Here is a 72,089-nt window from a genome sequence, read left to right on the forward strand (position 1 = left end):
GCCTACATCTCTTCTCACAGATGGCCCCTAGAACGATTTTTTGAAAGCATCTGGTCATATTTCTCTGCTCTGTTATTGCTGATACTGTTGGGATTATGCTGTACTCAGCTTTGCAGACCAGTTAAAATTGGTTGTTATCTAATTGAACAATTGCAAATAACCAGCCTTTTCAGCAGTGAATATGCTCTGAATGCATGGGAAACAGTGTAAACTTTTGTGTTGCTACCACAGGTGTTTACAATCATCAAAGTACAGCAGGCTGGAATTCAGTTTTGCAGGGAATGTGAATTTGTTCTCATTTCCAATCAATGCAGAGGTTTGTCTTGTGTTTAGCAATATCTAAAGTTGAACTAGGGCAGATTTTCCTACCTCTACTAAAATCATGCTGTGGGAATACTCCTTGTAGGATGTTTATGTCTCCACCTCCATTTCTTCCTGTATGTACCAATTGCTCTTTGTTTAGAAAGTTGTGAATACCTGACATGTATATTTTTTTCTTGTACCCTTTCCCCATAGTACTCAGCCAGGATATTTCTTCCTCCCAGCTTTCATGCTGTCTGCTTGACACTGGATTCTTATGAATGCAGCTTCAACTGGGGCTGCTTCTGAGTTTCAGACTGAGCCTAGATGCTTGTACTTTTGTGCTTACCCTTACTGCTTTGTACTTTTCACTCATCAGATTTCTTTGCTATGTTCATGCAGTGAGATCTGCTTTGTTCACATAATCCAGACATTTTCAAACTCATTTACGAACCACGGCTTGTGGTATCTCTACCCTACAAAGAATCACAAAGTAGAATCTGGCTCATACTTGATATAATTCTACTTCCTCTAGTGAGATCCTTCTAGTTCTCATGCCTGCTCCCTTGTAGCCTGCCAGTAGAGAGACTAGGACAGGCTTACAAGACAAGAGGAAATGTTTTAAACTAAAAGAGGGGAGGTTTAGATTACATCTTAGGAGGAAATTATTTACTCAGAGAGTGGTGAGGCCCTGGCAGAACTTCCCAAAGAGGCTGTGGGTGTCCTATCTATGGCAGTGTTCAAAGTCGAGTTGGATGGGGCCCTGGGCAGCCTGAGCTGATGAGTCTCAGCCCTGCCCATGGCAGCTGCAACTGCCTGGGCCTTAAGGTCCCTTCCACACCAGACCATTCTTTGATTTTGTCGTTCTATGAAGCAACTATTTTTCCTGTGTTGCATTTTCCTCTCCTACCCTCCTATCATAGTGAAGCACAGAGCAGAGCATCTGTTGGTCTTTCTGCAGCAGTTCTCTGTGTTTGGTGCTCCACTGACAGACAGGAGTGAGCCCATGGTCTTTTCCTGCACAAGGAAATCTTTTTATCCACGAAACTCTTGACAAAAGTAGTGAACTGAACTTATTGATTCAAAGTGGCACACCTGCATTGAGGGCAACAACGAATCCAGTAGCAGTCATCTACCTGTGAAATTAGTTTATCAGCTTTTGTATTTTATTGTTTGAAGTTAACTCTTAAAGAATCCTTAGCTAAAACTTTACGGTGTTGCTTTCAACGTTACACATCTTCCCACTCCAGAACTTGGAGCAATGATACCATTCAGAAAAAAAAACCTAATAATAATCCAGTGCATCAATAAAATTAACACTATTTGATTAATGTATTTTATTACCTCCCCAAAATTCAGGAATTTACTTCTTGTTACTCAAAATGCAAATTCTGTTTTTCATTCCCATTTATGACAAGGCTAAACATGTCCAAAATTTCTTGCAGAATATCCTTCTTTAAAATGCTAGTTTTAGATATTTTTGTAAACTCTAGAGATGTAGAATTATTTTCAGAATGTTGAAGGAGCAGTGTGACTTTTTAATTGAAATATCCCATCGTCTACATCAAGAACTCAGCTACTTTTTATAAATCACAGCGACTTGAGTTTGTTGCAATGAAAATGAACAGTTTCAGCAGATGCAGAGTAACAGCTGTTCTCAGCAACATAAAATTAGGAAATTACTAGCATAAATTATAAAAACAGGTTCAATGTTAGCTGACATCATATTAAATACTGTAATATGCAATTGAAAAATAAATATTTTTTCCAAACTTGTGGATATTCTAGAGTACAAAGAAATCCCTTTTTATTTTGCATGACTGTGAAATCTTCTAGTAATGAAACCTGTGGGTGAAAGCCACATTCCTTTTTGCACAAAAAGAAAAACATTACTTCTGACACAACAAGACTTTTTGTTATGAAGTATCTGGCTTGGCTGGAATATACCGCCCTTGAGAAGATCATCCTGAATAAGAGATGTCACATTCTACACACTGCAGCAATCCTTCCTCTGCACTCAGATAAAATTAGCATGTCATCTTGTGAATGGGCATAATGCCAGCAACAAGGGAATGGGCATAAGTGTTCTCGTCAGTAAAGTCTGTGTGTTAGGCAGTCAGACTTTTCTCATAGAAAGCTGCAGTGTTTCAGCCTTGGCTAAGGTGTATTTCATCATTATCGCTGAAGGGTGGATTAACTCTGGAAGATTCAGAAATATTTTCTACTAAAATGACTTTGAGTTTCTGGTAAATGAGATTTGAAAGTCTGACATAAGGAAAGGGAAAAAAAACCAAAACTCACACAGCTGTGTCCTTCAGAAATGCATTACAGAAAGGAATTATGCACTTTGCAATGTTTTTGTGGCCCTGGAGTGTTTCCTGCTAAATAACTCATTCCTTTGTGGAAAATGCATTTGTGACCTTTTGTGGCTTTCCCTCTGTAGAACCTTGTACATATTTTCTGCTGAACAGGGCAGAAAACGAGCTCCATTTGGAGTGCAGCTAACCATCTGAATAAATCATGCTTCAAGTACATGACCCCATTTCTTCTCAGCGGAATATCATACTCTGCTAATGGAACTGTTCTGGTTTCAATATAGCTATCTTTTTCCTGGCAGTGAAAGGAAAGCCTTGAATGTGGGTGTATCTAGCAATAAATATAGAGTCTTGAATACAAACAAATGACCCATGGTAAGATACTAGGTATACAGTGATTGCACAGCTGAGCCAATCCCTTGCTGATAGGAGACAGACTAGGTTACCCCAGCTTCACATTCTGTGTTTTCTTTTGAAGAAATTTAAAAAAGAAAGAAAGAAAGAGTAAAAGAGAGAAAGAGAGAAAGAGAGAAAAAGAAGAAAAAGGAAAAATGGGACCAAACTGAGATACTGAAGGGGAACTTAATTCAAAGATTTACATTCTCCAGCTTTTGGAGAAATCTAGATTTGAAGATGTCATGGTTGGATACTATTCCTTTGGTGACTAAATAAAATTTTTCTCATTGCAAAATCTGTACCTTTATTTTCTTTTTAAAAATAATCTGATTTGTCTCATTTCTGCAGACTTTCTTTCCATGATTCCTCAGAATATTTTAGACTATTTTTTTAATCTTCCACTTGAAATGTTCTAAGTTTAAAGATAATAATATTTTATTGCCTTCACTGGAATAATTTGAAGACTGGAAAAAGTAGCACATGACTAAATATTCTTTAAAACTACAAATATGGTTCTTTTATCTTGTGGGAAGACCAAAAAAGACCTGCATGTCTCAGGACAGAAATAGAGTTTTTCCTGCAATCATGTTTCTCATTGTTCTCCCAGTATATTTTCCCTATGAAGATAAAAGTAAAGCTGTCAGCAGTTGCTTAAACAATACCAAATGGTTTTGCATTAGAGAAAATGAGAAATTATCACACAGTCTTTTCTCCTGGCTTATAAAATGTGACAGTTTAAAATCTATTCCTTAAGTGAGGTTGGCAATGAGCACCTGAGGGTAAAAATAGCTAAGCTGCCACTGTTTTTTTTTTTTTTTTTTTCCCCAGCTTTCACTGCAACTGGAAGCAGGATGCTTCATTAGTAAGTTGAAGTAGCAAATTGAAATAGTAAATTATGACACTCTGATGCAATATCTGTGAAGGTACTTATTTGGACACATTTTTTTAATAGCAAGATAAACAGCGATTCTTAATCATAGAATCAGAGACTGGCTTGCATCTGAAAGGACCTTAAAGATCATTTGGTTCCAACCCTCTGCCATGGGCAGGCTTGCTACCCACCAGATCTGGATGCCCCGGGCTCCCCACCTTGAGTGCCTCCAGTGATGGGGCACCCACAGCTTCCCTGGTGAACTTACTGAAGGTTGCCTCCTTATGGGGTCACTTGTTCAGGTCTGTTTGGATGGCGTCCCTTCCTTCTTTTTTATCAGCTGCACCACTCTGCATGGTGTCATCAGCAAAGTTGCTGAGGGTGCATTTGATGCCGCTGTCTGTGTCACTGATAAAGATGTTAAGCAGCACTGAGCTCCTGAGGATCACAACTAGTCAGTCACAAGCCTCTGGCTGGACACAGAGCTGTCAACTGCAACACTCTGCCCAGATTTATTCATAGGAAAAATTACTTTAATGTTAGAGAATAATGTAGAACATTACATATGACCAGCTGCAAAGACCACAGAAGTCTGATTCTGTTACATTTGTTGAAGACCTATATTGCTGTTTTTTTTACTAATTTTGGAGGAAATAATGTCTTTGAATATTGGTGTATCTCAGTAAACATGTTGTATTGTAATGGCAGATGGTCAAAATAAGACTACTTTTAGACTATAATTTATGTTGACAAGGAATGTACAAGAAACAAAGGTATTAATCTATATCATTAAAAATTATTCCATTCCTCCAGGCATACTCTGATAGTATGTATTTGTTAGTGTCTCAGTTTACACTGAACCTCGCAGTACCTTGAAACTTAGAGGCAAATCCATATAAGAAGCTGTGGGATGCAGGAGTATTTGCAAAGGGTGCTCTTTCAAACGAAATGTGATGCAAATATAAGATATCAGGTACTACCAAATAATTGAAATTTGGTGTTCTCCCTTTTGGTAGCATAAGTTAAATATCGGTTCACTACTTCATTGCCAAAGTAACTTCACACATGGCCTATGGGCCCTGAAATTGAGTAGAAACATAAAATAAAGGTAGCCACAAAGAAGTCAATATTGCTTTAATTTTATTTGCTAATGAATGAATAGTATCACTAAAATTTACCAACTGCTAGAACATCTTTCTAGATGAACCAAAAGACGCAGCATGAAAAAAAAAATCTTTCTTCTTACATCCTTGTCTCCTCCAGTGGCCTGTTCATGAAATCTTGAATTGCCTGGTGTAGGGGTAACCATTTATTAATTGAAGCCTTCAGAGCTGTAATCCATCTAAAAGAAAGACCAACAATTGCATATACTTGGGTGTTATGAACGCATTTCAATACCTTCTGCAACGTTCTATGAATGGTGTTTGTACAAATGTGTTACTGCTTAGAGAAGGGTAGAACACAAAGGAGTTGACTGTAACAGCTACATATCTTAAATCCAGCTCCCATCATACCCAATAGCTTTGTCCTCTGTTCATTAAATTAGAATCCAAATCCTGCAATTTGAAGGTTTACACAACCAGAACTCCACTGACAGCCATGGAATTTGACTGAATTGATATTACAGGATTCACCTTTGGAACATGACTTTATGGACTAATTTTCATTTTTACTACTAATGATCACTGTTGGAAGTAAATCCTCCTTGGGAATGTTGGGAATAAGGAGGATATATATTCTACTAGTTCGGGCTCCTCTAATGAGAAAGCACTGTAGGTTTTCTGTTCAGTGTAATAACCCCTATGCCCTTGCAAAAGGCACTGTATTCAGATTCACTTCTGAAACTCTGCAATCCAGAATTCCATGCAGTTCCATCACTGACATTAACAAACTGATGACTCACATGATCCAACATGTTGTGCTGCAGTGTGACTAAAGCTAGAACTGAAAGGAAGTCTAGTGAAACAAGTGAAAACAGAAAGAAAAGCTGTCACCAGATCTTCCCCAAGCTCCAGTGTTCCCAGTTTTCTTAAGTCTGGCACATAAAATAGAAACAAGAATCTTGGCTTACCGTTTGTTTTCATTTACATTTTCAGCACATAAGTAGAAAGTTTTAAATTCTTCAGATGGAGGCTTGAGTTCGATTACTGATCTCTTGGACCCCAGAGACTGTTCACTCACAATATATCCCTGGAGGTAGAGGCCACCTCGATGGAAAAAAATTAGTATGCATCAGGTATATTGCAGCTACTATTTAGGTAATGACTGCTTGCTAGCTGCACAGTCAAAATTTTTGCAAAAGAAGATTTCCAGATGACTTGTGTTGGGCTTTTCCACAGTTATGCAGAATTTGCATAAAGAACACGAAAATTACAAAATATCAGCTTTCTTCTGAAAATTGATATGAAAGGAGCTCCATACTTGCTCTTTCTGCAAGATTTCAGATTTCTTTTTCCTTTTCCAGTTGCTTGGTAAAGAACTCAGCAGGAGTTCTGCCTGGTCAGCTTTCATTGCAGCCCCTTCACTGCATCAGGAAAGAGCTACACTTCATTGGATGAAAAGCAGTGTACAGGAGGTAAATGATTTTACTGTTAAAGATTGAATCGTCTCTCAGCTAATGCTTATGCTCCCAGATGTTTTGGCATAAGTATGCCTGTCCAGTTACCAGAACCTAACATTATGAAAGCTCACTCTGACTTGACAGATAAAGGGAATACAAAAACATAATAAGCATGAATATGATTACACAAAATGTGAGATTAGCTCACTGATAAAGTAACCTAACATGATGTATAGACATCAAATACTATACTAAAATTAAACTGTATTAAAAGTTAGAGCTGAAAAGAAGTTTGGATTTGAAATTTATCTGTGCTATGTTCAGTTTCCTGTATGCCATACTCTTGTATTGAAAACTCTATGAACACCCAAGATTCAGGCATTTGCTTTCAGTCAGTTAATCCAAGAGGCTGCTTGAGGTTAAACTTGCAATTTTTGTTTTATCTGTCTGGTGTGGGGTGTTGTGTTTTTGCTTTTTTTTTTTTTTTTTTTCCCTTAAAAAAGCAATGGGATATAAACTAATAAAATAAAATAATAAAAAAATCCTGGAATCAGCATTTGTCCTCCTTATTTGACATGCTGCCATCAGTAATTGGAACTCCACTGCAGGCCACACCAGTAGCTCTAAGGAAAGGAATTACACAGCATTTGTTCTTCATAATATTTTTGTTTTATCTGCTCTTTTGTTTTTAAAGGAATGTCACTATAATTTCAGAAATACAAAACACTGCTTTTTTCCCCCCCTTTCTGCTAATTCATTGCTTTACTCTGGGCAAGTCTTAGCTTCAGTTTACTGTGGAACTCACTGGCCATTTCACACATACACGTGGCCTCTTGCAGGCGAACAAAAAAGGTTTTCTCTTTCAATTTGAAAGCTGGATAGTAAGAAAAGTACAGCATTTCCTTTCTGATTCTTCTGGCTGCCAATTTCCCTAGGATAAGAAATCAATACCCTCCTTCCTTGAGCCTTTTTTAAAATAACCTTTTTTAAAAATTTGTTATTATTATTATTTTTTTTTAAATACAAAGTTTGAGGAAGTTGTCCTGAGTGCCTAAAATTCAGCTCCTCTACCTCAAAGTCATTTGCGATGGATGCCTGGTAATGTCTCCTTTCTGCTTTCATGAAGTGGCCAGACCTGTTCCTATTCTGTTACAAGGAGAACCACTACACAACATCGTGGATTATTCAGCCTAGATGGAAGAACTTGGCCAGACCCTGAAAGACCCACCTATGCTGCAGGAAGGGAGTTCTTCCTGTTGCTGTTCTGCCTTTGCCAAGGCTGTATGAAAGCCTGGTAATGGTGAAGAAACCAGCCAGAGTTATAATGTCCCTCCCTCCAAGGCTATTTATCACAGAGTAGTCAGAGAGCTTTCAACAGACTTTCAGCCACCAATGGTAAGGAATCCAGCCTCTAGGCAGTGCTTTTGGAGGGTGAAGTTTCTGCACACCTTTGTCTTATCAGCTCTGTTCCAGAAGCAAAAATTAAGACCACTGGACATTAAAAAAAAAAACCACAAAACAAACAAACAAAAAGAATGCGGAGTATGCTTTATGAAAAGAAAACTGAGCTTATTCTTCCTATGGTTACCTTCACAGAATACTGAGAATTTGCTGATAAGAAACTTTTATTAGTGGTCCAACTTCTATTTTGGAAACTGCAATAAATTTATCATTATCGTTATTTTTAATAAATATCTGCAATCCCTCAGCCAGCCCTACCTTGGGCAGGTGTGGAGCGGAGGGTGGCATAGAAGTACAAGCAGCCATCCTTCAGAATGCAGTAGTGCTGAATCCAGGCATCTTTACTTCTGTCCAGCTCGTGTAGGAGCCCCAGGCACTCTGGGTTTTTGATGGCTAAGGGTGGCAATGTGGTGTTATGCAGTGTGACATCTACCCACACATGGTTCTGTAAGGTAAGCATGAAATGAACAGTTATGTTAAGAAATTAAAGATGGCCTGCCAGTATGAAATGCCACTGTCTCTAGTCACATGTAGGCTTTAGATGTGAAAATAGCTTGTGAGGTCAGCTCTGGAAATGCAATTGAAAGAACTGGATTTGATGTCAAATAATGACCATCCCTCCCTCTCCTTCTCTCTTTCCTGCTTGACAAGACAACGAAGAAATAAAGACCTAACAAAACAAAGATAACTGTGTTTTGTTATGAGCAGGGAATTTGCTGGGACTTATTGCTGTACAGTGTAGATTATGGCTTCAGAAATACTAAGTGTATTCATAAAATAGTTACATTTGTAGATTCATTAAGAGGACTTTATATCATTGGTTCTATGATTCTTATTATAACACAGTAGATGTTCTAAAAAGTAACAAATAATATAGCAAAAAACCAAACAAACACAAACAAAGAAACAAACAAAACTTACAAAACTTCTATTCAACTGAATGGAAAGTCCATTTTGAGAGAAGGAACTAGCTGGACATACAGAATTCACTGAAGTAGAAATTAGGCAATGAAAGCAACATAGTAAATCAAGCTTTTATTTCAGAAAGGGATATTGTTTCCTCAAGACACAGTAGCACAGAAAGGAGCCAAATGATTGTGTTATTAGAGGGTGAATGCATGAAATAATATCTAGTTATATCAAGTCTGATCTCTTGACAAATTATTTTTACAGGTTATCCTAAAGAATGACTTTGCATTTTCTTTAGTATATATGTACCCTTCTCCTCAGCCTTGGGTGAAGCTAAGTATTGTTTCTGTTGGGTGGAGTGCATTGTGTTGTGAACATTTTAATGGCATGATTGGAGACTTTATTTCATTTGCGAAAGAAGTAGGCTTTGGTAATTATCCTGCATTTCAGCCTCACTTTCTTTTTGCTAAAAATCCAAACTGGTTCAGTAGCTACACCCCTTTAAAAATGATTTTACAGATCAACAGCATATTTTTATAAAAGTGGTTTGTCTATAGGAGGAAAAAAATAAGAAAGGGGAAGCTTTAACTCCTATGCTTCTAACCCCAGAATTAACAGAACTATCTTTGCAGCACCTAGTCTGGAACCAGTCAAGGATTGTTTAAACTATCTTGGATAGCACAAGGTCTCCCTTTTGCAGCTCAACATTACTTATAGCCACAGAGGAGAACTCCCAGCAATGAGCAGAACTGTATAAAGAGATGGAGAGATAAATTCAAATCCATCAGCTGCCTCATCTCTCTTTATCTCTTAAAATACAGAAATGTCAAAAATACCCCAACCACACTCTTTCTAATCTGTCTGAAGGGACAGTATATAGCCTCCAAAAAAACCTAAACACCTAGCAATCAAGGCGGGTTTACAGGGAATATCTAAGACGATAAAGCCCTTCTCTCCTTTTATTCTAAATAGTATTACATTGTGCAGCACATGACATAGTAAGAGTCTTCTGAACTGTGCTCATTCTCCTTTCTACCTTTCCACTAGTCTCATTTTAGGTTGTATTTCTGTATGAGCTAAAAGCTGCTGATATCTGGAGAGGGAACATTTTGATTCATACCACCATATGGCAGCAAAACATATTTGCTGAAACAAAATAATGTGTGTATATGACTTTCAGATTGGAGCTGATTCACAACTCAGCTGCCTCGAACAAATGTTTGCAGCTTCCATGTTGTTATCTGCACTGGGCCATGCACAAAAATATCTATGGTCTCTCAGTTTTCTGCACAATATACTATACCATGCTTCTCACATAAATAAAGCATTACCTGATGGACAGGATGCACTGCTTTCTCCATAGCCTCCAGCCACCTATAAAATAACCAGTAATGAGAATAGCTCAGTTTAGTATAGCTGAATAAGTGTGTAACACCACCTCTTTTGATTCTTGCTGATGTAGATAACTTTCAAAGGGATGTGCAATTTTCAGGACGCGTTCAGGACTTCGGTATAGAAAGCCAGTGGATTAAATCTAAATAAATACTTATAACTTGCAGGAAGGTAAGTTTCAGCTTGCCGTATAACACTGAAATAAATTAGAGCAATACTGATGATAGGAGGGAGCTGAAGATTTTGTACATAATTCACTGTGTTAGGCTAAACAATCGTTCTTCTGTCATTATAATGTAGATAATGAACTTGTAGAAAATGTAAATCATCCTGAAACTGGAGATTACCAAATAAAGCAAGAAGTTTGTTGGCAATGTTATTCTGTTTGTACCATGGATGATACAAAATAGAAAGTGAAAAATACTGCAATATGACAACAGTGGGTATCTAGAATACTAAGATTCTATAAATACATGTGTGGAGAAGTTGACCTTAGAAAATACCATCCTATTTCATAGCTTTAGATTTCAAATAATTCACAATAAAACTAAAGGCGAAAAAAGATTGAATTTCACTGCATTTTCAAACTAAGGCCTAAGAGTCATCAATTTTTAGTCTTTTGAGTGATTTTGTAGCATTTGGGAAATGTAAGAATAATTTCGGAGTCTAACTATGAGAAAAGCCCAAACTCATTACCTCTTTTATCATCCAACATGTTTTCATGGCATATTTAATATTTAAAATGAAAACATAATGATGTGTCTGAATGATGGAAAGGGAAATTGAAGATGGGTTGTATTTATGACTGGCACTGTCCTTGCTGGGTAGAGGAGAGATCACTGGTGAGAAATGAACAAGTAAGTTTACATCCATAGGAAGATTAAAGTTTCCATTTGCTATGGTGGAGAAGGTATGAGAATATGTGCAACTTTTTTTTCTTTTTTTTTTTTTTTTTTCCCCAGAGATAACTCAACTCATGGGAATTCAGAGAAATTTTGAGGAGAACATGAATATTACAATCTTTTTGAAAAAAAAACTACCTTCTCATCCAAATAACAAAAAGGTAAATTCTGAAAAGCATTCTTGAAAATTCTACAAATACGAACCAGAAGAACACAAACGTCAGTCTTGCCATATCTTTCTTTTTTTCCTGTCGATCAAGGAAAGTCTTGTAAACATTCTCCAAAAACCCAGTTGTCCTCTCTCAAAATCAGGATAACAAAGCTGACTCTGGAAAATGAAAATTCGCTCACCTCTTCATTTCTTGGTTAGAAGTAGCACAGAAGTAGAAAATCCTGTTTCCACTTTGAGGTATGCACTTAAAAACAAAGGGTTTACCCAGACTCGTGTCAACACCAATTTCTGCTCCTTCCAACTTTGTTACTTCCAAAGGTCTGCACTTCCCTTCATCCTGTAATTAAAGAGAAGAAAAATCTGTGCCAGAGTTCAAAGCTGAGATAGAATCAACTCAAGGAACATTCAAAGGTGTAGAAGATTGTGACAGGCTTTTATGCCCTTCTAATTATCCTAATCACCATTTACTTTAATGATCAGTAGCATCTGAAAATACAGAACAGTCACAAAAGTCAAACTAGTCACCTTGTAATCTTGCTTCCATTTATTTAATTATTTATTTACACTTTATCAGTTGTCACATGTGTGTGCAGAAACCTTACTAGCTGTAAATGTTCCAACTTTTGAGGGTGGGTTTTTCGAATCTACTGAACAATTTAGCAACATCATAGAGTCATCACAGAATCCCATCGGTTGGAAGTGACCTCACAGATCATCAGGCTCCAATCACTCTGCCACAGGCAGCATTGACAGCCTCTAGGTCAACTATTAGATCATATTGATCAAGGCCTCGTTCAAGCTGGCCTTAAACACCTCAAAGGACAGGGCAACAACAACCTCTCTCGGCAATCTGTTTCAGCACCTCACCACTCTCTCAGTAAAAAACTTTCCCCTGACATTCAATATAAATCTCCCTTCCTTTAGTTTAAGACCATTCCCCCTTGTACTATCACTATCTACTTGCGTAAAAAGTTGATTTCCATCATGTTAACAAACTCCCTTTAGAAACTGGAAAATACAATCATGTCTCCCCACAGTCTTCTCTTTTCCTGGCTGACCAAGCCCGGTTCATTCAGCCTGTCTTCACAGGAGAGGTTCCAGTCCTTGGACCACCTTCATGGCTCTCCTCCGGACCCTCTCCAAACACTCCACCTCTTTCCTATGCTGGGAGCCTGATGCTTGGATGCACTATGCCAGATACAGCCATAGGGCCTTGCAAGGGAAGAACAGAGGGCACAATCAATCGCCTCTCTCACCCTGCTGGCTACCCCTGAGGATACCTGGTCTGGGCTATTGGTAAACTTGGAAAACATGAGGCTATTCACAAAGCAGTACTGCTTGCAGTCTGGGTTTATGCTGAAAACCTTGCTTCTGTATACAGACAGAGGGAACAAAGGCTTATGTCCAGAAGATGGTTTCTGTATTTTAAAAGTATGGGTTTAAGTTCCTTTGTAACTGCCCTAAATATAGAAACATAGAATCATAGAATCACAAAGGTTGATCACTCCAGGAATCCAAGAATCACTCCAAGATCACCCAGTCCAATTGTCCACCTATCACCATTATTTCCCACCAATACATATCCTTCAGCACAACGTCTAAATGTTTCTTGATCACCTCCAGGGACAGTGACTCCAACATCTCCCTGAGCAGCCAGTTCCAGCACCTGACCTGTGTCCAAGAGAAGAATTATTTCCTAACATCAAACCTGAATCTCCCCTGTCGCAACCTGAGGCCATCCCCTCTAGTCCTATTAATAGACACATGGGAGAAGAGGATGACCCTCACATCAATACAACCTCCCATAAGTTAGTGGTAGAGGTATAATATCTCCCCTGAGCCTCCTCTTCTCCAGACTGAACAAACCCATCTCCTTCAGCTGCTCCTCATAAGGCCTGTGCTGCAGACCCTTCTCCAGCTTAATTGCCCTTCTCTGGACATGCTCCAGGTCCTCAATCTCTTTCTTGTAGTAAGGGGCGCAAAACTGAACACAGTACTTCAAGTGCAGCCTCACCAGAGCTGAATACTTTGGGATGGTCGCTTCCCTGCTCCTGGTGGCAACACTGTTTCCAAAACAACCTAGGATGCCACTGGCCTTCTTGACACCTGGGCACACTGCTGGCTCAGGTTCAGCTGAGCATCAATGAACACATCCAGGTCCATTTCCTCTACACAGTCTTCCAGCCACTCTGCCTCAAGCCTACAGTGCTGCCTGGGGCTGTTGTGGGCAACATACAGGACTGAGCACTTGGTCTTGCTGAACATCACCCCACTGGCCTCAGCCTATCAATCCAGCCTATCCAGATTGCTCTGAAGGGACTTCCTACTCACGCTTTCTCCATCTTGGTGTCTGCAAACTCACTGAGGGTGCATTCAATGTCCTTATCCATGTGATCAATAAAGGTATTGAACAGGATAGGCCCCAGTCCCAGCTGCTGGGGAAAACACCATTCATGACCAGTTGTCAGCTGGGTTTTACCTCATCTACCACTACACTCTGGACCTAGCCATCTGACCAGTTCTTTACCCAGCAGAGGGTGTATCTGTCCAAGCCAGGGCTGCCAGCTTCTCCAGGAAACTGTTGGACACACTGTCCAAAGCTTTGCTGAAGTCTAGGCAGACTACATCAACAGCCTTATTCTCATCCACCAGCTGGGTTACTTGATCATAGAAGAAGATCAGTCTAGTCAAGCATTTACTGCCTTTCATGAGCACACGCTAGCTGGGCCTGATCCCCTGGTTGCCATGCGCATGCCATGTGATCTCCTTCATAATGATCTACTCCACAACCTTACCTGGCACCGAAGTAATTTTTTTATCAGTACATTCATGACCATTCATAACCATTTCAGACAACTTTTTTCACTGGAAAGCTTTTCGAAATATTTTGTAAAGTAATGTTGTGGATTGATTTAGAGCTCTTTGAGACAGAAGAGTATTGCTAGTGTCTTTCTTTGTAGTTAGTTACAAGATGCCATTTAGCTTCTTAATATGTGGGTAGGTGAAACAGTTTATTCTCCCACTTTCCCACCACAACTTCCATCAAGTATGTCATAAGTCAAGGCAGATGTGCACACATTTGGACAGTGAATTCTGACTGATTTAAACAAGCCTGATTGCTTTCAATAGCTATCACTATTGCTCTTACAGTCACATTTAGTGACTATTTAGCATTGGGACCTATGAAGACAAGTAGTGCTCTTTCCAGAATACATGTATGGATTCTTGACCTTTGCAAATCAATTTGGAAATAAACTTTCCATAGGAGCTGAATTACAAATGCACCATGTAATCTTTTATATTATCTTCAGAATAAACATACATATCTATCCACAAAAAACAAACAAAAAAACCAAAACAAAACAAAAAAAAAACCAAAAAAAACAACTAAACAAAAAACAAACCAAATAAAAAACCAAAAAACACAAAACCCACAAAACCACAAACCATCCACTTATTTAGATTTTTACATGCTTATTTGTATTTTCACTAGTACGTGAAATTATTAATTAGTTCTTAAAACATTCTGTAGGAACAAAATAACCCCTAGTACTGAAAAACAGTGCAAATAAACATTCATGGATGTATTTCCTAGTTTCTTCTGTTTTCTTCCTTTTTATCTTTTCTAAAATGCAAAGCTAAATACAACAGATGAAGACAATCCAGAAAGTCATCAGTGCTGCGTGACCTACTTTGCTTATAATATCTTTAGACACAAGCCCACGCTGCAAAGATAGCATAAGCAGAATGCATATTCTGATTCCAAATCTTACTTCTAGTGCAGAGAATAACCCCTGCTAGGGCAATGAAGCATTGCCTATCAGTACCATATACATCTTTTCTTTGCTGCTGACTGTCCTAACCTGTGGCCAGAAGGCAAAGGTCACTGCAGATGCAGAAAAGGCAATGTGACTGCTCTAATTACACATCCTTATAAACTACTTTTCTAAATACTTTCTATTCTGTCTAGAATGAATGCAACTAGATCTCTGTCATATCAAGAATGGTTCATACCCACTACTTTCCAAATTAACAGATCTGGGAAAAGAAGGAACTGAAGCACTCATTGCAAAGTGAACAAAATGTTCTTCATTGACTGAAAGGCAAACTTACACCCCTAATCCTGGAATGCTGGATTTCTTGTCACTAATGTGTCTTTCATAATAAATACGTTGTGAGCATTCCTATGGCAACACTCCTGTTGTTACAAAAAGTACCAAAGTTATACAGCTGAAAAAACATCATAAAAGTTATTTAGTATTACTGTGACTGTAGGGTAACCCACTGATGATACTGCCTCTTGAGAACTTAATTTAAGTACAGTATTTATTTAAGCTTTCTGAGTTGATGGTATGTGCTGTAAAGATTTGGAATGAACTAGTTCAAATTTTAGCTACTACAGCACGCTTCTACACTTAAGAAAACAGATTTTTTTGTTCTCTCAAGGTTGCTACGAGCATAGATACTTGGCAGTTCACAAGATCTAATATGGATGGAGTCCTTTGAGTAGAGGGCAGAAAGCATATGCTAAGTTGATAAATACTAGTCTAATAGTAACAGAAACACCTGAAGTAACTCTTCCCTTGCAGCTAGTATTTCTTTAAGTGGTCTGACTTTTAGGGGATTTTTTTCCTGAAGGAAAAGAAAATAATGATATACAAGAGGCTAAACTACAGGAGACATAATATGAAAGCAGACATCTCCTTACTTTAATGAGTGAAAAAGTCATAAAGGTAGGGTACGTAGATTGAGGTGTGTGGGAGGGTGGTCACAGATTTAGTGTAAATACTTCCAGAAAATAAATGACATTCATAACATTTGCCAGATAATTCACTGCAATTGATGAATTTTGTTTGAGCAGAGTCATATTTACTATTCCAGTTAAGCTGCTTTGTCTAATAGAAAGGGAAAACTGAAAAGATACATGAAGATTTCATGCTATTTACAGTGAAATAAATAAAAATCAACAGGAATAACTATGAAAAGAGATTAAAATTAAGCTTCATGCTACTGCAAGTAGTAGGAAAATGGAATGGAAATAATTGTACCAAAAACAAGAACAAGTCATAGAAAAATAATAAAAGAAATTTAAAGTTAAATGCTGTCAGAAAGCAGAAATGGAAGATTAGCCCAGGAGTTTGGCAGTGGAATGTGTAAGGCAGTCACCCTCAGCTCACTGGTTCAAACTGGTGATCTGATGATCTGAGAAATAATGATCTGAGAAATTTTACTGTCTGGACATCTTTTCCTGACTTGCAAGATGTCTTTTTGCATGCACCCTACTTTTCTTAAAGATGACATATCTGAAATGAGACAGAAAAATGACTCGTTCTCCTTTTGCTTCCTATTTCCCATTTTCACAACTTTCTCCATCAAAGCTGATGTGGTTACAACCCTCCCTGGCACTCAGGCTCACAGCCTGAGGTGACCATCTGTTATTTTCTGGTTTTCTCTGCCCAGCCTCTTCCTTACTCACAATGTTGCTTACTTAGTTCTGTCTCTAAAATCTTGACCTCCCAATCTCTTTTTTCTAATCAATACTCCTTAAGGTAGGCTTATTTTTCCAGATATTTGTTTACTGATAGAGTCTGTCTGCATTTCTTCTTTGAGCTCTGCACATGGGATAAACTAAAGTAGAGGAACAGGCTTGCATATATTAGGGAACAGAGATCTCTGGACTCCAGATCTGCTTGTATGACTTTTTTTTTTCTTAAATAGAGCTAAATTATTTTGTTTTTAATTTTTTTTTGCTTTAAACCCTTCATGTCCACATTAGAGAGAGTAGCAGCATATTGAGGAGCAAGACAATAGAGGAAAAATATGCAAATATTCCTCTGATTTGAAGGACTTAATTATTGTACACCTAACTACACTGACTGTCAGACGGCAGTCAATGTGGTGGTCTTGTTATGTGATTAATCTTCAAATTTCTTTTGCTGAGGCCAAATCTTTTACTCCAATTCATTGCACAATAGATAATTAAAGAGTTTTCAAGACCAAGACATAGGAAGAACATAGGAAGACTGGATTATACTTTTGAATATGGTTTTTATGGTTGGACTAGATGATCTTCTAGGTCTTTTCCAAGCTTGATAATTCTGTGATTCTGTGATTCTGTAATATTTTGAATCAAGTCAAATAATATATCTGATAGGACTGTTTGTCTGAGTACAGTGTGCAATCTATCGGTAGTGCAAAATTAACGTATACATCATATCAGCCAGAAGTATTTAAAATTTATCAATAGAAAGAATACTTCGGAAGTAGTGGAAATGTTGGAGTCAGCATCTAAATTGAAAAATACACCCTGGAGCCATTGGAGTCATGGAAATCGTTGAGAAGAAATCAGTTTGTATAGCAGCTCTAAATAACGTGGCAGCTCCCAGACTGTGATGATAAAGCTCCAAGCAAAACTAAAGAACAAACAGAAGTGGTATCTTTATGAGCAATGGCTCAGGTCTAAATCTATTTATAGCTAAGCCTTTTATATAAAGTGCTTAGGCTTAGCGATGAGCCTGTAGAGCAGAACAAAGGACTGAATGTTTATCATAGATTGAAATGCTGTGAAGGGTCCACACATGGCAGGCATGGATTTCTTTCTTGCTATAATAATCAGACCCTGTACCTACCACAGAAAGAAAGATAATTTAAAAGCATCTTTTCTTCTTTCTTTTCTATTCTTCTGAGGAAAGCAGAATAGAGCACCCACAAGAAACCAGCAGCATGTACTGTAGAGACTGTGTTTTGTTTTTGTTTGCAAGTACACTTTCTTTATAATGACCCTAGTCTGAGATACAGAAACACAATTGTAGAAAGAAAAGGGAACATTTAAGTCTGCATTTAAATTTTATCTCTGTGTCTAGGGAGGGCTTTCACTTGTTCTTTAAGGCATGGGTCCAAAGTGATGTGTTTTTATGTGAATTAAGGCAAAACAGAGGACTGGAATCCAGTTGATTAAATGTGTTGTGTAAAAGTTGAATGTTTTTTAGAAACAAAAAGGAATAGCAAACTGTAGTATACCTTCCAGGTGTTCTGAATAAGAAAGAGGGTGAGAAGAGAACAATTTACAGACCCAAACATATCCCAGTGGAGACAACTATTGAGCACAATTTCTTTTGCAGGGGCTCCACTAATTAAAGACTACTCAATGAGGAAAGCATTCTTCCAGTGAAAAAAAGTGAAGGTTAGGGATCTTTTGAGTGCAAACAGCCCTGTATAATTATCTGAGCAATATTTAATTGCCACTGTGCTGTCTGTGCTAAATTGTGATAAACAGAGGAGGCTAAGTTCTGCTGAGCTATTGAAATGGACTGTTTGCCTAATGGAAAAAGGATTGCAGCCTTCTAGTAGATGATACGTAGTTGTTTATTAAGCTGGGATTTATTATCATTATTATTATAATTTAGGGCATTGTAAGAAATGTTATGGAATCTTCATTCCCACCATCCTTTCCTTAACTTTTGTTTAGTTACAGTATGATGGAGAGCTTCCTAGTGGCATTAAACTGTTAAGACTCAGAAATGCAAATTAATGTTCTTTTTTAAACTGACAGGCATTATTAGATATTATCACCATGAAGTCCAAAAGATAAGTATATCCTTCCACTTCACTGCTTTCACTGTGATCAAGGAGAGTCCTTCTCACTGATTATGTGTTCTTACAACAGTGTGTATTGTATTTTTCTTGCAGAAAGTATAAACATGATGAACTGTAATGAAGGCCATTAGTCTGAGGGTTGAACTACAATTAAAGATGAATTTCCACCTTTTTTTTCTTTGCTCGCAGTTCAGTTTGTTGTTACATCTGAAGCTCTAAAACAAGCACTATCTTACTGTCAGGACAGCAATTTTCAGCTTAACTACTTTCAGCTTAACTTCTCCTACTCGTTCTTATCATATTTCTTCTTTTTACTTCCCTAGTTCATTCAAAATGCTGGCAGCAAAATTATTGTCTCTAGATATTTGTTTTTAATTACTTTTGTTTCATATTATTCTTAGCAGAGAGTGAAATAGAACAACTGACAAATGTAACATAAGTACCCAATAGACAGCTGGTATGACTGGAACATATTAGTGCTGGATTTCTAGAAAATATCATGTCTACAAGGAAGATACTTTAAAACCATATTCTCCTGTTTGGAACCAGTCACCTTTGTAGCTTTTCTTAGACCACAACCTCAGTAACATTTTATTCATATTTTCCTTTTCAGGTATTAACCTGGTCCTCCATCTCACTCTCCTGTTTCCCAGGGTTGATGTATGGCAAAGGGAGAGGAAATATTTCCATGACGTAGAAAGTCATAAAGCAGAGAGGAGATAGGACACTGTTACAAACACAATCTTTTGCTGATTTTTCTAATTTTGTCAACTCTTTTTTTTTTTTTCTTTCCCCTTTTTAAATCTACAGTGAAACTTTTTTTTTTAATTTTTTTTTAAAAAATTATTATTTTTTATTTCTACCTGGAAATAAAAATGATGAGGAAATACAGCTCTTTGTGTTTGTTGGTATGAACTAAAACAGAAGATGAAACAACCTGCCCCTTCTCAATAATGTAGAAGCATATACGAATACATACTTCAGGCATAAATGAAAAGACTGGTTCTCTTCTTACATAAGTGTGAATCAGGCATGATCTTCTTGGTATCCCTGGAATTACATCAGTGTAAGCTGTTATTCTTGTCATCAGCATGAAGCCCTAGTTATACCTCAAAACAGAGGAGCCTGGTTAGCTTTCTTTATACTGATCTACATATTATACTGAAATACTATTGCCTCTCTGGATTATTCTTGTCCTCAATGCAATATTTTAAAGAACACTGTATATCCACTTAGTAGAAACATTTGTGAGGTAAGGCCTAGAACATATTGTTTCTAATATAATTGTATTATATTACATAAATGTGTTACACTAAGAACATTATTTGTAATTTTCTTAGAAAAGACGTGGGATGAACAGCATCTGTACATGTTGTTCTTCTTATGTCCAGACAGAAAGAACACCAAAAGAAAAGAAAAATGCTAAGGAACCCATTTGAGCTTCCTTAGCTCATTTGGACACTGAACCTCTCAATAGCAAAAAAAAAAAAAAAAAGCATTTTTACATAAGCATCTTTCTTTCTCTTTTACTAAAGGCCTCTTTGGATTCTTTTGTGAGGAAAGAAAGTTCTCATGCTTTCAGGAGCTTATTTCAGTGCATTCTGTGGCATCTGGAGAGAGAGTGAGAGCAGCTGGCTAAAATAATAACATGAAAGAATTCTAAAGGTGTTTGAATAGCACTAGTCTTTCATAATGCAAGAATAAACATGGTAATTACTATGATATATAATGTGGTACTTTAAATTTATTTATCCTTTTTAAGCAAAAAGCTTTTTAGAGTGCAGTCATTAAAAAGCCCACTATCAAAACATAACATTGGGATTACTTAGCTACTTTTTCAGTGATATTTTTTTGAAAATTCAAGACAAGGACAGCTGTGTTAAAAAAAAATTGGAAGAAGAAGAAAAATAAGTAGGCTTAGAATGAAAAATGTTAGTTGAAAGAAATAAAATGAAAATGTAATTAAATACAAATGAATCTAAGATTATGAAGTACTTTCTAATCCATAATCCAATTTATATTATGTTCACTGTCTTCAGAAGTAATTAATTGATTGAGAAGTAGAGAATATTTAAAATGAATAACTAGGTATTTTTACATGTTGGGAATCTGAGGAAAGAACTGGCTAGAATAAAATAAATGCTTTTCCACAAACAAGTGTTTCTAAATGTTTGTATCTTTTTCAGTGTACAGTTTTCTTTTGTTGGTTAGTTTGAGACCAGAATAGTTAATGCTGAAATAACAATGACTGAAAGCCGGACTGTTGCTGTAGCACAGAGAGGATGTGCAGCACAATCTTGGTTAGATAGCTACTACTTATATGACAGAATATGCAGAAGAAAAGCCTACCAGATTCTGTGCTGAAAATGTCAAGTGGATAAAGAACTACAGAATAGAAACCTCTTTCTGTAATTTTTAATTACTTTTCACTGACTTTTATCCACAGAAGCAACTGGTTTTGATCAAGAAGCTTAAATATCTGAAAGCCTGTATAATTTCAGTTTGGATAGGAAGCTGCATGGTGTCATGTGAATTCTTTCCTTCAACATAGTGGTAATGCCCATGAAAATCTATGCTTAGAATCACTAAGAGAACAGAATGCATTAAGGGAAAGATGGGGGTGAGCAGAAATCCTGAATAAGAGAACGATTTTTCTTGTAAAGTCTTCAGAGCACATGCCTTGGGAAGCACTGCATCAGCATCTTTCAGGCAAAAAATAATTTTGTGCCAAGGTTTTTACTACGAGGGAAAATATTTCCAGTTAGAATTTTACAGGGTTGGCTCTGCTATGCATGTAAAAGGGACCAAACAGACTCATATATACATAGATGCATAAGCAGTAAATTGAAATACACAGGTGGCTCAGAGACGGCTGATGTAGGAGAAAAAAAGTAAGGTAAAGGTAGAGTTATGATCAGGATTGAAGAATGTTGTACAATCTTCCCCACAATTATCTATTTTTTGAAGTACCCTAAAATTGTCTTAGTGTCTAGAATATATCCATGTTTATTGCAGATATGCACTGATATGTATATACATGCACGCCTGTATGTCTACACCCTTCATACAACGAAATTGCAAAGAGGCTCTGTGGTCACACAGAAGATCTCCAAACCATTTTCATGGCAAGGACTTTGTGCCTTGCCGAGGCTCTCATATGTTTTTCGGTTAAGAGTGGACATTTCAGTACAGTGCATATGTCAGTGCATTTTACAGATCTTTTCAAGTTGTGCGTTGGAGACAATTGTGTTTCTACCTGTTTCTAATCAGGAGATGTCCTTAGATTTTACTAGGCGATCTGCTGAATGTTACCTGGGCTTCATCTAGTAATAAATTACTTACTAGGGTAGATTTTCTCAGCTTCACCAACTTTTCTCAAAACTAATTTAGAATTAAATCCCAAGTAATATAATAATCTTGAATCATTTTTACAAGCCCTAAAGGGCCTTAACACATAAAGTCCTAAGTAAAACATTGGCTTTGAAACCAACTCATTTAGTTGTATCGATGGAACTTTCTCGACGTGTAACTTCATCACAGGGCAGCATGACGGAACAGATTAGGAACTGTACCTACACGTGGGCCTGCTTAACCCCTCAAGTATACACTGCCGAGCAGCACCTGTGTGCGATCCGAGCCCCCCACCTGCTGGACGCCGGCTGCAAGCGATGGCTGCGGCCCTGGAGCTGTCCAGCCGCTGCTTGAAAGCCTGGTGAAGCCCCTAGTGGCAAACAATCCTAAGGCAAACAGCTTCGTGTTTTGTTGCTTTGTTTTATTTTGTTCAGTTTTCTTTTGATTATTTCTAGTGCTTTCTTTTCTTTTCTTTTCTTTTCTTTTCTTTTCTTTTCTTTTCTTTTCTTTTCTTTTCTTTTCTTTTCTTTTCTTTTCTTTTCTTTTCTTTTCTTTTCTTTTCTTTTCTTTTCTTTTCTTTTCTTTTCTTTTCTTTTTTTCTTTTTTTCTTTTCTTTTTTCTTTTCTTTTTTCTTTTCTTTTTTCTTCCCTTCCCTTCCCTTCCCTTCCCTTCCCTTCCCTTCCCTTCCCTTCCCTTCCCTTCCCTTCCCTTCCCTTCCCTTCCCTTCCCTTCCCTTCCCTTCCCTTCCCTTCCCTTCCCTTCCCTTCCCTTCCCTTCCCTTCCCTTCCCTTCCCTTCCCTTCCCTTCCCTTCCCTTCCCTTCCCTTTCCTTTTTCCTTTTTCCTTTTTCCTTTTTTCTTTCCCCTTTTCTTTCCCCTTTTCTTTCCCCCTTCTTCTCCTCTCCTCTCCTCTCCTCTCCTCTCCTCTCCTCTCCTCTCCTCTCCTCTCCTCTCCTCTCCTCTCCTCTCCTCTCCTCTCCTCTCCTCTCCTCTCCTCTCCTCTCCTCTCCTCTCCTCTCCTCTCCTCTCCTCTCCTCTCCTCTCCTCTCCTCTCCTCTCCTCTCCTCTCCTCTCCTCTCCTCTCCTCTCCCCATCTTCTTTTTCCCCCACCAATGAAAGACTATGTAGAAAGTTCAAGTGTTTGTAGATGACATTTTGGAATGTGATTTTGGGAATCAAGATTCACTGTACATTTGGGAGATAGCAAACTATGCCACAACTCAGTTAGTAGGTTTTGAGAATCATAACTGTGAGACTAAATATGAATTCAGAAAATACTAAGAGTTTGCATTTCTCTAAGTACGGTAAAAGAAGACAGAATTAGTCAAACAATCTGCTCTTCATGCTACATACAAAAACATCTCTAGTGCTATTTACTTAGTAAATATTACAAGTCAAGATAACCAGCTGTAAATCTGAGTACAATGCTGATGCACTTTGCAGTTCAGAACACAGATTCCTCTGTCATCAGCCCATCTCCTTACCTTCTTGTGTTTGTAATAGTGTAGATAGCCATTATGCTTCAGCACAAACCATCTCTTCCTCCATCCCTTCAGTATTGCTGATTGTGTTCGTTTGTGCAAATATCCTCGGCACGTAGGCCTGGGAGTGTTAGGGTAACGGCTTATATCTGATCCCACCACCATAGTTAGAATATCAGGGCCTAAAATGAAAAAACATGAAAAAATGTGAAAACACAGTTAAAAACTATAATCCAGTCTGTTTGAATGGCCCATAAGGGATACAGAGCAGAAAGGAATATTATACCTCTTACCCTTCTTCTCCTGGTGTACCTTCTAGGAGAAGCAAGGAGCAAAACAACCTATGAAGGAAATTAAATCATTCCAATATTCCATTTTCTTTTTGTAGAAATTCAGGAATTAAACTCATCTTGTCTAGAGGACCAGCAATGGAAACAGCTATTCAAAGACACTTCCAGAAATGGTTTTTGTGCTATACCTTTGCAAGTTGCAGCTTAGGCACTTGCATATTTTATTAGTTCAGAGAAATGGCTGGATTTCATTATCCAACTGTGTGGGCATAATTTGGAGTTTATTAAAAAATTACTGATGATCTGAGAATTCTTGAATATTCTTACTCTTCAGTGTCCTGGTGTCCTTTTCTGCTATCTGTGCACCTCTGTGAGGAGGCTAGCTGTTGGAGATTAACTTGTGCTAATCTGTTCACTTATCAGCTGGAAAAGGTAAGTACTCAAGAGAGATGATAGGTCACATAGTAATCTGAAAATGTGGTACTGTTATCAGCAGTGTGGTATCGTTTTATAATATTAGCAGATACTATCAGCACATCTATGGCTTTGACCCTATGGACCTGAAATTCTGACTGTATCAGATATTACTTCACAGCATGCTGTGATGCCTTAAAAAGGTTTGAGAACAGTGACTATGACATATTTTCATTTGTCAAATGTTTGCCGGACTTATCTTCTGGGGACATTTGGCTTTGGAAATGCTGCATGTGTGCCAAGATTCAGGGCAGGGGATGTTCTCTTGAAGGAGTTAAAAATACCATGTAATTAGAGATTTATCTACTGAAAGACTTGACAGGTTCTTCTTAAATGTAACAGTGTGAATGGCACTTCTAGAATTAAAGAACTGGGTATGTGTCAAGATAAATTTGTCCCTGTCTTGTAAAAGCATTTTAACGTATTGAATTTCCCAAGAGCCCTTGTCAACACCATATCTGGGATAAATAAAAAGAAGATAGTAGATTGACTTTCAAACATGAGTATCTCTGGGCTTTGTCACCAGGGCTTGAAGAAGAATATGCAAGTTTAATATAACTGAAACTTTGTTTCTTTGATGCTCCAAAACAAACAAAAAAAATGAAATAACTTCTTTGCATCCCTGACTGATTACAGGTCTAGGTGACACTAAAATACAAGTGAACCAAGCTGTGAGTTCTCTCCATGAGGAAGCATAAGGCTTAAATAGGGTACCGGTATCTCTGCAGTCATTTTCAGAACTTTCTCAGTCACCTTCTCTAAGGCAGGAGAACTGAAAACATTACTACCAAATGCACTCTTTGGGGAATATTTTGTCAATACGCCTATCTTCTGTTGTATTCCTTGCAAGATCTAGATAAAAAAGAGACCTAGATAATGTAATTCACAATGTTCCTAAACTCACCTTTCCTTGCCAGATTGGCAGCTTCTGAATGTGGCATGCTAGTGACATCAGTTCCATTGACTGCTATCAGAATATCCCCAACCTGGAGCCCTGCTTCTTCAGCTGCGCTGTCTGGAGTTAAAAAAAAAAAAAAAAAAAAAAAAAAAAAAAGTATTTTATTTAGACTTCTTATATGAAGCATGCAATCAGTCTTTTATAGCAAAACCATATGTGCAAGACCAGTCAATAATTATGCCTTGTGGTCCTTGCGACTTAACTTGGAGGTGAAGTAAGTTTTCCTGTGCAACATGCTAGTGGTCTGTAAATGAAAGCTCAGTATTTAGGCATGAATTCAGAACTATAAAATGACTGACAGAGGAGAGACGCCCTCTAAAAATTCCATTAGGACACAGATGCTTTTAGAGCCAAAAAGGCATTTCAGTATCTTAAGGGTTTGCTCTAAAGCAAGCAAAGATGTGATGCAATGTTCTGTGAAATCAGTGGAAAAAACATCCCTTATTCAAGTTAGCTTTGGATTTAAGACCAAGAAATAACCTAAGATTTCTTTCTGTGGTAAATATTCCTATATTTCTTCCTAAATATCCCCACTGTAATGTGAAGGAAAAGAAATACATATATATTGTTCCTTATCTATGTTGCTTTATTACTATCATCATTATTATTTGAGTGTATGTACCCTGTTGTGCAGTTAGATGTGATTGTTCAATGTCTTTCTGAGGATGCTTAGAAGTTGAAGGGAACAGATTAGTAAAAGCTCAGTAGGCACAAAGGAGCAGTAGGCACAAAGAGGCTGTGGTTCATGTGATACAAATAATTTTCAGATCAGACATTCTGGTTTCTGCTGGCATTGAGGACCTCATGCAAGACTTTATGGTCATTATCTTTAAAATATTATAAAAATATTCTTTAATATAAAAACAAAAAGGAATATAGATGCAATTTTTATGACTGTTTTAATGAAATGCGAGAAAACAAAAATGTACTAAAATTTGCCTGTAAATATGACCTTATTTTTCTTAAAAGCAGCCTCGTGTGAATACAAAACATGAAAATAAACTCAGTAGGAATGTTACACAACATGATTACCTGTTTTGCTATGTCTAATTTCAATTAGTAGTTTATAGGGTTGGGTTGGTAGGTATTAGGGCAAATACTTCATTCATGACACATGATGTACTTTTGTTTAAGTACCTAGTTTTCTCCCATTCTATTTTGAAAGGTCTCTTCTGAGGCTGTAGTTTTTGATTTAAAAGGACTTACACAACCTGTATGTTTATTATATGGAAGTCAGCCAAAACGTTTAATGCTAGAGAGACTTAAATTCCAAGCAGTCAGATATAATAGCTCATTGTCCAAGCACACATTGTCATAGTTGTGTTATTTAGATGAATGCTGGTTGACCTCAGAAATTTTCTTTTTTTTTTTTATAATAATCAGCAACAAATGATAATGATCTTTAACCTTTTTACTAGAAGTTATATTCTAATAAGATAAGTGAATGGCTTTTTTCCTTCAAAATTACTTTTTCAGCCTCTTAGTCTCAAAGACTATAAATTAAAATAATTCAAAAAAATTATACTGGAGTAAAATTATATGCTTGTTTCAGGATAAAGATTACATAGTCACTATTTAATCTCAGTAGGTCTTTTGCATAGTATTCTGAAGGCAAAGATTTTTTTTCAGATCTACATTTTTGGCAAGACTTCAACTGATATTGGAAATTATTCATCACAGTCATACAGACAAACAGAATCATCTCTAAGATATGCTGGCAAAATCCTGTTCATTTTCATGTAGCTTATAGTAAAGGATTAAGAGATTCCTATTAAAAAAATAGACACAACTGTATGGAAAGTAAATAATCCCTTTCTAAGCTTCCTTTTTCTTTCCTTCCTTCTTTTTTTTTTTTTCTTTTTTTTCTTTTTTTTTCTTTTTTTTTTTCTTTTTAATTTTTATTGATTTGTTCTTCACGAGTTTCTCTCCTGAAGATTTAATTTTTTGTATTTAATAAGTGGATAATACAAGTCTTAAAGATCGCAAAGTGTTAGTTACACATTGACCTTTCCAGATGTCTTTTTTTTTCTCTCTCTATATGTAGTTCCCTTGCTTACACTTTGACTTCTCTGATTTTCTCTACTGAAATTTAATAGCCCAGGATTAAGTTTTTACATGCTCGTCTAATGTGTTCATAGGCCTCTGATGTTCTACCATCACGGACAGGAGGCTGGGCAGCAAGTGAAGTAGCAGAGCTGTAAATAGATTTCTGACTTCCTAGAGGGGTCTTTTGGTAGTAGAAATTCTCAGAATCTCCTATGTTTTTCACTCCTTCTCTACAATACACTATCTATCCTTGCATACTCTTATCCATCCTGAGGTACACAGAGCACCAGAGCAAACAACACTCCCAAGTGAATCAAGGGTATAGCAGCAATATGAGGCCTTGCCTTTCATTCTCACTGCTGTTACAGATGGGAGCAACATTTAGTTTTCTTTCTAAATTGCCATCACACACAGAGCTGAAGATTTCAGAGATCTTGCAGTGGTGAGTTCCAAGATCTCAGTCTGGAGCGTAACTGCCAATATCATGTTCTGTGTCATACCGATCTAGGGATATTTGTCTTTGTTAAAATTCATCTGCCACTTTTTTGTGTTCACTCAGTTTTCTGACCTTTCTGGAGTTTGTCACCACAACCTGACAATAGTACAAAGCGTTGTATGCCACCTTGTCTGGGTTTGTAGATGGCTTATTTGAAACCCATCCAAGCATAAATGTCTGCAGCTAATGACACTTTTGAAAGTGTTAGGAGTGTTACTACATCCCGTGTTTCAAGATGTCAGCCCCAAGACTGGGTCTTGAGAGAGGTTAGTTGCTAACACTTGTATGAGTTATAAGCTGGCATTGAATGTCAACAAACAGTGCAGTCCTATTTGCCTGCAGACATGCTGAGTCTCTAAGATCATGACCTGTTCAAGTATGTTGTATTAAGCACCTCACATCCACCAAACATGGAAATGACTTACATACATATATACAATATGTTATACAATATATGCTTTCATTTGTGCATACTGTAATATTCTAATATTATATCATTAGAAATCATATATTCATTTTGGACAATTTTGTAGAAGAATTTAATTGGTGTAAGCACAACTTACTTGTGTCAACTTCAGTCACAAGAATAGGCTTTGAGAACTGGATCCGGAATCCCCAAGGGTAGTTTCCAGTTCCTTTAGCAATCTTCACCGTTCTTTCACGAACTGAATTGGAAAAAGAGATGCCTTTTTCTCTGCAAATCAAGTTCAATTTAAATACCAAAAGCCTATTTTTAAACCTTGTAATCTATGAGCACTAAAAGTTACTGACTCTGGAGGTGGTTTGAATGGCTTGGCATCACTCCTAGCTGTTTGGTACTGCTCCTCTGCCAGTCCTTACTTCCCTCACACCATGATGGATAGAATATAATTCAACTTAAGGCAAAGACAAACAGCACAGACAAAACCTGCTTTCATCAGAAGTGTAAGTTATGTGGCTGGACTTTGAACTCAGGATTCAGAGAAACTATCACATGTTCCACTCTACTGACCACAATTTGGGAGAGAAAAATACTCTTGATCTTTGTTAAATGAATGTGTCATACTACTAAGATGCCAATAGAAAGTAATTCAACATTTGAAAATTGAAGGAAAATGTCCCGGTGTCCCACAGAATTATTCACAATATCTGTTTGCATGAATAGGTTTAAATCACAAAAACTTTTCTTTCCGAATTGTTTGAAAATTTGACAGAAAACAGATTTTATTACCATTACATACTTCTACACTTACCTTGTAGCAAGAGATGATGTTTAGTTTTTGACTTATTACCAGTATCAAATTTGTCAAGTAATTCTGAAATTTTGCAAGACAGTATTTAAATAAGAACAACTATTTAGTTCTGTATCCCCTTCCAGTTTCTTGTGTTCCTCTAGTTCCTGTCTTCCTTGTAAGCATCCAACATCCAGCTGTTATTCTCACATTAACCTTAGAGAGCACAAATCACATCAACTTTTACAACATTCATTACCCATTGGTTTAGGCAACTTACTTGCCACTGGCCTAGGTCTTTTGCTGAGACATCTAGGGCTATTATCTGGGGACACATCATCTCCTCTGAAAACCCATGCAGCAGAATGAAAGTTTTCTGTATAAAAACCTCTGTCATCATTTTCAGAATGTAGTCCCAGATCTACTGACCGAGCATCCTCTGAATTCACTGTCATGAGTATGAGACAAATAAAAGTAATGTTAGTAATCAAAATGCATAAAGAATGAAATACCTTGGTCAAAAAGCAATCAAGAAGTATGATGAGATTCTGCATTTCTAATGCCTTTGGTTAGTTACACAATTTTTCTGACATTAAAGGAGCAGCACAGATATCAGACTATAGAAGTATTGGATATTATTTTGTATTGAACTTGATGACCAAGGGCAAATGATATCAACAGGAGCTGCAGCTGCACAAAGGGAATCTGCATTTAGCTCACTTCCTAGGCTTTTTTATTCGTTCCATTTGATTGTGAAACTAAACAAGATTATTATTATTATTATTATTTTCTGGAATTTAATATAAGTTCAGTGCATATGGGAAGACAAGAAGCTAAAAAGTTGTTGGTGATTTGGGTAAGCATTACTTCATTTGTTGTTTTCTTAACCTTAACACTCCCAGATGTATTTAGCTTTATGAAAAAGGAGGTGGGGAAAAATGAGTCTTTTTTTTTTTTTCTTCAGTCTTGTCCTTGGCTGCTGAACATTTATCTGAAGTTATGCACATTGTCGTATTTTCAGTTTAACCGGAGAAAAGAGCTGAATATTGATATAAGAACTTCCCAAGCATCCCAGGAATTGGAATTGGAAGACTAAAAGCAGACAGTGAAAAATATAAAATATCGGAGACTACACTAATAGATAAGCAGAAAAAAAGCTTTAGTATAAATTGCTGGAGATGAAAACAAATCATAGTCTTTTCTGTACAAATGCCTGGTATAATGCATCTAGATTTAAATATGATCTCTGTTTGCTTTGTTTATTTTTTATTTTTTTCTGTTTGCTTTATTTATTATTTTATATGACCATTAAGTGAGAGGACAAGGGGGAATGGTTTTAAACTAAAAGAGGGGAGATTTAGACTAGATTTTAGGAGGAAATTCTTTACTCATAAGGTGGTGAGGCATGGACACGAAGAAGCTGTGGATTCCCCACCACGGGAGGTGTTCAGGACCAGGTTGGATGTTGCTCTGCACAACATAATCTAGTGAATGGGAATTGTATTATGACATTTAAGGTCCCTTCCGACCCAAGACATTCTTTGACTTTAAGATTCTATGAGTGACTTATGTGTGTCCAGTTTGCCCTAGTGATCTCTGACCGGATCCTCTTCCACAGAAGCTGTACCTTCATTGCTGCCTTTTCCCCACGTCACTCATTTTGTTTTGGACCCTTATTAACCCTAGTCTTTATGCCACCTACATAGTTACTAAAGCCCTTCTTGTTGTCTTTAATGACTCTGATCATTTTAAATTCTGTTTGGGCTATGGCTTTCCTAACTTCATCCCCAGATGCTCTGTAGTCCTCTCAGGTCAATTATCATTACTTTCATCTTCTGTATGATTTTGTGTTTGAATTTGGCACAGAAGATCCTTGATCATTCATACAGGCTTCCCAGCAGTTTTGCCTGACTTCCATTGCAATGGGTGTTTACTGAACTTGGAGATGGTTCTTGAAAATTCAAAATGTTTTGTTGGTCTCCTTTTGACCCCCAGGTATTTATCCCTAAGAATTTTTCCAAGAAGTTCTCCGAAGCCAAATTCTTTTCTCCTGAAGTCCTGGGTTGTAATCTTGCTTTTCAACCTACTTCCTGCCCTCAGGATCCTCAACCAGCACCTCACTGTCACTGCTGAGAAAGGTGCCTTTGACCTTCATGTTCACAACAGTCCCTTCATTGTGGTAGTATGAGGTCCAGCAGAGCACCTGTTTTCATTGTCCTTTCTGTCACTTTGAGGAGTAAGTTGTCTTCGATACACTCCAAGAATTTCCTGGATTGCTTATGTCCTGCTGTATTGCTTCTCCAACAGATATTGGAGTAGTTGAAGTTACCCATGACAACCAGGTCTGCAAATGTCGGGCTGCTTCTTCTATATGTCTGTCAAGGGCCTCATCCACTTCTTCTTTCTGCTGAGGTAGCTTGTAGCAGACACCCAGTATATTGCAACCTCTCTAACCCTAACCCTTGAATGCTCAGCTTGGTCCTCATCAGCTTCAGGGCATGGCTCCAGCGCACTAGCTGCTGTCTTAAAGAAACGACATTTCATCCTCCTCATCTTCTGAGCATGTTGTCCTCAAAAAGCCTGAATCCTTCCATTGCATTACTTTGCTCATAAGTGCCAACACACCACATCTCCAAGACCCCGAAAAGATCACAGCCTTGCAGCTGCATACAGGTCCTAATTCATCTTACTGCACATAAGTGTACAGGCATTTAGGAGAGGCACTTCAGCACACTGAATTCCTAGACAAACCTTTGGGGATTTCTTCATAATGATGCCTTGTGAAAACTGTCTGAATAGCCATATTCGGTGGTTAGTGATCAGTGGATCAAAACCTAGTTGGAGGCTGGAAACCAGTGGTGTACCTTAGGGGTCAATATTGGGTCCTCTCCTGCTCAGCATCTTCACTAATGCTCTGGATGTTTGATTAGATGACAATAAACTGGGAGAAGCTGCTGATATATCAGAGACTCATACTGCCATTCAGAGAGGCTTGGACAGGCTGGAAAAATGGGCTGATAGGAATTCTATGAAGTTCAACAAGGAGAATATCAAACAAGTCTTTGCAGCAAAGAAGGCCATTGTTATCCTGACCTGCCAGAGGCAAAGTATTGCCTGCAGGTCAGTCCTCCCTATTCAGCACATGAGATCACATCTGGAGTGCTGTGTCTAGTTCTGGACTCTTCAGTACAAAAGAGACCTCGACATACTGTAGAAAGTCCAGAAAAGGACCACAAAAATGGTTAAGGGGTTGGAGCATCTCCTCTGTGTATAAAGAGAGAACCAGAACTTCTTTAGCCTAGTGAAGAGAAGGCTTATGGGGATCTCAACGATGTCTATGAATACATGAATAGAAGGTGCATTGCAAAGGGAACAAAGTGAAGCTTTCTTCAGTGGTGGCCACTGGCAGGGAAAAAAAAAAAGAAAAAAAAGCCATGGGCACAAACTGAAACACAGAAAATTCCCGCTGAACATTAGGAAACACTTTTTTTAATGTGACAGGAACGGCACTGTCACAGGTTGCCCAGATAGGTTGTGAAGTTTCATCCTTGGAGACCTTCAAAAACCATGTGGACCTGATCCTGGGCAACCCACTATGGGTGACCTGTTTGAGTGGGGATCTTGACCAAATGTCTCTGGAAGCCCATGCTAACCTCAACTGTTCTGCTATTTCCTCATTAAGAGTAAACATTCTAGCATTGCGTATTTCTACTGGAAAGTATATCTTTCTCCATCTGTGAAAAGTACTTCTTATGTTAGCGATAAAAACAAATGAGGATGTAAACACAATGTTACAAATAGGAACATGCGTTCTCTTAGAATGTTGCAACCTTTATTTGGGAACGCCAAAGGCATGAAAAGTAAATTAATTAAGCAGTTTATCTTCAAAATCCCTTACCATATCAGTTAAACTGCTGAATTTGGTATAAGTTCAAGCATAAAGTGAGGTGACATTTTTCTTAATGAAACAGTTGTGGGACTGTTAAGTCCCAGTTGCTGGGTATAAAGGGACAATCCAGGCAGCAAATTTGAAGACAAAAAGAAGACCGGGTGGGTATCTTAGGAAGGACTCCCAGCTCACCATGGCTTTAACATAAGCAAATTAGGCAACAAGGTTTTGACTTTTGTTGCACCCCAGAAGCAATTGATTTTTCAGGTCTGGAGCTTGTCCAGTGGTTTATTACACATGGACAGGGATATACTATCTATCTATCTATCTATCTATTTATTTATTTATTTATTTATCTATCTATTTATTTATTTTTCTCTCAACCAGCCTATGAAGTGAGAAGGAAGGTACTAACTCCTATAGTGAGAAATGCTTCATCTGTATAAAATACACTCTCTTAAGAAAATAACTAAGACAGAAACTCAAGTTGAATGAATAGAAGATTCGTTTTCTTGGCTGAAAGCCCTGACAGCATCAATCGCACAAAGGAAAACGAATACAACTGTAAGACTAAAACACTTACTTGATCCTTCAGTGATAGTGCTGTTTATGGAGCTTCCTCCAGTTGAACTGCATTTTTTGCTGTCTTTGAACTGTTTCCGTCTCCTGGCCCACTGATCTATTGCTTCTTCCTGGGAGCTATCGCTGGCTCTGGTGTCTTTCAGCACAGGTAGCTTTCTGTTTTTATTCATTTCTGATTTCAAATCTAAATTATAGTCAGACATCTTTAATTTGGAATGCATAACACAACTTTCAGAATATACTTCAGCAACTGTATTTTTGTAATTTTTGTTTTGTAGATATAAGAATAGTTTCTTTGCTAACACAGAAATTAAAACAACAAATAATACTAAAAATACTTAAAAACTGTATTTTTTAAACTTACTGAGGTATAAATGCAGAGTAAAGTGCATTTGATTACCATGTACTTTTACTTGCAGTTAAATGCCTGTGCAACAACTTGTGTGGCATTTTTATGCAAAAGCAGGTCAGTTGTTCATAGATTTTAATTACAAGTTCTTGATATTTTTGAAGATACTTGCAAGTCGAATGTATATTAAAGGAGAACCAGTATTTTTGTTTCAGGTGTCTTTCTAAGTAGGGCACTAAAACTCTTACTCTATTATTATTTCAACTGTAATAATAATTATTATATCAACTAAAATAATTATTATTTCAACCGAAATAACAATTGAAAAACATCTTTGTGTGGAATTCCCCCCTGAAAATGTGCCTGTGTCTACTGATAAAGGTAGATAGGGTTGTACTAAAAAGAGGCACTAAAAATGCTTCCTTGGAAATAAATGAGTGGCTTGGTAGCATTCTTGTCTTTTTTTGTGTCTTTTTGTCTAGAACTGTTTAGTCTGGAGAAGAGGAGGCTCAGGGGAAACCACATTGCACTGCACAACTTCCTGAAGGGAGGTTGGTATGAGGAGGGGTTTGGCCTCTTCTCAAAGGTGACAAACAGGACCTGAGGAAAAGGCCACAAGTTGTACCAGAAGAGGTTTAGATTAGATGTAAGGAAAAACCTTTTCTCTCAGAAAGTGAACCGGCACTGGAATGGCTGCCCAGGGAGGTGGCAGAGTCACTGTCCCTGGCAATGTTCAAGAGGCATCTGGATGAGGAGCTATGAGAAATGGTTTAGTGGCTCATGGTAGCAAAGGTAATAGGAGGACGGTTGGACTAGATGATCTTGTAGGTACTTTCCAACCTTGTGATTCTATGTTTCTATGATATATTTTCTCATTTAAGGTATGAATTCCACATCACTGCTAAGAATAACATTGATGGAAAGTCAGAGTTTGACCAGACCAAAAAGGGGATGAAATTACAGGTTCTAGGTGGCACAGAACAGATAAGGTGATAGCTAACAGAGAGTGAACACTTAGATAATTCTTAGCAAGGGGCAAAAGAAAAGAGGAAACTACAAAAGAGGGAACTACACCTTAAGGCAGTGTTTAACCACTGAGGTCTTTTGAGCATGCAGGCTTTTTCAGCATCTTTCTATAACTTGTATTAAAATACATTCTATTTATTTATTTTACTTATTCCCCCTCATTCCCTACCCTCACTCCCCCCCCTTTTTTTTAAAACTCTCGAAACAAGATTCCTCCCATGATAAAGAAGTACATATTTTCCAACAGCAAAAGACTCCTAATCTGATTGAAACAATCCCTTCTACAGAAGGGACATTATATTTGCAAATAACTTCATTAATATAAAAAAGACAAAGAATGATTAAGGGGTTAGAATGATAGTTCAAATACACACAGATGAAACTGTGAGTATATACATATTCAAGGATACAGATGTAATGCAGAGTGCAATGTACCTGTATGGCTTTATATTTTTATTATTCACAGCACTCCTAAATGACCTGTTATGGATGTAGGTGGGTGGATTGCAGAAGGGAAGACAAGAAGTTTTATGAAAGTCTAATTTTTTTGAAAAAAGATCTTATTTCATATGCAGTTTTCCTTGCTATGTAAAGATAGAAAGGGAGATGAAATGATATACTATAGTCTTTTTATGTCACATAAAGTTTCAGTCAGAATCAAGACCAAGATCTACTTAAAATTCAATATTAGCCTAGACCATACAGATTCTAGAAATAGGTTTATGTGATTACAAAATACGGACTAGAGCTGTGATATACACGACATGGCAGCTCTCAAACCCCACATCCTGTTTGCTAGGTGCAATAAATGGTCAACTGTTTAACATAGGAATCCTACTTTTTGAGTCCTAACATTTTCTTTAATCTTTTACTTTAAATTATTTGGCTCCAAAAGAAGGCTCCTGGGACCCTCGGTATACAAAGTATAACCAAATAGTTAGGAATTATTTAGGTATAAGTTAGGTATTATCTTTTTTATAAGGTAATAATATACTTTCATTTGTCAAAACAGACATCACCAAAGCACTAAGATATCTACGCAGAAGGTGTGTAAGGGACATTAACTGTAAAAGTCTTAAAGCACCTACCTTTCTGACTAATCTGTTTTACTGATGATGGGGGGAAATCTGTATTCTGATGAACTTCTTTCATTTCAATATTTTTCTCAACTTCATCAGAGCTGGATTTGACTAACTGAGGTAGGTGATGTGCTCCAGCATCTGTTTTTATGCTATCATCAGGTGACCACTTGCTGCAAACATTCTCTGTTCCTTCCTTGATGTATGAATGTTCTGTGAAAATTTCTTTACTTTCTGTATATGTTGAAGAGGTAGATAACAGGGCAGTCTGGGCTGAATCATTATGGCAACTGGCTTCAACATGGGTATCCCCAGATACATCTTGTATTTCAGAAAAGCTTTCTAATTCATTATCTATGTTGTGCTCCTTGAGATCCAATATCAAGTGTGAAAGCATAGATTTCTCTTGCACGCTACAGGAAAGATTAGGCTCTTTTTTTACTGCAGAGCCAAAGGGATCAGGTACCAATTTATTGTCACCTTGGACAATGATTCGCCTTTCTAGTTCTCCAGTTATTACAGTCATTACTGATCCTCTTCTTTTCCTTACAACTTCAGTCTCTGCAGGGAGTGGCTTAACATTTTGCTGTATGGCTGAAAGCTGGTTTGGGATGCACTCTATAGAAGCATAATTAGACCTTTCCTTGTCACTAATAAATTCTTCCGAAGGGGTTTTAGAGGGTGGAAAGACCTGTATGAGCTGAGCTTTATTCTGCAAATCTACATTCTTTTCTAGATGGTGCTCTGGTGTTTCTTCATCTAAAGTATCTTCGCTAGACTCACTATCTTCCTCCCATATGGCTAGATTTCTCAGAGGCTCAGCATTCTCAGTTTCTTTTTTCTCATTTATGATTTCAAGGGAATGAAGATTCTCCATTACTTTTTGTCCTGTTTCCTCACTTTGCTCCACATAGTCTGCATAGTCATTCAGTAAACAAGTGTCATCTAGACTTCCATCAGGTTCAGATGGATAAACGGTAACATTATGATCAAATGAAGTGAAAGCATACTGATATGAAGACTTAAGAGCTTTCAAACTTCTTAGTGATGAGGTCATGTCAGGACATTTAGAAAGTTCTGTACAGCTGGCATGAACAAGTGAGTTCTTGAAACAGATATCCGCTTTGGTCTCCTTAGGCAGCACTTTTAAGGATAAGGATGGCAACGAATAAAAGCCAGAATCCCTCCTAGGATGAACTGGTGATGCTACATCAAGGGTGGTATCTGGGAAAGACTTTCTTCTTGCTGGTTTTTGACCTGTGTCATTGCACTTGTTAATGTTATTTCTTTCTTGACCTGCTGCACTGTTTCTGTTGATACATTCCTTCCCGACATTTGAATTATTCAAGGTATTACTAGCTACAAGACAGTTTGTATTATTCATTTTTGAAAAAAGTATTTTATCTTTTGAGAAATCCTCTTTTTCATTGTTGTGGCCTTCATTCTTGTTTTTGTTATGTTTGCAGAAATAATTTTCTCCCTCCCAAAATCTCAGGGCTGTGGAGAGGCTGTCAGACTCCTTTCTGTCATTTGCAGGGTATGAAGACACGCCCTCTGTGATAGTATCTAAATGCATTTTGTCACAATCAGCAAATTCTTTAGGTGGAGGGAGAAGTATATATCCATCCTGGAATGCAGTGTCTTCTTTTTCGTGAAGGTGAAAACATGACTCACAATCTGTATTACAAGGTGCCTTTTTTACAGAATAATCTGTTTCTTTCCAGTATGTATCTTCATGTTCCCTGTTGCAGGTTTTCCTTTGTGCTTGTTCACCAGGTTCGATGTTAACTTTTAGATTTTTCTTTCTGTTAGTATACTCCATTTTAATAGTCTTTCCTTCAATGTCCATTTTCAGGAAGGAATTCTTGTTGACAATAGTTTGAATTTTGTGTGCAGAGGATTCCTTATATTCCTCAATGTTTACTACTAAATGGTCAGCTGGTGGACTCTGATACTTTGGACAACTCGAACACTGGCTTTTCTGGTATTGTCTTTCATGACAGTGTTTACTGTTCTTTGAGCATTTCTTTTTCTCAGTCATGAAGTTTGTTCCAGAATCAAACAAAGAAACATTCTGAATTTCTACTTTCACATTAAAGGACCCATATTTTACCTCTGCATTAATTCTTCCAGTAGCCACGCTTGCAGACTCTGCAGAGTCTGGTTTGCCCCACACTGTAATCTTTCCCATCAATGAACCCTCTGATTCGCCAAAAGTTACTGTAGCTAGTATTTCATTTTGCTGAGGAGGGAACACTTGAGAAGTGCGATTCTTTTCCTTCTTTCCCTCTTTTTCGCTGTCTGAGGTGTTGTCAAGTTCTTTGTCTTCAGATGCATCTGTGCTACTCCGATTCTTCGTTTCATGATCTTTCCCATTTTCTTCAGAACCCTTTACTTCCAGTGCTTCAGGAAAGTGAGCCAGAGCCTCATCCACTTTATTTTCAATGTTTTCTACATTTCGTTGGCATTTACAAGTGACTGACAAATGTTCATCTAATTTAAGATGAAAATAAGAAAAAACATTTTCCCACAATTTGATAAACAGTATCACAAATTTATGAGATAGTTTTCATAGAAAATACTTCTTTTGTCCTTAAAGTGTAGTGCATTTTCCTCAACAGTGCTTTTTCAATCCACTATATTTTTTCTTTTATCTTACTTATTTAATCATGAAGTTACTTATTTAATATGAAGTAAAATAAACATAATAGGCCAGGTTAACTGAATCAAATTTGAATAAATTAATATATGAATACTCTTTTTTTCTCAGAAAGCTTCACACTTGTTAGCTGATAGGCATTCTATTTGCATTTAGAAAAACCTACCCCTTTTGTATCCATTATTCCTTTGAGTATTTACTTCATTCCCACGGACATGCTGGGACAATCAATATCCCATTGCATGCTTGCAGTTTGGGGTAAATTACACGGAACTTGACTTTTATAATCCTTTTACAGATGAGCAAACAAAGGGATTAATGAATCCTGTCACAGCCACATAGCACATCAGCAGTACGCTCCCAGGAGGTCTGAGCCACAGTGCCCTGTCTGAAGCAGAAAACACTGTTTCCTGGCAAGAGGTGTACCAGGCATTTCATAGCATTCATACAATTACATTAAATTCTGTCTTGCTTAGGCTTTTTTACTTTTTTTTTTTTTTTTTTTTTTTCCTTTAGAATAGGTCATGTTCATTATCATGTGTATTAGAAAATAATATTTTATAGTGACATCTGTTAAGAAGGATTAAATGAAGTAATTAAACTTAGGCAACACTGAGAGATGTACAGCAAGAATTATGAAAAATTTAGGCACTTCAACATGAGCATATCTGCAAAGACTACTTCAGATCACAGTTCTACTAAAATAAAGTATTTAGCCTCATCAAGACATTAGCTATATGTACCCAAGTTTGCATGTAAGTATTCCTAATTTGAGAAACATCTTTGGGCACAAAAATGGCTTTCTGCATTGATGAGTGTCTGGAGAAGAATCACCTACAATTCTGAAGTTTTTACTTCAAATCAAACATTTCTGTAAACTTACATTCTCTGGAATCAGAGCTCTTTCTGCCCTTGTAGCTTTTTCTTCTTTTTCTACTCATTTCTAAGACCTGAGGGCATCTGGGTTCCACTCTTCTGTGTGGGAGGGAAAACAGTGTACTGTGAGAAAGTTTCTCCAAAAATAATTTTGCTCTCTAACTCTCAGGCTCTCTGATTTGTTTTTTCTCCTGAATAAAAGATAAATAAATGCTAAAACATGTAATAACACAGCTAATTTTTACTCTTCCTTTCGAAGTAATATCTTAAAATGGCTGTTAAGCATCTTTGACGAGAAGATACCTGAGACACTATATACATCAAGTAAGATGTTGCTTAAAATTATTTGCAGGTGAAGAGCACTGCTGCCTATCTTACACTAGTTTCTTTCTGCAGTAGTCAATTTTACAGCTGCATGCACTACAGATAACTATTCTTTTTCTTAAAAAAAAAAAAAATTAAAAAAATAAATTAACATATGAATTTTTAAGAATGCTGAATGCACCTTACAGGGCAGGGTTATGTTTGGTAGAAGAAGTATTGATGGAATTCATTTTTGAGAAGAATAAAATGCATGACAGTATCCAGTGGGGAATAGATTTCAATTATAAGGCTTTGAGGATCAGGTTAGAATATTTGAAGATGTATGGAGAAGCTGAAACACTGAATAACATTGAAAAGAAATGAGAAACAGTAAAGGTGCTGGTATATTTAGGAACTATGGACCGATATCAGTGAGACTGTCTTTCTTGTCATAGTTGCATTGTATATTTTGTATGTTGTTGTGATGACAGCAAATCATGTAACATTGCAGAATATATCCTGGTCTGAGATTGTCACTGGCTCTGTTACTTTTCTTAAAGCTTTTAATGGAATGCAACAATTTGAAGGTAGATAGTGTTGGTTCTCTGCATGCCTGAACTGTGGGAAATGATTTGGTAACTTCCAAATCTTAACAACCTGACCATGTATCAGGGAAATCATGCAGCAGAAACAATCAGCCATAGGCCAAGGTTTCTCCTAGTGGCAGGACTGCAGATTTTGCTGTCAAAGATGCAAAACCAATGTAAACAAGATGACTGACAATGCTGTTTATTCTTGCTGTTGTACTTGTTATTAAGTAGGAGAAAATTATAATGTAAAGTGATTATTGGCATTGTTCATAATGAAAACTATTCTACTCTCAGTTGTTAACTCCTGTATTTATATATCACTAGGCTGTAGGTGCAGTGTGTTAAATTGTTATTGTCTTAAGATATTTTTCAAGTAAACACTGGAAAGAACCTCTAAGATTCCAATAATTTTATTGGCTCTAATATATTTCCAAAAGTAGGCTTTCTTGTTTAAGATTTGCTGCTTCAGAAAAGGGTGAGATACCAGCATTCTTTTCTACTCATGTCTTTTATCAGTATTTCCATGGCATTGCCTTTGTCTGTTCTTGCTTTTTTTCAGTCGACAGCTGAGATATGTTAACAGAATTAGGAAATCACTCTCAACCCTAGAAGTCCCATTGGCCTCAGAAAGGATAAATTAAATTCAGCAGGACTATGGGGCAAGACTCTGCATAAGGGATTATTCTGTCCATTTCTGGACACTAGATGAACACGAGTCCTATTAGCTCACATGATAAGAGGTGTTCAGAAGATCACTGGATGGAAGCCAATGTTCCCTGACTTAGAGATCTGCGTGACAGGGTATTCTTACTACACACGCAGTGCCTGGGTTAGATTACAGTGTTAAACCTCTGAACTTAATGTTGTTGAATGAAAGATCACTAGCCACTATTACAACAGTTAAACCCCTGTCTAGAATTTCACTATGCACAGTGCTGTTAATAGTATGTCTTTCAGGACAATGAAAGTGATGAAATGATCAGTGCTAATAAAAGCGACCAAGTATTTGTAACATGTCCCTCTGGGATCATGCAGTGCAGGAAAAGATGCCTTTAGAATGTTGTTTTAAATTTGAAAATATAAGGATTATTTCCTTTTTATATTTTTATTATGGTGATTTTATGTAAAAATATCTGTTTTCTGAAGTTTTCTAAAGAATCACATTCTGAGAACCTCTATGATAAAGATGATGCACTGGCAGAGAAGAAAACCTGAAAAAGGAAAAAATGAAGGAAATACTTTATTACATTGAAAAAGGGTGGCGTGGTGAGACAATACATTGCAAAACATTTTTTGTTCTTCCAGGACACTATTAATTGACCTTTTGGGGTGGTGAATGTCTTTCCTGTAATTTCAGTGTCTCATGTTGTAGATGACATGGTTATAAATACAATTAGCAGCAGCTCACTGAATTACCTCCAGAATAAATCCTATACCTGAACTGTTTCACCTTTTGCAGTCTGTATAATAGTGATGCCACAAAATACTCAAAGAATCACTTCTGAAACAAGAATGTCTACTGCCTTTTCATTCTGTATTTCAAACACATTAAAACATTCTAACTACTCTCTTCCCTTTGGATAGAGAATTTCATCCTTTTTAGTCTTCATTATCCTTATATCCTTACCTAACACAGAAACTCGTGCTCACTCACTTCCATCCAGTTTCTGACTTCTTGTATTTCTCAGTATTCTTTTGCTCCACACTAAACTTTGTGTTCATTCTTTTGTCTTTGCTCCTCTGTCATGTTAGCAATTATATTTGTCCTAGTCTTTCAATACAAAAAAATTGTTCTCAAAGCTTTTTTTTTGTTTTGTTTTCTGGCTTTGTGTGTGTGTGTGTGTAAATTCTTCCTTCTTCTCTCCCAGCTGCTTGTGGTTTGTGGCATAGTATGTTATCTTTTGCACAGATGCCTCATGACAATGCTATTGTGAATTCTGTGTGATACCTAATACTTCCATAGGCATACAGAAGGCAAAAAGTGCTCATCCATTTACCACTTATTTACATAATTCAAGTAGCTCTTAGACAAGTATTTTCAATCTTTCCCTGGTTTTTTCCCCTACAGAGATGCTCCAAATCCCTTTATCAAGCTACCATTATTATGTTATTTGAATGATTTCTCAACGCCCATTTCTGGAGTACTTCTGCCAAATATGCATGAGAAATGTTATAAGAAATACCTTAGTGTTGCTTCTTTTCCATCTGCTATGAACCTTAGTTTCATTTGTTAATCATTTGCTGTATTTATTTTCCAAAAAGAGATTGGTCTTTAACAATCTCTTTGCAAAATGTTTAGACCAAAGGAAGAAGGCACATGTTTGTGTACATGAAGCTGTAATAGGACCCTAAAACACTTCAGAAAATTAATATTTTAACTGAATGAATTACATAGCTGCAAAGATTTAGTTTCTATTCAAATAAAACTCAGTAGTTATCTGACAGTATCCAATTAGCTATGAGACTATCACATTTAAATGAAATGCTTAGAAAAGCCTGAGTAAGAAAAACTATTCTGCAACTGTTATGGGACTAGGACCCAATGATAATGCATTTCCATCATGAAATGTGCTGTGAGACTTTTAACAAGCACACCTAATCAGGACCCTGCATTATGCCACAAAGGATCATGTTCAGGAAATACATCACATAATGAAGATTTAGCATTATTTTGGACTCACATAAGCAATAAATGACATCACAGAGTGTTAAATGTATATACATAAATGAGCTTGTTCATACACAAATGTTTCTTTATCCATAGATCTAGTTTCCCATTCCTAAATTCAGCAAAACCCTGTGTAAAATTCTTATAAAGCTAAATAAAAACTATACTTAATTAACTGATCTTGCTTTCTGCCTGATTTTCCATAACAAGAACAATGTACTAATACAATAGGCATTTATTTAATTTTTATGAAGGTGTTCCTTTTCTCAATTAACATTGCTTGCATCTATTATGTTACATTTTTCCACCAGAGCAAAACAGAAGTAGGTGGCCTCTATACCGTAGATAGTCCACACAGTGACAACCAGAGACATATAAGTACACTATCATGAATGCTTCAGTTTACTAATCATGTTTTCTAGTGGTAATTATCAGTTTAGTACAATGGATTCTCACATATTTGTTATGCACTGAGTGTATACTGTTCTTTTATTTCTGTTATAATGGGTGAAGTTACTTAATCTACAGCAACATTTCTTAAAACATACTGAATTATCTACCAAGAATAGCCATTTCTGTTTTCTTTGTTGGACCTGTTATTCCTGTCCTAAGACCAAGGAAAAAATTGTCAGTTTGAACACAACTTGATCAGTCCTTTTCCTGTCAGTGCATCTCTTATACCAGAGTTCGGTATGCTGCCTTGCATGCAGCAATTTTGGGATTTTTTCTTGGTCTGGCACAAAATCCATGCTTTCTCAGCATAATTAATGAGAGCAGGTAAGTGAAATACTTTTCAGATGTGATGTGGCAAATCATCATGAAATTCATAGAAATCTCACTATGACATTACCATTTCTACTACCAGGAAATGTAATTTCTATGGTAAAAGACAGTACTATAAACAAAGTAACAGACTCTTTTGTCAAATTACCATATTTTCACAACTTGAGAATTGTTCATCCATCACAATAGAATTACAGAAATTCAGAATCTTCAATTGCACTTGCATCTCACCGGATGAAGGCTATGATAGTTATACAATTGATCTTTCAAAAATGTACAACCTTGTTGTTTTTAGACAAACTACAGAATATAGTTCATCATTATATGAGAAAATTAAATAATTAAATATATAATCTATTAAGGGGGGCAAAAAAGATCCATCCTGGCTTCTAGGATTCAAATTCCATTGTCTACAATTAAAAAAAATTAGATACTGTATTTTATGATTCTGCTGTTTGCAAGGTCACCTTGTCCAGAAGGTAAATTTAAATTCCATAATTAGCAGTAATTTAGCTGCAGAATACAACAAACAAACAAAACAAAATGTACTGAATGTTTAATATTTCACAGGCTTGGTTTCAATTTTAGTAAGTTTGTTGAGGAAATACCTTCATTTTTCACTGAGCTGTGAGTGAGTACTCCAGTGTTCCCTCCTATGGTTCTCTCCTAAAAGAGGTGTAAGAAACTACTAAAGGTGATTTAGTGTGCAGGATGAAGAAATGACTGAAAAAAACTACTTCCAAGGCATATTTAAGTGCTGCAAACTGAGTCTGTAAGCTTTTCTATTCAGTGCTATATAGCATTCTTTCTTGATGAATATCTGTATAGTATTACTGTAGGATTCATCGCTCTCCACATCTGAAATACTATTTGCTCAAAACCTGACCAAAACCAACCAACCAACCAACCAAAACAAAACAAAACAAAGTGAACATTCAGGTAGGCTTTCAGTTTTTGAAATTATATATTACTGAAGTTACTGTAAGTTATAATGCCCCTTCTATTTAAGAAACTATCATTCCTATTTAATTCACATAATTAAACTATCTACTCAAGTATAATTGAAATTCTTTAAACTACGTCCACTGTGTAAAAACAGTTTCAGAAATCTCACATTTTATAAAAGCTACGATGAGTTTCAGCAAATAACCATCTAAAAAACACTATCTGAGAGGGGTGTTATTTAAAATAAAAAAATGGTACTTACACTTACTGTCACTATGAGCCAGGATTCATTTTCCTCAGATGTTTGCTTGATATTATGGACTCTGTGAATAGTTTGCTTTTCTAAGCTCATGAAGGATGTGCGGGTTGTCTTACTAAGGCTTAATAGGATAACAAGTTCAATATTTTTTTCCTTTGGACTTATCCACTTCTGTACTGCCAACCCCAGTTGGCCACGATATGCTATTTATACCTACCTTTCTGATCAGTGAGGCAAAAAAAGGACTGCTGGTTATTTAACATTTAACAACTAAAGGAAATAAAAAAGAAAAATAGTTACTCCACTCACTAGGGCCTTACATTTCTCAGCTTTGTTTGAAAAGTCTTAGTCAATAAAACTACCTATACTAAAATAAAGATAAAAGAGGGAGCAGTGTTGTTCGTAGTCTTGTTCCACTTCTTTTTCTATTTCTGTCCCTTAAGCTCAGAATCTGATTAGTATGTTTAATTCCATGAAGCATCATGACCCATCTACCTTTAATCAGCCTACTGACATTCAGCCCTTGTCCCTCCACATGTTGTAGAACTCAAGATAACCATTTACCTGTTTGATAGCATTACGATACAAAATACAGAGTACACTGTTCATTCTCTACACTGAAAAGATTTTTCATGTTTACATTTTACATGTCCATTACTGGGAAAAAAAAAAAAAGAAAAAAAAAAAGAAAAAAAAGGAGTATGCTTAGGGGGACTAAAGCAGGTTTATTAAAAATCTCACATTAGTATTTGTGCTTACAGCAATGCTAGTAGCACAAATTTTCTGTTTATGCTTCCCATCTATTTTTTGTTCACTTTATTGTATATTACTTTTTAGTATTATTTTGAAAATACAAATATTTACAAATTATTTACTTAATTAAGTTAATTCTCATCAGTGCTCCAGCAAATTGGAAGAGACGACATTTTCAGATTTTCTTCCTAATGAACCTGCATGTACTAAGAGTACTCCTGCTTTGGTACCACATCAGAAACAAGAGAGAAGAAACTGAGGGAGTGTTTCGAATCTCCCTGTGGGGTTCGAATCCCCCTGTGGTACAAGTGGTAGAAGTGCCACTCTGCAGCACAGAGGCTCGAATCCCGGGGGTTGGACTTGATGATCTCTAAGGTCCCTTCCAAGCCCCACAAGATTATTACTATTACTACTACTATTACTGCACATCGCAAATAAATTATGTCTATTTTTTGTGGCTTAAAGGATTATATATTCTTAATATACAGCATTATCAGAGGGAAAAGCACAGCTACAGTCTGGATAAAGCACACAACTCAGATGCTGTGAAGGTATTACTCTGACCCATTCAGGAATGCTACACTTTGGTCTTTTCCTAAATTGTTCTAGTTGCTAATAAGTAGCACATTTGGTTCTTCAATTAGATAATTCATATTTAATCTGCAAATTACCATGCCTTCAGAATATTTCTATGCATAAGTGTTTCCAAAGTAAACCTCAAGCTTATTATTTACAAATAAGTCAAATCTTGCTGATAAATAGCTAGGAAAGTTTTCACTTAAAATTTAGATTTCAAAATAATCAAATTAGTTTTCTTAAATAAATGATGTTTATCAACTTTTCTGTGAATTGTTCATATGTTGGAGATATGAAAGGAATGAAAAAAAGACTACTGGTTTAGGAGGAAGTTTTTCACACAGAGGGTGGTGATGCACTGGAACAGGTTCCCCAAGGAGGTTGTGGATGCCCCACTGGGGGCATTCAAGGCCAGCCTGGATTTGGCTCTGGGCAGCCTGGTCTGGTGGTTGACAACCCTGCACACATCAGGAGGTTGAAACTAGATGATCGTTGTGGTCCTTTTCAACCCAGGCCATTCTATGATCTAGCTTCCAAGAGTGTATATATGTTAAAATTATAATTACCAGCTGTTATGAGATGGAAATCTTATTCACAGTCTCAGACAAAAACATTTCCTTTTTAAACTTATTTTTTCTTTTTTTTTTTTTTTTTTTTTTTTTTTTCTCTTTTCATTCTGTAAAGTATCATTTTAAAAATTACTTATTTTTTATTATTTTTATGGCGCAAGTGGTAGAAGTGCCGCTCTGCTACACAGGAGGCTCAAATCCCAGGAGTTGGACTCGATGATCTCTAAGGTCCCTTCCAACCCGCACGAGACTGTGATACTGTGAACCCATATTTTATCTATATTTTATATAATCTATATCATTGCATATACTGCTTCTACCTGCTCCTGATTCCTTTCTTGTTCATATTTCTTAATGTTTTCCTCCACTACCCTTTCATGCTCTTCTCTACCTGTATAAAGAAGCTGCAACTAGACTTCCTTCTGTTTTACACTTAGAAAAGATTAATTCTGCTGATCATGTGTAGTATTGCTAGTACTGGTAGTCCATGAAAATGTCTTATATTTCCTCTCCTCTGTAAAAGAGATTTTAAAGCAAAGCAGTGCATTGTTTCCTTCTCAGTTTCACATGGCTCAAGTGATACCCTTATTTTCTTAATTTGTAGGTATGGGTGAAACAAGGAAAAGAATGAAGCAATGTATGATTCATTACCTGCTCTAACTGTCAGAAGAATTTCTTCCTTGGAAGCTTGATGCATACTGCTATAAAAAGCTGTTGCTATAATAGGATTGTTGTATAGAAAGAAGTAACTATTAGGATCTGTAAAACATTTTTAATGATTCTGGGCTTACAAAGAATTTTGAAACAAAATTTACATTGATTAAAAAAATATTCATATTATTCTGAATAAACAAAGACTACTTAATAATAAGCTAATTCTTATGATCCCCACTGTGTTTCCTCCTGGCCATTTGCATTTCTTTTCATATCGCTGCATCATTACAGTGTATTGATTCATAACATAATGACATTAATAATGGTATGCTTTTATAACCTTCCATTTTCAAAGGACGTAAGCCTATGTATTCCTTCAACAATAATAAATTAAGGCACAAATCTGAACAACAGCATTAAAAACACTTAAGTAAATAATTAATATATTGCCTTCTCAATCATACAGCTGGGGTTGATTATAATTCTATCAACTGTAAATTCTTACTATCAGTAACAACCTACTGTCCCAATTTCTATAGAACAGCTTCGTACATATTTTCATGTGTCTTTCAAATATTCTACTTTTCTCCTCCATTGCTCCAAAGTTCCATTTCTACCACAGGATGAAATAACTCACTGTCACCATGTGCATTATCTTACATAAACACATTCAGGATTTTTGAAAAGATTTTCCAAAACATTTTTCACAGTGTATTGAGTTAGAAATTTAAATTCAAGTTCACACAACTGGTTAAGTGCCAGCCAAATCACACTGGAGGATCTGGAGGAGTAAATGTTCTGCTTAGAATGTTCTTCATGTAAGAGATAAAAGGTACTACATATTCACCACTTAATGATGCTATTAGCTCAAAAATAACTGTTACTGACAGGAGTTTCGACACTGAACACTGGTATTCTCTGTGCCATGAAGAATTTTAAAAATGGAGATAGGAAAAAATGAGAATACTAGTATGACAGAACTGGAGGATTTAAATGAAGAGTTGAGACTAAAGGAAAGGTTAGGCCTTCCTGTAATGTAGTAATTCCCTCCAGTGAGGGACAGAAAAGCTGAAATTAACATTAAGACCATAACATGTCAGGCATAGTAATTTGATCAAAAATTACACACGCACAAAAAGTAGCTGGGCACAATAAAGTATTCATTTTGTTGATATGTTGTCTGCTTCCTTGGGAAATTCACTGAGTTTTAATTCACTTCTCACTCAGATCTGAAAAAATCTGTAAAGATTTGTGTAGTCTACCTCAGAAACCTAAAGAAAGACTCAAAAATTCACGTGGTTGCAGAAGCAATAGACAAGCAGTTCTTTCAAATTCATTCCTAATTTGAGAATTCATTAGCAGAAAGAATTTAATTAAAGATTAGCATTCATTCCAATCCAATGTTTTATCAACTGGTGTGCAATAGCTCGACTTGGTGGTACAAAGAACGAACGCTGATTTCCTTTAATGAGAACATCCACGACCTGCAATAAAAACACATGTTTTTTTCCCTTAGAAGAAGTATTATAAGCCATATGGAATCTAATGTTGAGTTAACACAGGAATATTGATGTAATGATTATCAATAAGTTCACTGTTACTGTAGCCATTAAAGAGTTACTACCAGCTGGAAGGGGTGTTAGATTCTGACATTTTTGAGCACAAACATGCCCCAAAGGATATTTTCTTATTCAAACAACTGTGGAAATAGGCAGTTAATATAATATTTAAGGTTTTTGAGAAGTCTCTGCTTGGTAGGTCCACCAGATGGTGCTATATACTCTTCATGAATTATTTTTCATTTTAACGTATACTGTAGGAGAAAGAATGTTTTGTTCATTTTCTGAAGCAGCATGGGTGTATGCTTTTAGATCAGTACATTTCTGAAGTGCATTTAAGCCCAATTCTACACCAATCTGCATATGACTAGCTGTATTATAACTGTTACCCATTTAAAATATTGTTTTTAGTGTTGTTAGAAATAAACTGAGATTGTAGGTGGCTAATTTTGCCTTCAAGTTGACTTGCAGAGTCACAACACTTGCAAGTGCTAAGCAGTTGTATAGCATTATTAGAAGTTTAGCTTTTAAGTAGCTTGCGGCAAAGTCCTGGAAGACTATGTTGGTTAAGCAGTCTTCACATTTTCTACTCATTAACTCATTCTGTAAAAGTTCTTATAATCTGTTTCATTTGATTATAGCCTAAATAATCAGGAAATCTAAGTACAGAATTTTACATTAATGCATAGTAAATTACACACAGTACCAGAGTATTAAAAAATTAACTTGTGGAAAAAGGATTTAAAATAATGACTTCATGGAATTTTTTACCTAAATCTGACCTCCAGCCCCACCAAACTTGGTAGTATTCTTGCTTGAAGAAGTTCAGGTGAAGAATACTATTTCAGCCAAAATACAGCACGTAGGCTTATGAAGAAAACTAGGCTACAAGAACTCTAATTTGGATGTGTCCCAAACGAAAAAGGTGAACAGCTAAGAGGCAATAATGACATAAAACAGACTTGCCTGTGACCCAGTAATTATTGTGCTCCTTATGAGTACTTGCCTTTTACTGCTTGTGTAATCTACAAATACAATGTAATGCAACTACAGTATGATAAAATGGAGAGATTACTATCGCATTCAACTTGCTGAAAAAAGCAAGTATCTATTCTGCCAGAAGTGATACAACCACAGACTAATCAATACGAGTAGGAAATTAAATTGAACTTTACCTGTTCTCTGGTGAACCAGCGGGCATCCTCTATTTCATTCTTGTCAACTCTAATTTCTGTAGACACTGCAACAGCTAAGCAGCCAATCATTAGGGAGGAGGGCATTGGCCATGGCTGACAAGAGACATACTGAACATGGCCAACTTTGACTCCAGCTTCCTCTTCTACCTCTCTTCGAACAGCATCTTCTATTGTTTCTCCTGATCAAAAAGGGCAAAGAAGAGCTGATGAAAATACTCCAAGAAAGGATTACATCCTGTGTTTTGAACTGACTCAAAAGATTTAAGCTGCAACAGACAATTACACATAGACATCTAGTTCATAGATCAGGGTATAGATCTTAAGCTCAGGGCACAGAAGACCAATAAGGCTAGCCACCACAGCAAACTGGAACTCTGAAAATAAAAAATCATAGTTTTTCCACTATAACAACAATTTCCTGAATTGATAATTAATCGTACATGCTGACACAACTGACACTTAAAAAATTCAGTAGGATATTCATTGTTCCTTAAATGAATTTTGAAATGCAGATCTGCTCACTTAAAAATAGAGATGTTAACTTTTAAGTTTTCAGTAAGAATGTAACAGCAGGTAGTTTAACTACCTAAAACAACAGTAAGAAAATAGAGACTTAAGTAGACCTGTACAAAATTCTGTACTGTATTATTCACTTTCTCTGACTCATTCTTCATTATCCTGGTACATGCAGACAATTCTCCAAACTTAAACTGAAATAAAAAAATAACTTTATGTCCACATTTATGGAAGATTTACAAGGCAAAAGCTCCTCACTGAGAGGATGGCTGGGAAATGGAACAGGCTTCCCAAGAGAACAGTCAAAGCACCAAGTCTTCCAGAGTTCAAGAAGTGCCTGATAGCACCCCCAGAATCATGGCTTCATTTCTGATTGGTCCTGTGTAGGGAAAGCACTGGACTCAGTGATCATTGTAGGTACCTTCTGACATGAGATATTCTGGTTCTGTGACTTCTGGATGTATACATGGAGTGTAAATGGTCTTAAGCTTACATGTGCATATACATGCTTTGCAGTAACCACCGATTACTGAAGTGGACAGTCCACACATCAGTAAGCACTTTATTTGAAGATAAGCAACTTTTTAGACAGTTCAAACCAGTTCTGCAAGAACCAAACATTTTTAATACAGATTGTGATATACATTGATGTTCCTATATGTTTCGCTTTGTCCCATAAGATAACTTCCCACTAATAAAGTAATCTTTTCAGTCTTTTAAGTCTTCTCATCCAATTACAGAATTAATTTCTGGATAAATATCAGTATCTGTGGTTATCTTCTTCATTTTCTTTACCATGCAAAATGCCAAGCACTATTTCAACTCCTAAGAAATAAAAGTTTTAGTGGAATTAAGTTAAACTGATCAGAAACAGGTAAAATCAGTGAACTTAAATTTCAGTATATGTATAAATTGGGAGAATTAAGAAAGAAGAGAAAGAAATAAACCACCTAGCTTTTTTTCAAATTACATCAGCTTATTCATGCTCTTGCCATATTTCACTTGCACACAGTTACTGAAATAGCGTACAGGTACTTACTATAAATTACACTATAGCTGGTGATTAAGATGTATTCACAATATAAGAATGTTTTATAAATTCTTCTTCAACTGCCAACAATTTCAACTAATTCCAAATGTTACTGCTGAACACAGCTAGCAAAAACTCTTTGCTTTTCCTTGAATATTATAAGATCTCTGCTAAATTTCCATCTTATCAATCAGTTAAGCACAAAGAACTCCTGTTGTTCCTATATTAAGACCCCTTTGTAAACACCACCAAAGAATCATCCTTAGACACATTTTAAAATGTTTTTTGTCACTTAGTATATGATTCAGAAGAGTATGATGAGAGAATGATTTGAAACCTCTATTTACTCAATTGCTTTTTTTTCTTTTTTTTTAAATCAGCTGCTGCAGAGCACGCTACAGGTATCTTTATTACAACTTATATAGTGGGAAAAACAAACATTTATTTGATGTAAAATAGAACAAATTTCTGAATTATTTACAATGTATGAAACTGGTATGTGCGAAAATCATTTGAGAAGAGAAAATTACTCACCAGGTTCTACAAATCCAGCTAGACAGGTAAACATTCCAGGGGGAAACCTCTTTTGTCTACCTAAAAGGCAGTGATTCCCATCTGGGTGGATGACTTGCATTATCACAACTGGATCTGTAATGGACATTAAAGGAACATATTTCAACTTTTGGAGGACTTAAAAGCAGAAAAAATAAATAAATAAATAAATAAATAAATAATCAGCCTATATTGAAATATATACCCAAATGTGTATACAAGTCCGAAAACTTTAAGTGCCTGAAATCAAAACAGTGTAAACGCCCAGAACAAGCAGTTATTTTATTCTGCTTTGATTGGTTGTTTTGTGTTCGGTGACAACAATGCTTTGTGTAAGGACTTTACTAGCCAAGGCTAGGGCATAAATTACCTGCAACCCCAGCATACAATCTGTTAAGAGTACCAGAGATACTAACTTAGCTATACATCCCGAAGATAAAAACAATTTCAGTAACAATACAATTTACTACCACCCCCTCTAAAAGCACAGGCCTGTAGGGTGTAGTTTCCACTTAAATACACAATGCAGAGCCAGTAAGTCTAACTGCACTACTGACTAACCTTCCAACTTTCACTTGTTTGCTATCAAATCCTTATCTGATACTTCATCTTTTCACTCCTGATGATTCTATGCACTTTTTTTTTTCTAAATATTTTCCACCAGTATCATTATTTTTGTCATATGTTTCTGTATACTGTTAATCTACCTTCTTCCCTTCTTATTCTCAATTAATCCAATATTTTGTTTAAAAATGTTTCTGCCTCTGTGTTAACATTTTTCTTTTGCTATTGTTTTTCACACTTTCTCTTTTTTATTGTCCAAAATGTCAGTATTTTCTGTGTATGAAAAGGTTCACTTCAGTAATTATCATAATCAGTGATCTCAAAGTCTGTTGTCCTACTTAAGGGTATCTGCCACATGGAATAAAGAAGAATATGCAGTATTGCAATCTGTAAGCACTTCTTTTTCAGAGAAAGGCATAAGCAGACAATACTGATTTGGCAGTCTTTCCTCTATTCCCTCGTTCCTTCTTTAAGTCTGTAGGTAGTGGAAAGAAAGGTGATACCATATCATCCAGGGAAAAAAAAAAAGCTCATTTTCATACCTTGTTATATTTGCATCAATACCATAGCAATTATAATGATCTCCTTTGCAACAGTTAAACAAAATGAGCCACATAATAAGCTTATTTTCTGAGTAAAAATAAATCTGGCAGTGTGCAACTGGCAACGAAAGTTGAAACCAGAGAAGATGGTTAATGCTGTCACCAAGAGATAAATGTAAAATTAAATCTTTTTAAAATCATTATATAATTTATATTGTTGAAATTTCTAACTACATTGCAGTGCACTAAATGTTGTTGTCATCACTGCTACTTTATGTCAGGGAATAAAGTAAAAGAGAGAAATCTGAATTTTGTAATCCTAAATACAGCTGAAACAGCACAATCTGGGAAGAGACAAATATGTAAGAACTGACTAGAAATTGAAATAATTAAAAAAAACCAAACAACACAACACCTGAGTAACGTGCACTTTGTAACATTTGAACCAGCTTATCTTACAATATCCTCACCAACTCTTGGATATGATGTGTTATGAACACCTTGGAGACTGGGACAATCTTCTTTTACACAAGTTTTCTTGTAGCCACCTTCTTCAATCTTGGTTGCACTTCCACAAGTTGGACAGAAACGGTAGCGGCTGTGCCATGCTAGAACAGATCTAGCTTGGGCTACTACTCCTTTTAAAAAACAGATTAAAAATGCATAAAATCACATAGTAATTCATTTAAGTTTTTAATATTAGAGAATAAAAAGGAAAGTAATAAAGTCTATTATAAAAATCAAAGTAGACTATGGCTTAAACTGTCAGCTGCATAAGAAGCAACACAATGCATTTTTTTTTAACATCTTTTTATTTGCAGCACAGCATATAGAATCATAGAATCACCCAGGTTGGAAAAGACCTTGAAGATCATTAAGTCCAACCGCAGCCTAACCATAGTACCCTAACTCTAACAACTCTCTGCTAAGTCATATCCCTGAGCATGCAATATAATGCAGTATGATGTAGATATAGATCAATTTATTTAAGATACTTGTCCAGATCAACATAACCTCTTTTTCACTGAAATTTCTTTGCCAGCAGGAAGTGCCAGAACTGCATACCACACTTTTTTAAGGTGAAAAATGCATTTACTACAGGTATCCTGACATAATGAGGTACTGATTGTATCACTTAAACATGAGGTGCAAGTTGATTTTGCCCTTTATCCTTCTGTAAAAGTGAAATTATTGCAACAGACTTGTTGCAGCATGCCCATAGCACTCATTCAAACTGAAATCCCAGTCTTGCAACACTTGCTCTCAGTTTTCTCCTCAGGTAAGTACGCAACACACTGTTACAAATGACTTAGTTTCTTGTAATGAAAAACATTGACAAGGGATATATATGTATTTTTTCCTCCTTTTTACAACAGTAACGCACGTGCATTAATATTAAAACTGTTTCTTGTAAAACCATGATAATGAATACATTTAACAGTCTACTACTCACAGATGCAGATTTTAGCACTTTGCAATTGCACATTTTTACACACAGAATTCTTCACAAAACCACTGACAAGACTGCGAAAATTTTAATGTTTCTAATGTCAGTGAAAACACCTGATTACCTTGCAGAGGTTTGTCCTTCCAGCATACCTCAGCGAATCTCAAAGCGTGAATCCCAAAGCATTCTGACTACACATTTGATTACCGTTGCATTTTATGCATCTTACCAGCTTCGTTCTCAGGTAGCTGCAGAAGTGCTGGCATTGGTGGATGAAGAAAGTAACAGCCCTCATGCTTCTGTTTAAATCTCTCAGCAGAAGCAGGATTTATGCTAAGAGCAAACCAAGCAACGAGCCCATCCTCATCATCTTCTTGTAGAACCTTCCCATTGTGAGCAGCCAAAAGATTCGTGTGCACGTGCAGATCAACTCCAAGAAAAATCAAGGTGATTTCTTCAGTCTGGCTCATACACTGTTCCACGTCCTTGTGGTGCAGCCTGCAAAGCCTGACTTCTGGCTGCTGTGACTTCTCTGCTCCCCCATTCAGCGTAACCAAAGGACTTAGGTCTGAGAAGAGAATGTACACTGTAGCTGGATGGCTTTGTTTTTTGCTTAGCCACTTGGAATCTACTCTTTTATCACTTCTTCGGTCCAGAAGTGTCATGCCAAAATAATTTGAATATTCTTTCACTTCAGTTGGCAGAAAACCAGGCTTCTGGTCTCCTTTTGCAGCAGACAACAAATTAGCAATGTGCTTGTACCCCCAGAATTTAGCAATGTCCAGTGCTGTCTGCCTTGATTTATTAATGATGGACCTGTCACACCTACAGAAACAGAAAAGAACAACAGTTAACAGAGTGAATTTTTCAGGAAAAGTACTGTACTGTTGTTACAACAGATAGATCTGATACTACTGAGCTGCATCAACTTTTCAGAACACGGAATCAAGGGCATTCTTCGGGCTACATACTGATGGTATTAGAAAATGATCAGAGTTGCATTCCTTTTTTTTTTTTTTTTTTTTTTTTTTTTTTTTTTAAATAGAACGTAGAACTTCTATTGAACTGGCAACTTCTTCAGGGGAGACCTCACTGCACAACTTCCTGAAGGGAGGTTGTGATGAGGAGGGTTTGGCCTCTTCTCCCAGGTGACAAACAGGACCCCAGGAAATGGCAACAATTTGTACCAGAGGAGGTTTAGATTAGTTGTAAGGATGTAAGGAAAAACCTTTTCTCTCAGAGCATGGTCAGACACTAAAATGGCTGCCCTTGGAGGTGGTGGGAGTTGCCATCCCTGGGAGTGTTCAAGAGGTGACTGGATGACGAGTTACAACATATGGTTTAGTAGCTTGTGGTAGCAAAGGTAATGGGAGGACGGTTGGACTAGATGATCTGGTAGGTCCTTTCCAACCTTGTGACTGTATGACCTTCTGATTCTCCTATTCTATGATTCTCCAAAATCTCAGAGGGCTCCTCAAAAACAGAGGATTTCAATCTACAATATGTGGCACAGCAAAGCTGCTCTATGTGCTAGAATTCACTAATTATGGTACATAAGAAGACTCCCTTGAGACTCCACAGTGAGCTCCAGCAGAAGAAGGTACAGTACCCTAGTAGGTCTTAAAAATAACGATGTGAAAATCCAGGAGGAAGTAGAATAGCATGCTTGATAATTACTTATAACCACAAAATAATCTAGTCTAGTTTGGCAGTGTAACAAGGGATACAGAAAGGAACCGAGTGGTCTTCACAAAATCACTGAGACATTTATGTTGGAAGGGACCTTAAAGATCATAAGATTCCAAGCCTTCCTGCCTTGGGCAGAGATAACTCCCATTATATCAGTCTGCCCAGGGCCCCATACAGCTTGTTCTTAAATGCTTGCAAGGACTGTGCCACTCAGATTGCCATCATCCATGATGTGAACCTGCTGATGGTGCGCTCAATCTACTGTATGTGTCACTGACAAAGTCATTAAATAACACTGACGTCAATACTAATATGAGGATACCACTTGTAAAGGTCAGTTGAGCTCTTGCTCTCATTTTGAAATGCTATTTATTAGAAATGTGTCAATCTTGGCTTTACACAGGCTTCAGAAGAATCCTGAGGTTTCAAGACCTTTGAAGCATTCGTTTTACTTGGTGACTTCCAACACCAGAACTACAGGAGTTGACTTGAGAACAGACAATATAATTTAAAATACATTCCTGACAAGCAAAAAAAAATGCCAAAAAGTTTAATAAAGAAGAACCATCTGAAAAAGAATAAAAATGAATGGATGAAATTCAGCAATAACTGACTTTGGTAAAGGCACGTCTATCACATCCAAAATAATGGCCAATGTGCCTGCAAATGTTCTGCAGTAACACAGGTTCAAGTGTATTACAATTAAACCTGAGACAAAAAGCCTAAGTGGAACAATTAAATGTATCAAATTCATACTCAGAACAGTATTTGTAATGGGGTTGTTGTATCATTGTATTTTATTGTACTGTATTGGTTTCTGGGGTGAGTGACCCTGTCTTTGAAGATCAAAGCAGTAACTTTAGAAATCCTCATACTGTAATAACTGCTGTTAGAAAGTATGGAAACCATGATGCAGTAGCACAGTCCATTTATAAACTAACACAAATTTATGAGTTTTAACCCTGAAAATTCTTCTGCTTTCTAGCAAGTAAATGTACTTATCTGATGCCATACTTAAATGGGAAGAATGGGACTTAGCTCTTCAACAGGACCTACTCAACAGCTTACCCTCCTTCAAGAAGTATCCGTACAACATCAAAGTGTCCATTTCTTGCAGCGTACATCAGAGCTGTCCAGCCATTACCTGAAGTCGCATTGATCAGTGATGGGGAACGGCTGAGCAATGCTTTCAGCCTGGCTGTGTCTCCAACCGCAGCAAAATTATGCAGCTGAGAAATCATTTCCTGATGGAAGTTCTTTTCAAAGCTGGTCATTGTCTCAATTGAGTTAGAAAACAAGAACACCTAAAAATATACTCACTGTTAGGAAAATATTTTCAGTAAACCAAGTAAACTTTTAACACGACACAGATAACCCTTTGGAAAAACACAAAACCTGACACACAAACCCCAAGAGCTCTGGGAACAATGGAAGACACACATAACAGGGGTCTCTCTCCAGAAGACCAGACCACTGCTCTCTCTAGGCCGACCTTCCCTAAGCAGACACCTGCGGCGCAGCGTCGGCCATTTAACTCCACCAATGTCCCCACAGCTGCTTGGAGGCCTCACAGGGCAGCAGGACACTGTCAGTCCGCCCGCCCCCGGCACAGACCCAGCTCCACTCACGCGCAGCCCGCACTTAGGGCATGCAGCAGCGTCACTAGGGCGCTTTGGCTGTGCCGGCAAGGTAGCAGCCGTTTTAACCCTAGGCTCGTCCCAGTGTAGGCTACGGACCAGCCGCAGGCGGGGGAGGATCGTACGTGACCCGCTGTTTATCTCCCGGGCCCGCACCCGCTGGAGGGCCGAGCTGCCGGTCGCCCCATTACCGTCAGCCTGGTTCCGTTCGCACTTCCGCGGCGGAAGGGGCGCGTCCCAAAGCCGGCCCGCCTCCCCCCCCCGCTCCGCTGCCCCGGGGTCGGGAGGGCGCCCAGCGGTCAGGCCGCTTAGCAGTGGGTGCTGGCTGTAGCAGCAATCCCTGGCAGTTCTGCCTGGTTACTCTTTGTCGGACAAATTATTTAGCTATAAAAATTGCTTTCTTTTGCAAGGTAATAAACCGGATTAATGATAGAATACAAGATAGAGTACTAATTGCAAGAGATGTAGAACAAACGAGATACAGCAGGAGATAGCAATTGAAAGGGGAGCTGGAGTGCTGGCAGTTCCCCTTTGCCCTGCTCTCGTGAAGCCCCACGTGGAGTGCTGTGTACTTGGGCCCGCAGCGAGGAGTGCAGCCGTGGGAGTGGGTCCAGAGACAGCCCTAGAGTTGGTCAGAGGGCTGCACTTCTCCTTGGTTAATGGCTTCTTCAGCCTGGAGGAAAAGAAGCTCCAGGGAGCCCCAACTGTGGCTTTCCGGTACTCCTTTTCATAAGCAGCCGCTTATGAATAGGAGGAGAACTGACTTTACAGTTGTATAGTGATAGGGTGTAGTGGTTGGCGACCCTGCATATAGCAGGGGGCTTGAAACGAGATGATCATTGCAATCCTTTTCAACCCAAGCCATTCTGCTCTTCTATAATTCTATGGTGGTGAAATCCTGACACAGACACATCTCTGCTCCTGGAGATTTTCAAAACCAAGTTGGGTAGGATCATGGGCAGCTTTATTAGCAAGGTGGCAGCACTGCCCACAGCATGGGGTTGGAATTGGAACTGGATGGTCATTAAGGTTCCTTCCAACCTAAGCTATTCTGTGATAAAAGCTGGAAGATAGTTTCACAAGTGTGTGCTGTTAATGTGTGAAAAGCTTAGGGAAATTGTGACTGCCAGTCTTAGGAAAATGCATGTATTTAACAAGCACTGCTTCCTAGCAGCATCAAAACATGAAAATTACCACTGACTAAGAGCGAAGAGTGCATGCAGCCTATGATTAGTGAGAAAAGGGGCAGTCAGAACTGCTGAACATGAGCTGACTGTAGGCATTTTGATGCCTAACATCTGCAAAAGGAAACATCTGGTGATGCAGGGACTTATGGTAAATACTTAAATACATGAACAGAAACTATGAAGTAAATTGGGTTTGGGAGCTCAAGAAGAATGCACTTGTTCTTTTTAGTCAGTTTTAAACCACGTGATTGAAACAAAAATAACTGTACGCTGCAAACCATCCATCAGGGGCTGGGCCAGACTCACCAGCTGTTACACAAGCTGTTTTGCTGCTGACACACTGGTAACACTGATGGGACTACTGCAGTTTGTCTACCTGTGGTTACCAAGCTTTGTACTTGGCTTAAAAAATGTGGATAAATGTTAGTCCAACACCAGGTATTTTGAAGTCCTGATGCCACACATAAGCTTTCAGAGAATAAAGAAAAAAAAAAAAACCAAAACCAACTTAAAATTTGGTTGTTTGAAGATATTTTGTTTTCTTTTTACATGCCTTTCCAGTTATCAAGTCTGGTAGATTCATATTGTCAGGTTTCTTGAATATATCAACACTTTAAACCCATACAGACCAGACTGCTTTTGCTTGTGGTGCTTTAAGGAAACATGAGACATACTCACAACAGCACATATTTGCAGCACTGACTAAAGAGAATGAGAGAAACTGTGACTGGGTTCTGTCAGTCCCAGCAGTGGCACAACTACTTACTGTGTCTTATATAGTATTGCATAGAAAAAATACAGCATGGCCTCAATTTTTAAAGCTCATAATAATTTAGGTTATTAATTTTTGCAGCCTATGCAGTTTTATAATTAGTCACTGTTAAATGATTAGCTAAAAATACCAAATTGTTGGGAGTTCTATTATATATGTGTGTCTATTATATGTTTTTTTATACTCATTAAGTGGGCCTGAAATTCTGTGCTTTGTGTTGTTTTGTACTCTTGTAAATGCTGTACTCAGCAGAGGGTCAGCTATGTGAGATTACATGTAGAAATAATGATGCCACAAGGCAGTGAATGTGCATAAGGAATTGGTAAGAGCTTTTTTCCAGATAGAAACAAATGAAAAGGTAAGGAATGTGATTTTAATTTTATTTAATCAGTTAGAAACTGTCTAGCCATACCCGATACGATGTGGGTCATGTACCCATAAATAATCGTTTCCACCTGGTGAAGAGCTGCCACCGGACCCTCAATAGCTGAACCCCAGAGGCGTTCTTTCTTCCTGTGATGATTAATGACTGAAGAAGGAAATAGCTTTTCGCATTGTAATAGGCATTCAAAGGCACAAATTACTTCTTACTAGTGTCTTAAATCTGCCATTTATGAAATTATGACAATGCAGACTTACATCGTGATCTGTGCAATAAAGTCAGTGATCTCTTAGGTGGGCTGAAGCGTGCTTTGTTCAGGCAACCAAAGCTTTTCTTGCAGCACAGCATAGCAATTTATTTATTTGAATGACTTGTCTTACCCTGTTAAAGACTTAGAAACTTGCTTTGCTTGTTTGTACAATGAAACAACTCAAGAATGAGAAATTGTCCCAAGTCCAAGGGAGAGGATGAGACAGGAGGCTGGAACTGAGTGTCTTGGGATTTAGAAAGAAGTGTATTGCTCGAAGCTTCTGTGAGATGAAATATATGCAGTCTCTTTAACATTCACATTCATGTTAATGCGATATATTTAAGTTGGTTATGTATAATCTGAGTACATTCACATACTCACATGTGGAAATCTTGCAGCAACACTGGTCAAGGTACATAGTGAAACAAATGCTGTAGACATAAATATCAGATATCCTTCAAGGAAGCTTCTATTATCCTCAGTGCTACATCTAGTAGTTCTTTTATCTATGGCAGGTACAATATGAAACAGTTTTAGAGGACCATTTTACTAGACTTTTCATGCTTCATTTTTCAATGAATTTATTAAGCTCTTTTCCATTTTCCTTTTTAGAGATTAAAAAAATGTTTAACATGCAACAAATATGTACATGAAAGATTCTTTACTTTAAGCTCCCAAGGAAAAATATGTAGACCATGTATAATATCTGTAGGCAGATTTTTTTAGAGATATCAGAATGCTTCTGCCTTCACTTTTTACTTCTCCATTCAAGAATTTTCCTTTGGGAATTCTGACCATAGCAGCTATGCACATATTAGATCCTACAAAAACTAGCTCTGCCTCCATGAAGAAAAAATCACTTTGAAGGAGTTCTCCTGGGAATTTCCTTCAAAATTTCTTCCACCAAAATTCTACAAACACAAAAGTCTTCCATCAGTTTTAATATCATTGAAGGCTTTCTCAGTTTGCAAAATGGGAAGCATGGTTTTATTCAACAATAAATTATTTAGACACAAGTTCTTGTTCCAAGAAGCTTGTTCCTGTTCTTGAAGTACAGTGTAGTGCAGTTCTTCAGTGTGCCACTTTGGAAGAAGAAACGTGATATAGGGCAAGGGTCGTGTTCTTCATAAAACATTTATGTAATGAGTTGCACAGGTTGTTTTTTGCTTCTTCCTCACACTGCTTTTCCTCTGTAGGAAAAGTGGTTGTTGAGGGGTCAGAATACAGTGCTGGTGATAGTGCTACAGTAAAACTGCTAAACTGATTCTTCTTACTCCAGCTGAGGCATGCAGATTAAACTAGTTTAGATTAAAGAGTTCTTCCACATATATTCCATTTCCAGATTCCTCACATCATGTATAAAACAAGAATAGTGAGTTTATAAGAATCTATACTTTACTGTTTCATTAAATTGTTGTAAATAATGTTTTAATGTTTCTTTATTTATTAATTATGTCTGGATCTCAGATAGAAGATTTAATATGCCCGTTCATCAAGATTTCATTTTATAAACAGAACTTCATGAGAGATGCATATTGCCTTTAATGCTAGTTAGAACTGTAGGTAGAATCGCCCTCTTAACCTGTGATTGAAATTATATGGAAGCAGTTTGTGATTCTGATGTCCTTGAGCTATATATCCTCAGAGCCAAACTATGTGTTACCCAGTTCTCTATGTACTGATCTTTTTACTGTGCCTCTATTTCCCAGCAAATAGTTTTCCAGTATTAAATGTACTAATGAATACATTTAAATGTACTCATTTAAAATTTGATTTGCTTATATTTTCTATATAGTTTACTCAGCTGAAAATTCACAGTATTGTTTCTTGCCAGACCAACATCAAAGAAGTTCTGTATGAAGTACTGATTTGGCCAGACTCTTCCTGGAGGCCGTCTGAAAGTGTATGTTATGCAGAACACATACTTCAGGGCCTGGTAGTTACGAGCCTGGTAGTTAAGAATTCAGTTTGTTTTGTGTCCTTGCTGCTCCCCAGCACTCACCATATGCCTTTTCCAAATCTGTATACTTTGTATTTAATGTATCAGGGATTGTACTGTGCTATTCCTGCACTGTTTGTATGTGCTAACTGATCTCTGTTAGGCAGTGGTGTTTTTGAATCATGATGAATATTGCAGAAACTTGGGAATATGTGGTTAGAAGCAGAGTTCCATTTTTCTGTTGGTGAGAGGGAATGTTCTAGGTGTCTTAACATGTTGTCAGTAGCCTCATGAGTAGCTAAAGTGAAATTTGATGCATATCTGAAGGTGTGATTAAAAAAGAAATGTAATGCCCTCTGTTTTCGGTATCAGTGACTATTATAAAAATCTGAGTGGAAATTTAAAATGATAAAAACATGCTAACACACTTATGTATGTTTTAGTTCTGCTGATGGATTCAGTTATCATGCTGGATAAAATATTTTGACTTCCAGTGATTATGTGGAACTTTAAGCATTGAGCTGAATTTTCTAAAAGCAGTTTAGTGTTTCTTTTGAAAAACATGCAGTGATAAACTGTCCTTTTAAAAAGTTGATTCCTTTGATCTTTTAGGCATCTAGGTAGAGATAGGTTGACTAAGAGCCTCAAAGTGATGCTCACCTCTGGTGTGATTCTTGAATTCTTGAACTTTAGGAACCAAAAATTGTATATTGCACAATATATATATACAACCTAGTATAGACTTTTACTTGACCGAGTTGTTGGATCTATTAGTGGGGAGTGTTGTTGTAAACTTGCATTTATAAGGCTTCTGGAGTTTGAATGAGTTTGTTATTATGAGAATGGAAATAAATGCGGTGTCACTATTTTTATCTGATCCTGAAAGAAACCATTATGACTCTGTATTGATAGTGACTAATGATAGTCTTAAAAATGTATGCTAATTACTGTAGACAACAACTGTGGAATAATGTCTGAATACCTTGATACCCTATTCATTTTGCGCTGCAGCCTGTGGAAAGAAAAAGCCCCTGCTGTAAAGAATGTAACTAAGTGCCACGGGGAGCACTACAGCGCTTGGGCAAAATAGAATTGAAGCATCTGCAAGAGGTTTGCACATTGCTCCTGTAGGCACCTAAAAGATGGCACTGTGATAGTACAAATGGGAGAGAATCACTCTGAAAAGAATTGCTGGTTCTTAGTTGTTTCATAACCTTATCTGCAGAAGCTTAGCAATATACATTTATTAGGGAAACAAGCTCTTAATGTTACTATGGAGAAAATGCAAAAGAGGCCCCTCTGAACCAGAAAGTACTGTAAGTTTAGATTGTTCCAGAGCATGTAATTGTTCAGTAATTCCCCATCCTCAATGTCTAAAAAAAACCAAACCCTACAATGGGGAAACTTGAAGAATACTTTGAATTTCCTTTATCTGAAGTGGATGGGGTATATTTAAGGAAAATAACATCTATGAAAGTATATATGACTTGCGACCCTCCCAAACTGAATATCATTTAAAGCAGTACCTCTGGGAATTTAAAAGCCTGTGTGTTGCTCCCATATTAGTAGCTAGAAAATTATAAAAGTGAATGGCAGTATGGACTACTGAATTTGGAATAGGTTTGTTGTGATTTATTAATAACATTGTTTCTCCATATATCTAGGAGTAAGGATTTTCTGTGGTGAGTGAAGGCAGTTGGATCATGTGAGATGCAGTTGTTGTAATGCTTGGATGCTAACCTTGAGAACTTATGTACCTGTTACTAGAATGCATTCACAGTTATTCCGGAGAGACAGTTCTCACAATGGGGCATTGTGTTGTTCATAGTCTTCCTGTATTAAGCAAGATCTTGGACACATGAAGGACTTACTGCCTCACTGTGCCAGATGACACTCTGATGATCTGTAGAATCTACACTCTGAATTGAAACCAACAACACAGAAAAGTGAAGAAGAGAACTGCTATTTACATACATGATGCAATTTTAATAGATGGCTTACAGCTTGCTTGAATTTATAGGATGCCTGCCCCTAAGTTAATGGGGAGTTTGAACAACAAAACTAATTTGAGGAATTTTTGTGGAAAAAATAGATTTTCCTGGAAATAGTAGAAACAAAACAAGGCTAAATATTGAGCTTCCTAAAGCAGCCTTCATTGATTGTCTCTTGCTCTGCTTTAATTTTGTACCTTGATCTTCTACACCTTGTATTTCCAAAATACAGGAGAGGAAACAATTAACTTTTTTTTTTCCAGAAAGCCACCCATTTAATTCCCAGAGCACAGAAAATATGCACATGCTATAAGAGATGCCACCACAAAACAAACAAACAAACAAAAAAACAAATAAACACATGTAGTAGTGTTCTCTTGTCATTTATATAGTAAGTCGTTTATTAGTGTCATGAAGTATGGCATTTTCTAATCTTAATGTTTTAATTTAAAGTCTTCATAAACTTATAAGAGGTTTCTTGTGTCTTTTGTATGAGGTTCTTGTATCTGAATGTGAAACTCAACAGGTTCAGCTTTTTCTTTAGGGGAGTATATAATTAAAATCTGTTTGTATTTTCAGATATGAGTTGGAATGTTAAGATCTACCATAAAGATTTCTGCCTGTGCAGCTAATGACTTGGGTGGAGATAATCATCATATGGAGCAATATCTGAAGAAACACAAAGTTTTGTCACTGTGTGCTCCCTGTAAAAGAAATGAAATAGTTTAGATTGGTTTTCAGAAAGCAGCCTGGTGCAGCCATCAGGTAAATTCATTTTCTATCAGCCACATTAACCCATTTCTCCATCTTTTGGATCTACTTTTGTTTGTGGTCTTGATTCACCTGCACGTTTCATGTTCATTATACTCCTTTCCACTTTCTCTCTATTTTTCATCTTACTCCTTTCTGCAGTTCTCTCCCACAGGCGGATAACTGCACTGAGGAGTTAAGTGTGGTTTTGCAAATTGCTAGTCCCTGCCATTTGATCTTGTTACAATTGCTTGTTCTCAGTACCCTTTTCAGATAGTTTGGCTGTTTTGTTTTAGACTGGTACGTGCACAGTTTGTCTAGTCTAAGGCGTCTCTCACTTCTCTGGCACTGGTTAATAGCATATCTCATGATGTCAAAGAATGTAAGAACACAGACCTGTGTCCAGTCCTCTGCAGAATATCTTTGCTGTTGAATTGATATTCAATAATAGTTGAACAATTTTTTGAATAAAGAGTTGTTTAATTTGTATTTTTCATTCTAGCACCCACATTATTACCCACAGCAAGGAAACCTGCAGCTTACTTCCATGTTGTGTAGAATTTATTCTGTTTTGTTTTAACTTTGGACACACAACCTACTACTATCTTTAGATTCTTTCGTTAGACTGGAAGAAAAATCACAATCATTTCTCATTTATGTTTTTGATGACAGTACAACTGTCATTGTCTCTTTTACATGTGAAGTATCTGAACTTCATTGTCACCATGCTAGTTGTGGTACTTTTAGACATCATTTATAATTCTGTTCTGTGTTAGTGGTACCAGAGTCCTTGTTCTGTCAGTCTGGTCTTTTTTGCTGTCTCTCTGCAATTCTTGGTCTGTGTGGGGAATGCAGTAGGGAATTAGGAGAGAATGTACCTAAAATAAAGAGTACCTAAAAACATCCTCAATATGATTCCTCACATCTGCCCAAGAATATTGTCTCTTTTGTCCTGGAATCCATAAAAAAAAAAAAAAAAAAAAAAAAAAAAAAAAGAAAAAAATTCATTTTAGCAACAGTAAATTGCTAAATTTCATTTAGCAACAGAATTCAGCCTTAAGAAACAGGCACTGGACAGTGAAGATTTTTCTTTCCAGCTAAATATTTTAAATATCAGTATAGGCCATTTGATTTGAAAGATGGAGTAGCACAGCTACTGCCTCCTAAAATTTAGTAATCTGAAATTTAGAATCTGGTCACCCCTTCCATCCCCTTACAAGCAGGACGTGGCACGTTAGGACCACATTATGTGTTTAAATATGTTTTTACATATACAATAGGCTAAAGATGTAAATAAGATATTGTAAGAATAAACTCCTTTGTTGTGCTTGCAGGAGTATTTGTATGCAAACTAACTTCAAAACAAAAATCAGCAGTGTATGTGAGTGAACTCTTAGGTAAAACTCACTTGTACAAATTAAGGGTTAAAAAATTGCACATTTATGAAAGTGGTTTTAAAACTGCTAGAAGCACATGGTTGCAGAATAATAATATGTGGAAAATAATTATAGTGTTCTTTCATGAACGTGTTGAATGCTTGCTTGTTCCTCATAAACAGTCAAAGTTGTCTTATTATTGCTTTTAATGTTTTTAGTGTGCCTTTCCTGAAAAAAAAAAAAAAAGAAAGAAAAAGAAAAAAAATAAATTGATTTCTTGCTCCTTTCTGTACTTACTTTGAAAAGAAAGCTATTTGCTGGCCTTTTGTTCCTGATCGTTAGCTTATTTGATTTCATGCTGTTGCACAATTGTCTGAAGTGTTCCTCTGCTAGTGGTATTCAAATGCTGCCATTCTCCACAAGTTCCTGAAATTGCTCCATGAGTGATGTTCGTAGGATGTCTTGACCTTTGGGAAGAGCATGGCGACTGTTATTGCATTCAAGTGTCTTAGCTGGTTTGACTCTAACCCCATTGCAAGGATATTTCCTGTGAGGATTCTCAGAGGTGAGCTGGGTAAGGGAGCAGCTTCTCCCCCTGGATAACATGGCTGATGAAAGTACTGAAGGTCCTGCTCTGTAAATTTTCCTCTGGACTCATCATTTGGAAGCTTTAGAGTGAGCAGAGTAAATTGAGTTGAAGGTGTTACTGTTCAATTTTATTACAAAACTGCCAAAAAATACAGATCTTGTATAGTAAGAATTACTTGAAGAGCCCCTAGACTATACACAGGGATATTTCTTTTTAAAATGGATCTATTGGATCTGTTGTAATTTATGCATTTTGTACTGTACTTAGGATAGTATGATTTTAAGAGAAGAAGTAAGAATTCTTTTTTGCCATTTGCTTTATTTTATGATCAGAACTGCATAGTCTGAAGAATTCATAGGCTTTATCATATCAATAGTTATTATGAGCAGACAATACTTTTATAAAACCGAGGGATGTATGTGTGACAGGTTTAAATTTCAGAAATAAAATTGTTCTTAGATTGCTTGCATTTCTGTTGAAACAAGAAATTGGGATATTTCCATTTTGATTGTTGAGAGGCAGACTTGTAACAGTTTGTTTCACTGGATAATGGCCTTCCCAGATGAAATTCTCAGGAGTCTATTGATACTGTAAAGCTGAAAGCCTAGGTTCAAAAATAAATAAAAAATAATAATAATTTAAAAAATCAAATACCATAACCTGTTTTGTTGTTCTCCTCTCTGCAGAATTTCATTAACATTCTGGGTTTCTGTACTGTTAGTGTGTTTAAAAAAACCCCACATTCTTAGCATTAACTTAACATTCTATTTCTTTAATTTGGTTTGCACTTTAGTTTTTATTATTAAAATCTGTTAAGAAATGCATGAAAATTCATAAGACACCCCCTACTAACTGGACAGAATCTTCTCTGTGATTATTCTGTACACTTAAAAAGTGTGAGAAGGTATACTATGCATCTGCTGACAACAGAAATGGTAACAAGGAGCGGTGTTTAAAATGTAATATAAATATCAATGTTGATTATGTGTTCTTCTTACAGACTAGGTGAAATATGCTGGACAAAATGGGTGTTTTAAAACTACACTGAGCAGGCAACAAAATAAGGCTCATCAGCAGGTGGCAGTGCTACCAAGATCAGGATTTTTGATGCATGTGATCATCCAGTGTTTATATAGCGTCAGCTCTTCTGTAAAAAGTTAAATATCACCAAATAAGCAGTCCTGTGACTTTCTTTTTGAAAATAATAAAGAGATTTTAGTCACAGCATTATTTCAAGTAGTTTCTCCTACTGGAAATGTGGAATAGGTTTTAAGTTATTTTCCTACATAAAGTTGTTTTTTGTTATAAAAGATAGCAAGCTTATTTTATGCTTGCTTTGAGATGGAATTGTGAATGATTATACATGGTTTATAGAAGAACAGGTAGAGGAAAGTGAATGCAGTTAAAAGAAAAATGGGTACAATAAATATGGTTTTAAAATGTCAAAAACTCAAACACAACAACAGCTCATTGTAATTTTTATGCCATTATTTCAGATTTGTCATATTTCTGCTAATGCAATGGTTATTGTCAAAGCTCAAGAAGCTGTTGACATTTTAATAAGTATTTAAAAACATAACTGAAACAGTTTGTCTTAAAGAACATGTTTTGGCTACCCCTCATTTTGTTGTGGTAAATTACGTTTATACATTTAATTACAGGACTAATTGCTAAGCTTGTTTATTCGTTTTTGACTTTATTGTCCTCTGTTGCAATTTGCAGCTATTTATGGCATCTTTAACTTCTACCAACTGTTAGTATCTCTGAAGGAGCTGCAGAGCTTGAGACGATACTGCTGAGGTTCTGTGTTAAGTTTCTTGTAATAGCTCACCTAAAAATCATTCCACTAGTACAGAATGACAGGGTTCCATGTGCAGGGGACATCAGACTCTCTTCTTGATGTCCTACTTTTTATTTGGAACTGAGTTAGTTTTTTGTCTATGATGGTGTGGTCAGTTTTATACTTAGGCTGAAAACAGTGTTGATAACACTCCAACACTTTAGTGGTTGCTGAGCAGTGCCTAGGTAGAGCCAAGGACTTCTTTGTTTCTCAGACTACATTGCCAGTTTTGAGCTGGGGGTGCACAAGAAGCTAAGAAGGCACAAGGGCAGCTGACTCAAACTGACCAAACGGTTTTGCTATACCATGTAATATCATGCTCAGCAATAAAACTGGAAAAAAGGAGGATAAATTGTTCAGAGTGATAATATTTGTTTTCCCAAGAAACTGTTATGCATGATAAAGTATGCTTTCCATGAAATGGATGAAGGGTCCCAGAGGGACCTGGACAGATTTGGGAAGTGGACCCATGCAAAACTAATGAGGTTCTACAAGGCCAACTGTGAGGTGTTTCACTTGGGTCAAGGTAATCCCAGATACAGTCTGGGAGAAGAACTCCCAGAGAGCAGCATTGCTAAGGACAGCTTGGGGTTCTGGTAGACAAAAGGCTGGGCATGAGCCTGTGGTGTGTGCTTGCATCTTGGAAGGCCAACTGTATCCTGGGCTGCATCAAGAAGAGGAGTGCTGAGCAGGCAAAGGGAAGGGATTGTTCCCCTCAGCTCTGCCCTTGTGAGACTCACCTCCAGTACTGTGTCTAGAACAAGAAAAACATGGAGTGGGTCTGCAGGAGCATCACGAAGATGATCAGAGGTGTGGAGCACCTCTCCTGTGAGAAAAGCTGGTAGAGATGGAGTTCAGTCTGGAAAAGGATTGAGGAGACCTCACAGTGGCCTTCTAGTACCTAGAGGGAGCTTATAAACAGGAGGAAGACCAACTTTTTACAGGGCTTGTTGGTGATAGAACAAAGGGGAATAGTTCTAAACTAGACTAAACTAGACCTCTTTAGAGAAGATTTAGGTTAGATGGTGGAGCACTGGAACAGATTGCCTGGAGAAATTGTGGATACCCTACAAGTGTTCAAGGCCAGGTTGGATTGGGCCCTGGGTAGCCTAATCTAGTGGGAAGTATCCCTACCTATGGGAGGCGTAGTGGAACTAGATGATCTTTAAGGTTGTTTCCAAATCAGTCCATTCTGTGATTCTTTGAACACACAAGTTTTCACACTTTTTTGATTCTGTCCCCTTTCTCATCTTGGGATGCCAGAGAGCAACTTTCTGGGAGAAAAATAAACAGAATCCTCAAGCACTGTTCTGAGCTTTTCCTAGAATCCTGCTTTATGTTGGTGAAGTGTTAACATTTGATGCTTAAATCTGGGAAGTAATGATGTACATAATTAGTAAAATTGTAAAGCTAAGACAATGGGGTTTAGAACATTATATTCAGAAATGATCGGCCCTCCTACTACACAGGTGCAAAGTAGATCCATGTTAATGGATTTTTAAAGTATAAACTCATGGTTAGAAGTGGATTAAGTCCTCCTACTACTTTGTTTTTGTTGTGTATAATTATCTGCCTTCCCAGTGTGAACAACCATCAGGTCTGCCTTGTTTCATCTTTATTTTATATGGGAGGAAGATAGAAGAAACAGGAAACATTATATAAAAATATTGCATCTAGGTTGCAGTCTACCAAGGTTTTTGTAAAGTTTCAGCACATCTTCAATACTCCGCTTTGAATTCAAATCATCTTACCAGTTGTTAGTAGACAGTAGATTAACATGGTTAACAATAAGTAGAATTTAAGAGGCTTGTAGCGGTTGCATCTTTAAGAGAAGAAAAAATGTTAAGTAAGACAGTGTCTTACAGATGATTTGTCTTTCAGTAAAACTTACTCACTGTACCTTGAAAAACAGGACTTTATCAACTCTGGTGTTTGGTAATCTATGTTTTAAATTAAAGCACAACTCTTTTCAAATCAATATAATGAATTGATTTGTACACAGTTCAAGGAGGGCTGCTTTCTTTGGATTTTTCATATTGAATTTGCAATGCAGTTAAGGCATCTTTTCTGTATAATTAAATCTATATCTGTTGGCTTCTTCACTGAGTTGAAACTGAGTTTAAAAGGCAGCAATGTAAGCTAAAACATATATATATTTATATATACACAAATGTTTTACTTTTAAAGAATTCAGATACTGAGATACACTTTATATATGAAATATAGAAAATGAAAAAGCTGGATATGCTGTGTTTTGATTTAAGCTGTTTCAGTTGTTTTAACTAAATAGCTAGAAGAAATTGATGCTGCATTTATGGGGTTCTAAAGTTTTCATAGAATTAGTTACTTTCAATCAGCATGTCTTGGTTTTTATGTATTTCATTAGTGCTGTTTCAAAGGTAAATTGTGTACTGCCTTATAAGTGCCTTCTAGGTACACCTCTACTTTTAAAGAATCTACGTCTGTGCTTTTAAATTCTTAACTGCAACAGCAAAACCCACCTAAAAGCAGGGTTAAACTGTGTTTAACCAGCTTTATGTAT

General features: G+C 36.9%; 2 protein-coding genes across 8 annotated transcripts; both read right to left on the reverse strand.

Annotated features, from left to right (window-relative positions):
• Positions 1-5,001: 5,001 nt before the first annotated feature.
• Positions 5,002-40,875, reverse strand: LOC146753823 (uncharacterized). Its single transcript, XM_085529516.1, has 12 exons — positions 39,647-40,875; positions 36,114-38,597; positions 33,652-33,834; positions 29,460-29,627; positions 28,532-28,633; positions 25,373-25,483; positions 23,708-23,886; positions 11,458-11,615; positions 10,144-10,186; positions 8,162-8,348; positions 5,954-6,089; positions 5,002-5,224 (listed from the first exon to the last, which is right to left on the reverse strand). The coding sequence occupies exons 1-12, from the start codon at positions 39,702-39,704 to the stop codon at positions 5,125-5,127; spliced, it is 3,909 nt and encodes a 1,302-aa protein (XP_085385642.1). The 5' UTR covers positions 39,705-40,875; the 3' UTR covers positions 5,002-5,124.
• A 6,962-nt stretch (positions 40,876-47,837) lies between these two features.
• NUDT12 (nudix hydrolase 12) lies at positions 47,838-58,691 on the reverse strand. Of its 7 annotated transcripts, none has more exons than XM_085529515.1 (7): positions 58,663-58,691; positions 57,903-58,138; positions 55,375-55,970; positions 54,199-54,336; positions 52,575-52,688; positions 50,474-50,673; positions 47,838-49,223 (listed from the first exon to the last, which is right to left on the reverse strand). In XM_085529515.1, the coding sequence occupies exons 2-7, from the start codon at positions 58,106-58,108 to the stop codon at positions 49,113-49,115; spliced, it is 1,365 nt and encodes a 454-aa protein (XP_085385641.1). In that variant the 5' UTR covers positions 58,109-58,138; positions 58,663-58,691; the 3' UTR covers positions 47,838-49,112. The 7 variants fall into 7 exon arrangements, with proteins under 7 accessions (XP_085385641.1, XP_015704956.2, XP_015704957.2 ...); XM_015849470.3 differs by having other exon boundaries at positions 54,169-54,336; XM_015849471.3 differs by having other exon boundaries at positions 54,169-54,336; positions 58,628-58,691.
• Positions 58,692-72,089: the final 13,398 nt, after the last annotated feature.

Source organism: Coturnix japonica, chromosome Z (genome assembly GCF_054131305.1).
Source record: "Coturnix japonica strain WE chromosome Z, WE-NBRP24, whole genome shotgun sequence".
Lineage (NCBI taxonomy): Eukaryota > Metazoa > Chordata > Aves > Galliformes > Phasianidae > Coturnix > Coturnix japonica.

Bases quoted from the DNA above. Each gene is read 5' to 3' on its own strand.
- LOC146753823 (XM_085529516.1), bottom strand. From the start codon at position 39,704: ATGAGTAGAAAAAGAAGAAAAAGCTACAAGGGCAGAAAGAGCTCTGAT. The intron at 25,484-28,531 runs GTAAGTTGTGCT...TTTTAACTCCAG, and splicing joins TGTGACTGAAGTTGACACAA to ACAGCGCAGCTGAAGAAGCA. The intron at 11,616-23,707 runs GTAAGGAGATGG...CTTTAATTACAG, and splicing joins ACTATTACAAACACAAGAAG to GATGAAGGGAAGTGCAGACC.
- NUDT12 (XM_015849470.3), bottom strand. From the start codon at position 58,108: ATGACCAGCTTTGAAAAGAACTTCCATCAGGAAATGATTTCTCAGCTG. The intron at 55,971-57,902 runs GTAAGCTGTTGA...CTGTTTCTGTAG, and splicing joins CGGATACTTCTTGAAGGAGG to GTGTGACAGGTCCATCATTA. The intron at 52,689-54,168 runs GTGAGGATATTG...TGTCCATTACAG, and splicing joins CACATCATATCCAAGAGTTG to ATCCAGTTGTGATAATGCAA.